General features: G+C 37.7%; 1 long non-coding RNA gene across 1 annotated transcript; it reads left to right on the forward strand.

Annotated features, from left to right (window-relative positions):
• The first annotated feature begins 2,436 nt into the window (after positions 1-2,436).
• LOC139827945 (uncharacterized) lies at positions 2,437-60,482 on the forward strand. The gene is made up of 3 exons (XR_011739086.1): positions 2,437-2,498; positions 57,651-57,808; positions 60,403-60,482. It is a non-coding gene; the product is annotated as an uncharacterized lncRNA (long non-coding RNA).
• Positions 60,483-72,089: the final 11,607 nt, after the last annotated feature.

Raw genomic sequence — 72,089 nt, forward strand, 5'->3', positions numbered from 1 at the left:
AGTTTAGTATTAATAGTCCACCTGCACACACCCACAAAAAATCTTAGAAGTGTGTAATCTATTTAATTTTAAGATAGCCTACTCTATCTCTCTGACTAATTCTTACATTGTTAAATAAGATCAAAGTGTGATTGATGATCTCCAAATCTGGGTTTCTAAACTATCCAACTGCATGTACAGCCCTGTCATGAGAGCACCCTGTTATTAAATGCCACATCTTTTCGAGGCAGCTCACATATTTCTAAAGCTCTCCTTAGTAATTAAATGACTTTTTCACTACTATAACAAATGCCACTCATAATGTTAATGAAAGCATTAGGCTAGTGTTTCAGCTAAGAGCTAAGCAGGGGGTGTTAGTAGATTTTGGATTCTCTGTTTTAAATTTTTTTGCCTTTTTTTTTTTTTTAATTGGAAGCCTAATTTGAATATAGAATATGAAGGTTCTGAAAAGCTGCTTAGCATTTGAATATTTCCCACCACCCCTTCCCCACAGTGGCCTTTTCAGATCTTTTCTTAACATGTTTAGTACAAAAATCGGTCATCAAGAGTAATGCGTAAAAAAAGATGGATGGAGAGATGTAGAACATTAATATATGATGGTGGTGGTAAGCTTGACAGCTGCCAACTTTGTCTATGTGCATTTATCTCGTACTCTGTATTATTTATTCATCTGAAACACATTTGAAAATGAAGCAGATGAAAGGTAATATAAGGTAAATTAAGCCTGTTTAGGGCAACCAGAGATCAGAACTGAATAAAATAATCTGCAGGAGCAGAGCACCTGGGTATTGGTGGCTGTTTCCATACGTGACATGTTTCACTTAAAAACATGACTCAAATTATTCAAGAGTAGCTAGTGTCTCCAGCCCCAAAACATCTTTAGTTTATTCTTCTGACTCTGCTCATAATAAATATTTTACATCAAACTGAGAGGAAAGGAAGGAAAGGAAGATTGACCAGTCTAAAGAGAAAGGTGAATTGAAGGATTGACTTTATAATGAAACACCACACCCACATTAAGAGAATGGGAAAATTTAACTCAGGTGAGGGTACTTATGTTGAGCAGGTGTGCCCCAGGAGAAGCATAACTGAAACCAGGTATTGATTAAGCTTTCTTGCATATCTTTGTATGATGAGTTTCAAATGTTCTCATCTCCTTGAATTTGAATTGTATTTTATTTAATGTAGCACAGCTCAAGGCTGCTGTTGAGTGTTAAGCTGGTATAATGCCATTGCTGTTAGATGTTGCATGAAGGATGGTGGGTTGGCCTCTGTCTACACAGCTTTGTGCTGTAAAGTGTTCTTACCAATATGAATTGCATTCCCCTTGCTCCATTTTATCCTTGTTATATGGTAGTAGCCAGTGAAACCTGGGTAGAGTTGTATTAGCCATAACAATCAAGGGTTCTGGCTTGAAAAATCAACATCGAGCTCTTCAAGCTGGATTTCTTTTCAAACAGCTTGTTAACTAATCCAATTAAGGGCTCCTGTATTTACTATTTTGCTACTTTATTTGTGTGGGGACTAGGATTTTAGGTATTATACGGTGTACAAGTGATGTGAGTTTGATTTGTTCTCATGTTTTCTGTTCCCACTATCATGTTAGGAGGCAGCTGCTCTTCACAGAGCAGAGATGTCTTCTAAATACATCTGTAAGCTAATCAGTAACCCTACAGACTCTTCATGGCTGGCTTAAATCTAAGCCTGGTTAAGCCAATGACTGTATTTATTGCTCACGAAACTCAAAATATAAACCAGGTTTTCTATCTGAGTGTGTGTTTTTTCCCTATTAAAATCAGGAAAGCCTTTGCTGAGATGACTACAGGCAACCCAGAAGTTTATGGCTAGACCTCTCTGTCAGGATGTGGGTGCACCATTTTATATTTTCTTCTTGGCATTTTGCACTTAACTCTTCTGGAGCTAGGGAGCTCTGGCAGTAACAAGTAGATTAGTTTTAGAAGGGTTATTTCTCTCTGATCAGTCCACCCCAGGTTGTATAAAATATATTAATATTTAGTAGAACAGTGAGAACATATGAATGACTCTGTAACCAGAACTTTAAGGGATCTACTGTGACAAAGGAAAATCTGGATTCCAGTTGCTACTTCTATTAATGCTTAACTGTATTATACACTAGAAAAGATTGACACATTTCTTTCAGTCTTGTTATTAGAGACTATATTACTAGTATGTTGTACCTCCCTCTCATCACCAAGGATGTTAACAGAGCTACATTGCTTTACTTTTCAGTGGCTGCTCAAGAAGAACAGGCTTGGCTATCTTGGTATGCTTGATTTACACATCCAAAGGGGCACTTCAGTCACTGTGTCTAACTAGCAAATGGAGATTTTTGAAACTGGGGACTCAGTTGACAAGACAGGTTTGGAAAATCTGAGCAAGGGAATTATTTGCTGATGTTAATTTCATTTCATTCACAGAAACAAACCTTGTACTGCTTGTATCCTGCTTGGAGTCCAGGAGGTATTAAAATCTTTAAGGTAAGGCACGGTTATGCTGAATTATTCTAGTTGTTCTTGTAAGAAGTTCCATGTAAATTAAATATGGCACTAAATCGTCAGTCTCACTTTGGATTGGGTAAATCTGAGGCTTTGATATTGGTATTTAATGTCAACATTGAACATTCTTCCAAAAAGAGGGCTGCACTTCTTGCATATTATAACTAATTCTGAAAAGCAATGTAGTAGTTAGTTGAGAGAGAAGGAACTGCAGAAGAAATGGTTTTCGAACAGACCTGTCTTGCTTGTTAAGGGGACCAAGAGCTCCAGATGGGGCCAAACTGCATTTCATGGTTTCTGGAGTCTCTCATCATCCTCCATAATAAATCTCTCTGACAGTCCTGGCTTGTTGCTACCTTCATATTTAGGATAAGTGCTCTAATCAGATGCTTACTGTTATGAGCTTTTCATTAAATATTTTCCAGTTCTTTCTCAGGGTGAAATTGTTTGTGCTTTTCCATTTTAAAGATGGCAGAACTCTACAGGTAGTTCTATAACAGAAAAATATATTTTGTAGCAAGTTTATTTTGTTGGTGTGTTGTTTTATTTGGTTGGTTTTAAAATTATTTTTAAATTTGGGGGTTTTGTTTTTTGTTTTTTTTTTTTTTTTAATCTCATTCTGCTTTGGTTTGAGACAGACTAAAATGAGAGTGTTCTAGAGATTCATTTTTCAATATGTAAAGGAAACTGACTGAGTGACTCTAAGAACAGATCGGCTGCTAGCAGTGTAAATCGAAATGGTACTCTCACAAAACCAGCCATAATGCAGAGAGAAGTGTGTGTTTTTCATGCCACTTGATCAATTTCAAAAAAAAGTTTTCTTCTTGGTTTTAAGAGTTATTTGAACTTGAGAGAAGAACAATCTTTACAATATTATCTTGAAGAGTAGATTAGTGCATACTGGGAAATGTGTAGACCTCCCTAGTGCTCCAGGACAAATGAAAGCAATGCTATTAATCTCCTTACCTTGCAGAGAGTATCACTCATCCATCATCAACAATTTTAAGTTGTAAGATAGATGTTGTCATATCAGTAATAGTATTAGCTAAGTTATTCTTCTGTACATTAACTAAATTCATCATTTAGTTTACTTAGAAGAATAGCTTAGGGGCTAGCCTTTGCAACGCATACTCACAAACCAAAACAACTGATGCCATATTTTATTTATTAACTCTCTTTACTGTGTACTTCTTGATGGAATTTTTATGCTTGAGAACTATGCTTTTATTAAGATACATAAAAATAAATATTCGTAGACAAATATAACAAGTCTTCAAAATACTACTAATGCTGTAAAACCTAATTAAAGTTTCCAAGTAACATAAAAGAATTAATTTCCAAGTCCTAAGCCCTCCAATGCATGGAAGTAAATGGTCAAGGACATGACATATTTTTAGGCTGATCTCATGATGTTTATGCAACTTAGCTGAAAAACACATCCATTTATATTCTTCAGAAATTTGGTTTTGAAAATTCCACATTTTGCAGCCTGTCCCATCCTTTTCACACTAGGTGTGTTTTTTCTCACTGCCGGGTTGATCTCTCCCCTTGCTCATGAGATGAGCAGGTGTCCAGGTGAACAGCTTGGTTTCTGGCACAACTTCAGAGAAGACTTTCGGAGGTCTCCTTCTGAAACACAGCCCCATCAGATACATTGAGGCAGGGGAGTAATGTGAGCTTAAATTGAAAAGTGGACCTCAACACAGGCCATTCTCAAGAGCCATCAAAGTGAGGACTGAGGTAGGTTTTGCAGGGCAGAGGTCTGGAGGACAAGGTCTTCACTTAATCCATCAATGGGATCCAGTTAGATGCAAATCAGAAACTGCTTTGACACCTTGAGGTTAACTGTCAAAGTATTTGCCTTGCTTTTGAGTTTCTCCATCTTTAAGATAAGGATAGTAAAGGAACTCTCACTTATCTGTTTCACAAAGGTTTGAGGAGATGTGTTAGATTGCATAGTGCAATTTGAAGATGAAAAGCAGAGAAGCAATGTTAACTGAAATTAATTTTAGTCCATACAGGGATGAAACTTAAGTAAATAAAGGATAGATGTGCCACACTTTTGATAGATACAGTATGTGGAAAGTTTAATACCCTTTGAATGTTTCAGAAATCAAATCTCAGTAGTTAAAAAAGTTCCAGCTCTTTGTTTCATTTTTTCCCCATCAGTAGAAAGTGACAACAAGTTGAAGTATTATTCCAATAATATTCTTGTTTATTGTTCTTTATAAAAGGGCTTCTGGCTAAATTTTCATTACATTTTTTATTTATCTGTCAACTAATATATATATCATTACTTTATGGATGCGCTAAATAAAATGACCCACTTAAAACTTTTGAAGACTATGTGAAAAGGCATCATATGCTGGAAAGTTGTATAAATGTTGTATGCAACAAAAGCAAATCTCCTTTTTTCTTTTGAAGGAGAATGGGAAAATAATACATTGTGACTGGTGACATTTCCCTATGCTACCATCTATTTGTAACATGCTTATTTAAAGGCTGCTTTAGCCATATCCATTCATCTTTTCTCCTGGGTCAATTATGCTGTTCGCATTCAAATCAATCCCTTAATCAAGCCCGTTGATAATTGCAGTAGTGCAAGGGAGTTATTTATCATAGAAATGTAATGAAGGCACTTTGTTCCAGTGCAGCCAAGTCTAATATTGTACTGCCACAGTGGACCATTTATGCATATATGTGTAGTTTATTTTCCTAATCAACAGTCTCAGACACAGGCATGCTTGGATCTCCTGATGGGTTTAGATGGGCAATGTAAGAGCCTTAAGAGCACTGTCTTCAGGGTTTGCCATATTGTCCCTTGGCATTGCTAACTACGTGACATTTCAATAAACTGTGTAGATGCATCTATCCTTCTGAAGAGAAACAACTGGAATTAGACCTTGCATGCGCTCATTAAATATACCTTACCACATAGTGTGGAAGTGAGAAAGGAATGGGGTCTCGAGTGTAATTCAGACCTGGGCAGAGAATTAACTGTAGCACTGCAGGGACTTTCTGAAATTTAAATTATGTCCTTGCTGGTAGAAGTTTGTTATGCTAGGACAGGCAAAATTATCATCTGATCCATCTCCATGAAATATACTGGAACTATGTTATCTATTATCACTGAAAAGTCATCAGTTGTGTTTAGGAAACTATATTGCTGTCCAAAGGCCATTTTGTTACTGACTTTAGAAATTGTTTATTTCAAAAACCTGCTTCTCCCTCCAAGGGATAATCTCTGTAACTAGTGAGAATGCTGTTGTGTGCGTGATGGTGTGGGGATGTAAAGAGGTAGGGTTTGTGGGGAGCGATAGTACTTTCTGTTAGATTAAAATATATAGCCAGAAAAAGCTTACTCATTTTGTTTGGATCACTCGTATGTTTCCAGTCTGAAGCTGACATGGCAAGCTTTAATCTGAAGATAGTCCTGCAATATTTTAGCTCCTTTATAGGAGAGTTGAAATGAACTCAGGTTTTTCCTTTCTGGTAAAACCGTTCTAAAATCTTGATTTATTTTTATTTTCTGCTTTAGTTTTAAGAAAGCATTTGGAATAACTATCTCTTGTTTAACCTGCTATGAAATTTTAACAGAAAGATGTTTATAACTGTCCTTGTCCGACAAAAAAAAAGAAGTATTGCTTTATTGAGGTTCATGACCTTTAACTGTAATTCGGCTGTAGTGAACTGAAGGACATAGAGTCATAAAGCCAATGTGGCTTTGCCATTTCTGGCTCCTCTGGTTTTCTTCACGAGGTGTGTTATGTGGGTCAAGCTGGCACAGAGGGCTGGGTACAAGCGGTTCAAAATGGAACCTGTACATCTTTTGCAACAGCTCTTGCCCGATTTGTTGACTGCACAGCATGATGAAAAAAAAGGATGAGGAGGAAAATGCCTTTCTCCAAGTCTCATCTGATGAGAGTAGTAACTCTTGACTCCAGGTTCCACATGTAGATGATGCCAAAATATCTTGCAGGTTCTGGTGCTCATCTTTTCCTCTCTCTTCTGCTGTAAGAGGGCTAATTAAATAGGGCTTGCCTCAGTTGCATCCTCTACCAGTTACCAAAGTGTATGTAACAGCCAGAAAATTTTGGTTCCTTATGAAGGAGTTGAGCAATGTTCTTCAATATTTCAGCTAATGGCATTTTGTATCTGGATTCCTTAGTGTCCTTTCAAAATTTCCCCCTGCAGCTTTAATGCTGAACACTGCGCTCTTTTGCATGTAAAAATGTTGTCCCTAATTAAAAACCATTATTGTAGATAACTTCTGTTCTGGGACAGAAAAAGCAAACAAAACAAACAAAAAAAAGAAGTAGCCAAATTCTATAAACGGAATGAGGTTCTTCAAAATATGTTGTCATGTGTAACATCAGAACACAAGCTTAAATGAATGTGGTGAAACTGAGCTTACAGATATTAATTCAAAATAAATGTACATTGAAACATTTTTTGATGATTCACTTTATTAGTGTGTGCTTCTTTGTGCAGCCAAGCCCAAAATAGAACTGTATTGAAGTTTTATACATCACTTAGTGGGGGTTCTTTGAACTGCCATTCAGCTCAGAAATGTTCCCTAACTGCCTCAATTCCAATTTCCTTTTATATTTCAATTCACCAGGCTTCAACCCCCTTTCCCCTGCCATGTATTCTCTGGGGATCCTAAACAATCTACAAAAATTTCATTTTATTGCCCTGGTTATAGTGTTATTTGAGGCTTGAGATTGGTTAGGAGCATCCCAAGTAAAATACTTAGCAAGTGCTGAAACTTCAACACAGTAGTTAAAGCACTGCAGATGAAACCCAGGGTCCTTAGTTTTACTGTTCCAGAACAAAGATGAAATTCTGCTGAATTTTGACTTTTCTGAACACTTATCTGCAAGCAGCCTAAATTTAAACACAGTTCCAGGTTAGATATATATGTGTTATCTCTGCTGAGACAGCTCAAATAAAGGAGCTGTTAAAATACCTATTCACATGTATCTTTATGGCAAACAAGAAAAACACTAATTCCCCTGACAACCTTTTATGACAATTATGGTATCAAGTAGAAAACCTGGATATTGATGTGACACCTGAGCCTGACTTCTCTAATCAGCTGGGACAACTCAGTACTGTCTTAATGACAGGTTTTTTTTCCCTAGTTTTTGTGCCACAGAGTAATGAGCAATGCCTGTATTACTAACACAGAACACAAACAAGGGCAGTTGTTGGGATTTCAGTGTCTCAGCTGCAACCTCGTGACCTGGTATGAGCGCATCTTTTGAGTCAGTGGAATATCAGCCAGCTCTAATACCAAGCTGGGACTGTAAGCTACCTTAAATTTACATCTAAACCTAAATTTTGTGAAACTGCTAGGAAAAAAAAAACTAGGTTAATTAGTTAGTTGTCTATAATCACTCTTCTGGTAGTATCAAACACACTTCAGAGATTACTGACAGGGTTCAAAAGCAATGTGCTTTCCTTGGTCCAAGTGAACAAAAGCACAGAGCTACTGCTTTGTCTTCTTTCTTCTCATGCTCTTTCCAGGCACTGTCATGGCCCTGCAACCCTTTCCTCCTATGGCCTATCTGGATAACTCAGTTATTCTATCAGAAATTGCAAGTATTGAAATCACTGTCAATCGTGTGCATTTGACAACAGCTTTGAACTCATGACGCACTATTACTTTAAGGACAAGAAAAGTTCACTTTCAGCTGGGTAATGTGGTATCTTTTAAGTATCAATTGATTGAAGTCACAACTGTTTGTTCCTAAGAGTAACTGTTTTTAAGATGGCTGGGCTGAGAAGATGATTGGAAGTTGTTAGTTGCTGCTGATGGTCAGGATTTTATATTGCCAATTGGTAATGCATTTGTGGGTATCACGTATAAGGAACTGGGAATAATAATATTATTTTAATTCATTATTGCCCTCCTTTTGTAGTGATAGTTCTAGAACAATCTGTGAATCATTTGAGATACTTTCACTTCTGAACTGTGGTTGTTTGCTATTTATGCAAAATAAATGCCATATCGCCAAATATTGCTTGGGTCCAGAAATCAAATCAAGACAGAAGGCAGTAGCACGTGGCTTGATTCATAGAAAAGCGTAAGGTATACCACAGAGCAGCAGGGGCTTGCTTCATTGCTGCCTGGAGTGAATGAAGTGCATTACAAGAAAAAATCATATAAAAATTATACCAATGTTAGAATATTTTTAAAAATAAATAATCATACATTGACTGTGCTCCTGCACACTCTGGAGTCATTGATGTGTCCCAGTATCTTTCTTCGCACCACACCAGCTCCTATATTTCAGTTTTGTTTGTGGCAGTACAAACATCTGCAGGTTGCTGGTCCTCCCAGTCAATAGGGTATAAAGTGCTTTTTGGAGACTGTGACTCTCTGAACTGTGGTTTGCTGCATTCATTGTAGGGGTTAGGATCCCTCAAGGAGCCTAAATTGTCCTCAATCCCAGATCAATGGCTGTCAGCACAACTCCGGTACTTGGTTATGCCAAATGGAGCCTAACACCATCACCGCGACTATTGGAGACAAAGGAACTACCTGTGGAGGAAAAATAGTAATTTTTCATAATCCAGTACCAGTTAATCAGAGACAGACAGGTGATGTGACTAGTTATTGTTGTTTTATTCTTCAGTTTATTTGGTTTTGTTATGAATATTAGAATAGAATGTAAAGCATTATAAGTGGTGGGAAAACATGTATACAAATTTCAGTTTGTACCTCTGATCACAGTAACGCTCGCACTTGATTAGTAGTAGTCTGCAAGAGTTTAATATTCTGTTATTATGTTAATCTCCTCTTACATTTTCATGGGCCATAAATCAAGTGTTTTCTCTGCACTTTTCAAACAGTAAGGTATAGAACTGACAAAACCACATTGTCTATAGAATTTCAGGAGAGGTTATATGATGCCACTAATAGGCTAGCCATTTCACGATAATTTATTGTTTATAAGCAGTAGCCTATTTATTTTTTCTGCCCTGTACCATGAGAATTAACAACTTTGGCTTGTACTATATATCACCGACAGAATAAACCCATTTTCACAATAGCATTGTGAAAGTAAGTTAGTTAAGAATGTAAGTAGGTTAAAGTTACTCAAGTTTAAGTAACTCATTTTTCAGGTACTTAAATATTGGTAAATATTGGCAGGATAATAATGAAGTGTGGTTTGCGATTCGGGAAACTGCAGTAAACCAATTCAAAGAGAACTATGTCTTTAAGAAACATCTCTGTGCACTGTTCTCAGTCCATGATGCTTAATCCAAGATGAACTCTGACTTCATACTTTAGTATGTACTTGTTCATCAATTATCCATTTCACCTGGGATTAAGCTCTGCCTGCACTATAAATAATATGTACATTCATGCAAAGACATTTTAGGTCATTAGTAACAATTGAAAAATAGCATCATAATAAACTTCTTTAAAATTGTTATCAGGAAACACTTTGCTAGCTCAGCTGAATGGATTGTTTATAAATATAATCTGTTGCTTTTTTTAACCATACCATTGGAATGATTAACTTCAGTTTATCCTACCTACCACCAATAGATTAAAGTGACAAATTTAATGATTATTTGGAGGGTTTACCTATTTCCCATCTACCATGTCTTCTCCCCGCCCCATCTCTGACTCTTACATGTACTTCTGTCCCTGCTGAATGCCTGGGATCACCGGTGCTCCTGCTCTTGCTCTTCCCTCTTGCTGCAGCCAAAGTGGGAGCTCTGTGCTCATTTTGTTTCCCTCTATGGCCTATGAGCTCCTGAGGAAATGCAAGAACTGGAGGGAGCCTGGGCTGGAGAAGCCTGAGTTCCTGTCCTTTCAGAGGAAGGGCAGGCAAACAAAACTAAGAACTACTTCTTGACACAACATGCAGTTAAATCGGAAATTAATGTCACAGAAGAGTTAGAGATATCACACATTTTTCATGAGGGTGAAAAAGAGATCAGACAAATATGTGAAGGAAATACCTATTTCCTCATTTCCTAAATTCAAAGGTCACATCTTTGCTTTATGAAATATCTCAGGTGAACACTGCTAGAAACTGACAAAGCACAGAAGAGAAATATGACTCTGTGCTTGATTTAAGTCCTTATACTTCTTTATTATTGGAGACAGTATCCTGAACAGATTTTTACTGTGTTTTAGAACAGGCATTCTTAAACTCACAGAAGCAAGAGTAGAGCTTTTTTCCTATCCAAGTCCCTTCTCAGATCTCCTAGAGCAAAAAATCCCAACAGACACAAACACAAGGAATGTAAGGGAGATGGGAGAAGTTCTGACAAAAGAATAAGTGAATGTATAAGATTTTTAGAAAACAAAGAGCCTTGCATTATCATTTTATTTGTATGTATGAGGGAACCTTCACTATGGTTAGGGAAAACCTGACACTAAGATGTTTCTCAGTGATACTACTGCAAGTTGGACCTATTAAAAATATTTCTGTTCAGATTTATGAGGTTTATTCAGGTTTGTACAAAGAGGTGGTTATGCAGAATGGACACGTGATTGCTTTGCTCTGTCTTCCTGTGCCAGATCTCAGCCCACCCAAGAGGGAGGTGATGGTTTGTGCTTCTTTCAGATACCCACACGCAGTCCTCTCTGGGTCAATGCTAATGCAGAGAAGCTAGGTCACCCTGAAATCAGTGTTTCACGTATTGCATATCTGTTTTTCCATAGGGAAAAGCCCTTTTTGTTTACCTGAGGTATTAGTTACTTTCCCTATGACTAAGAGGGTTGTTACAATACCTTTCAGTAAATGTTAGCCATCAGAAATAATTAATATCAAGCTCAGTGGAGAGCACCTGGGGAAAATGACCTCTGAAATGCTACGAAATGTTTCTGTAAAGTGATGGGTAAATACCTTGCCTGGATAATGAACAGGAGAAAAGCAGTTCATGCTGTAGTATCCATGGGTCATTCTTTCATTTAGAAAAGTGGAAGGTAAGGTTACCATGTCTTTGAGGTAACTGTTGATTGGCTTTTGTGCTTCTTAATATAACAGGTCTTCCAGGAAAGCTCACTGAATAATCTTTTTGTCTACACAGAAGATAATCTGACATACTTAAATACATAACCCACTTTTTCCAGGTTTCCACTCCCAAATAATCTAATGTTAGGAATATTTATAGGAAATGCTCACAAATACGGAGCAAAAAGTTAAATCGTCTTTAAAGTAAAATTAATTAATATTAGGTATGTTGCTATTCAAATCAGATGACAGATATCTGTTCCAAAGCCATGTTTGCTTGTAAAAAAATCCTGTAAGGCTGTGGCCAGAGAAAGTTTCTGCTCACTGTAGGAGGTACTTGTTTTGGTTTAGCAGAGAAAACCATTTGGTAAAAAACAAAGTCCCCATTTCACTCCACTCTGCCAGAGGCACTCAGTGAGGGTGGGTTTGATTCCTGTGAGGGAGGAACACACGTTTGTGGTGGTGATTGCAACACCATCTTCTGAAGACATACCCCATCCACCTGCATCTCTCTGTGCTGAATCCCAAGCCCCTGCTGCAGTCAGCAACTGGCCTGTTCTCCCATGTGAGAAGTAATTTGTCTCCTTGAAACCAAATGCAGCTTCCTATACTTTCATTTGCCTTTTTGCTGCTTCTACCACATGGAGGTGGGCTGTGATGGCCATTTCAGTGTGTTGTAAGAGCATGGGAAATGGTCACGCACCAGGACCAAGATAAAAAGGGGCTCGATGTCACCCCTTGCACACCCCCAGCTGCAGTCATATTGAAATAAATGAGGTTGATAGAAAGAAGAAAGATATTCCTAGCCTATATATATACACTGTATTTTCCAGCTCAGCTAAGGAAATGGTCCATGTTTCTGAACAGTACCTCTGTTTCTGACACTGACAGAGACTAAGGTTCAGGGACCTGGAGTCAAATACTGGGCAAGCACTAATCCATCTGTCAGGCAAACCCCTGTTCTCCTCCAAACATAACTCCTCCATTAGCTCCATTTCATCTCATCTCACACACTTGCACACTGTCCACACCTGCAATTCCTGACCAACAGCTGCCAGTCCTTTTCTCCTCCTTTCCCTTGCCTGCCCACAGCATCAAGGAGTTGGCTGAGTCGTGCCACTTGCAGCCTTGGGCCTCCTCTAGAGACACAGAGGACAATTGATGCTAGCTGTAACCTCCTGTAAGAAAACAGAATTGCCATCTTTCCTAGAGCCGGCATGATATTTGCCTGGGACACTTGGCAGTGATTAGTTGGGCAACTTTATTATCCCATCCACACTAAGTAAATGAGGTTCTGGTGGTCTGTGCTGCATGGCTCCCAGCATGACACAGCAGTGATTCATTGGCATTGTATGCGTAAACTGCAGGGACTCCTCACCCCAGAAGAGATCACATAATTCATTTAGTGGAAGTCTCGTGTGCCCTGTAAATGCACATAAATCTGGACACAGGCAGTGACATGGTTCTAGAGAGGTTTTAAATACATTCAGTTGAAAACAGAGTTAAGTGGCCATACTGAGAACCATTCTACTATACATAGCATTTATTTTGCAGTTTTGGCTTGGCCTTGGGACTTAGAGCAAACCCAGGAGTGACATTGTGGTACGTGGCCTAAACCCCAACACTTTTATGCAGGTTGTGATTCTCTTTGTATTACTTCTGTGAAGGCGATACTCTGAGAAATTCCAGCTAGGATAGCAACGGGGCAGAAATACGGTTTCTTTCCAGTCATATCAAACCGAGGTCTGATTCATTCAGCCATACAACAGGAGCAACCCTTTTTATGGAGGCCCTGTATTGTGTAGATCCTTAGGCCATCTTTTCTCCATCCTGGTATAGCAGAGATGTAGCCAGTGTAACAAGGTACCTGATGAGAGAAAACACATTTCTGCTCATGGTATTTCCAGTTCTTAGAAATCCCTGTCAGTGCTGTAGCAAGCGATCACTTCCATAGTGAAAGACAGCATAACTGATCTATGGGGATGTTTGAAGTCACAAAATCTTAGCATTTTAATTTCCAGCAAACCTGTTATCTTGAAAGGGCGTGAGAGTGAATGATGGAAAACAATGCAGACGTGGCTGCTTTTGCTGAGACTGAACTAACAAGAACATTAAGTATGTTTTGCTTTTCTGAACATTGTTTTCTTTATCAGCTCATGGGAAACTCAGTACTCCTGAGGAATAGAGTTAGTTCATTGCTCCTCTCGGTCCACATGTGCAGCGCTGATGGAGATAGCTGGGACGTCTACCTGCAGCAGCAGTGCTGAGAAATTTCAGTGAAATCATCCCACCAAACACACAGATGAACCATATATCTTCTCTCAAATAGAGAAGCTTCATTTACAGTTTGGGAAAAATAATCTAGCATAGCTAATCCATAGATTCCCCCATTGTTTGGGGAAGCTTGATATTATGATACTGTGAGGATATGCTTTTGCCTAGTCTGAATCTTTGCCCATGCAAATGTTGGAATATTTGGATTAGATGAGTTTCCATACAGGGAAATGCTATAAATTCCCATCCCCTTTTTTTTTTTTTTTCCTAAAATTTGGGATATGTAGATTTGAATAAAGCCATTAATGCTCTGAAATGACATGTTCTGGAAGGTTTTACTTCAATACTTATTTATGCTGTCAATCTTTCATTTAAAAAAAAAGCCAGGCCCAAGGAAGTCTTTGGTTATTGTTGATTGCTGTGATCAGCAGCAGATTTGTGTTTCCTGTCAGCTTGGTTTCCCAGTTCACTGAGGTGGCTGAAACTGGGGTCTGAATGCTGAGATCAGCTGCCTTCATGTTACCAGCTTCACCATTTGGACTAGTAGCATAAACCTAATTTTGTCCATCATGGAGATTTTAGAAGATGCAAGGCAGGAGGACAACAAGGAGGGAGGAAATGGCAGACGGAAGGAGGACTGGTAGCTTTCAGGTAGGTAGTGCCAGTGTTCTACCGTGCTATTTGTTTTCTTTAAAGATGTGGGGATGTGTGGTATTCAGGAACATGAGGAGCAGTAGTCAAACCTCCTGCAGATGTGAATGGGGTCAAGATTTTGCCTGCATGCCCTCAAGTGGAGGACATGGTCCATGGAATACTGGGGCCCAGAGGGACCCTGTGTTGCCATGACCACACCATGGGATCTTCTTGGCCCCTACCAAACAAGGGCCCAATTTGAATGATGTCTCTAAAAACCTGATGTCCTTTTAAGTGTGGGAGTGTTTTCCACTGTCTCTCTGGTGAGGTTTCCCAGTGGTCCCCACTGGTTACAGCTCCATGACCTCGCAGTGTGGTGAAGGCAGAGAATGGATTGGCACAGTGGTGGAGCTGCAAGATGGTGGCACAGCTCACACCTTCTCTGAACAACCCCACTAGAATCTCCCTTCCCCCGTCTCAATTTACACCCAGAAAAATCCCCCAACTGCTAAATTTCTCTGGAACAACAGTGACATCTTGTGGGTTAATTTTAAGTGTGCTCTATATGGAAATACCCATTGCCATCTCCTGTGATTGCACGCAAACGGGCAGTCTGAATTCAAGCGGCATCCACGGCCATCTGCTCAGCACATCCATAGAACTGACAGCAAAATAGCTGATGGATGGCAGAACTGCTCATAAAGTATTATGCCCAGGGCTCATTCTGAAATTCAGTTAGCAGGATCATGTTATTTGGAAATAGTCTTTTAATTGGAAACTGATTGGTAAGTGGATATTACACATATTTCATTAAGAAGATACATACAGAGCTTAGTTGTACATGGACAACGGGAGACCAAAGTATTTATTAACTCACGTGTTTTTGAAGGTGGTGGTGTCATAGTTTTAATTTGCGAGAATGCAATTAGATTAATGTTGTTTCAGGTCCATTCTCATCATGGAAACACTTCTTTTTATTTTGCTTTTCATCACTGAGCATAACTTTTGATACTGTGTTTGCCAATTTACACCAGTCTGCTTGCAAAGCTTTATTTGATCCAGATCTATTTTTTTTTTTTTCTTATTCTGATATATTGAATTTGTTGCTCCAGAGGATTTTTCATTCCAGCTGGGCTTCAGTTCTTCTCTGATTCCCCCAGGGCTCCATTTTGAGTCCTACTGTGATCTGCATTTGTAGACCTTCGATGGATAAACATTATAGCTTCTCAAACTTTGTACTGTCACATCCTTTCTGATGGCACTCAGCTCCTGCTGATCTTTTAAAAAAGTGTGATGCTTTGCATAACACTCTGCATGGCACTCAATTATAGAGATTTTCACATTAAAAAAAATGTTAATCGAGAGAAGAGCCAACAGCTATTAATCAGCTGTCCAATGCACAGGACTTGTGTTGGTAATAATGGTTCCCCTTGGTTATGATTTTATTCATCCACAGGAAAACATGCCATTACAGATATTAAAATTCATTTTAAAAGAGCACTGCCAGCTTGAAAAATGGAGTTCATTCTTTTAATTTATGAATCTTTTAATGGAACAGTTTTAAATAACAAATTCTAGATTTAAAATATTTATTTCCAGCAAACTTGAAGATAACATCTTTCTATGTGTGTTACCACATATTTGTGCACACAAGCACTGAAATGACTACTTAAAAAAGCTGTGAAATCTCTGTTATTGTACACACACATACTTTAGGAATGGATGAGGTTTCTAAAGATGAACCTTCCAAGCTGACAGTTGAGGTCCTTTCCGCCTGTTTCCTCTCAGTATGTGCCTACCCAGATCTACAGATACAGAAATATGTCCACAGATTTCCTCACATACCTGCAAAATTCAGTGGATTTCCTGATCACCTCTTCATCCTTCTCTCTTTCTGTCATCCTCATTTTAAAATCTAATTCCTCCTTTGCCACAAATACATCATACTAGCCTGGATTAAAGACTGCCCTGGTACATGGACCCAAGGGAACTGGAACTGTATGGAGAGGCAGGCATCACTTCCTCGCAAAGTTTCCATGGAGGCAGACTGATATACTACTTTTGTGCCCATGATTTTCAGTATCATCACACATCACCTTCCTTGTAAAAGCAGTAACATCTACAAGGATTTTCTTCTTGGAATCACAGCTTTAAGAGTGAATAAATGGGAGAGAGAGCCCACAACCCAATAATCTACTAGTCTTCCAAAGTGGTAATTCATCACAGTGCCATCTATTTAGAAACATTATAAATCAAATACCTTTCCTGTACCTATAATGATGTCTATAGCAGAGTGGTGGTTTTTAATCTATTTAAAAGAAATTAAGGTAGATAACAATCCAGCAATCTGTCACTTTCAGAATTACATTCTGTTGGGTATTAAACATCAATTAACAAATTAATATAGGTCCAGTTTGTCATCACTGTAATACTTCTTTTTAGTGCAATCGATGTTTCCCTTTTATAAATTTCTAAGGATTGTGAGCTCTGTTCTTCTGGTCAGACGTGCACTAGTAGCAAGGAAATGCATGTCAGAGCAAAATACACTGCTACATTATCACTTAGCATCTATTGTGCTTTCTTTGAAGGAAAATTATTTTTACTATCATTCGTTTTGGAGTACAATGCAACCGTTGAGTTTTTTTCCAGATTCTTCTGGCCTTGTTAGGTTGTAACTCCCAGTTTTCCTACCTGGACCTTTGCATGCTTACTAAATCATGAGCATAGTTATATTGCTATTGTTTATTAGCTGTAGAAGTACCCATAATACAGTGGATGTTCTCCATAGGAAGGTAATTACAGACTTATATGGTTTATACCCAGGAGTTACTGATTTGCAGCAAAAAGTACATAAATACGTTTATGCTCATTAAGACTCATATTATATGACTTGCAAAGGCAGAAGCAGTTTCTGAAAATAATTCTCTAAGTGCTTTAAGATCTTGTACTTTCTCTCCTTCAGTGGTTTAAGTGTGCCATTTAGGAAAACTTTCTTCTAAAGGAGACGAAAGGCAGTTTCTTCAGAAATGCTGTCAGCACAGCAGTCATCTTGTGCACAACTCTGTCTACACAGCAGGAGTCAACCTTGGCCATTTTGTGGCAGGAATTTATCTGCCTTCTTGACATTTCCTTCCTCTAAGCTGCCATCTAAGAAATGTCTTTAATTAAAATCCCACCAAATCATGAAGAAAGATCTTTCTCATGTGCTTGCAGTTTACCTCGAAGGTCAGTCCAGCTGGCAAACTTTCCATATGTTTGAGATGAGTCTGTTTTTTTTTTTTAGTTATTTTTAATTACATGGGATCTAACTTGAAAATTCAGATATAAGTTTTCCTAAATTTGGGAGTTTCCAGTTACAGTGCTGTGATTCAAGTGAATTTCAAGTACATACATCGTCTTCAAAAATCTCAAACTCTCACTGGCCTTCCCATCTTCTAAACATTTCTAATATATGATGCTGAGGCACTTTTAACATATTTTACCCTGGAACTCAGATAAGTTTGAGATTTTCCAAGTGCAGCTGAGGAAAAACAAAATAAAACCAAACACCTACGTTGAAAATGCAGTAAATTAAAACAGCTCCTGTTATTTCAAATAATAAAAAGAGAGATTGACATTTATGTCCTGAAGACCTCTGAAGGCTCTTTACAAGTTTTCCTGGTTTTCACAAAATGTAAAGTTCTTGACAGCCAGTGAGGAATGACATTTAACGAAACAGTGATGGAAAGCATTAGAGAACCAGTGAGTTTCTGAAATACAAATGGTGATTGCTTCTAACTACATACTTTAAGAAACTGGAGAGAGTCGCTCTTTTCATGTCATTTTCTAAAACATGACATTGATTTAAAATTTTCTGCATAAAACTGAGTGACAGAATTTTCTTATTACAAACTTTAAGATGCTTTATTTCTTCTTGATCAAAGGCAATACTAAACTGCTTTTGTTCCACAATACCAGCTCTACCAAGAGAGCAATAGCAACTTCATTTTCTTTAAGTTCAGCAATTCAGCTGTAAACATGAGAAGGCCTTGTACACAATGCACAAAGATGGGCTAAAAAAGAGAAAGGGTAGCCCCCTACCTCCAAGAATTTTTGTAGACTTAAACCTGGAAAATCAGAAAGTATTTTTCAACAATAATGACCATGATCTTCTCTCAGAAGAAAATGCATGTAGTTTCACTGCATTTGAAAGGAAAAGGGTGTGCCTAGCTGTCAGACTTTTTTGGGGGTAAAGTAGAGGTTTGGTTTTTTTCCATTTTTAAATAAAGATGTGCCATTTAAATAATGGAAAGTGAGACATCACTGTGTACTTTTCCATGCATGCCAGCTGGTATCTGTTTCTGATAGAGGAGTGGAAAAGATGTTTCTTTAGTCTAGCATTGCATGCAGTGTTATAAACTGGGAGAAATACAGGCTCATTATAGCACCGAAGGAAAGCAGACATTTACTGTACCTGTGAATGGTGGGTGTTCTCTCACTAACAGAAACAAGTGGCAATTTTTTCACAGTTGCCTCATCTTCTTTTTGAAAGTGCTTTCTTGGGAAATTAAAAGTGAAAAGTAGTCAAGATTGATGCATCTTTGGCATTTACAATAGAAAAGACTGTGAGTGAGACAAATCTTGCACATCATCCTTGGTGAGTTATTCCTCTGCAGCTTGACTGTGTGTACAAAAATGCAAGATGTGTGCTGCTGTATAAGCATCCACTTCTTGCACCATTTTCTTCTCCTAAGAAGTCAGCAGGGGTATATATTTATTGTGTATGTAGGACCCAAGACAAAAATAGACAAAACAGTAATTCTTTCCTTGTGGCCTGATTGTCTTTGACGTTCCAACTGTATTTGTTTTCTCCTCTTTGTTTCTAGCAGGTAAAAAGTATTAAAAGGCATCCAAATAGTTTACTGACAGAATTTCCTGTGTGTTGAGTTTGCCATGAGGATCAAGTTTTCCTTATGGGAAGAAGCACTTTAAAATGGCAAAAACGAAAGCTGAGGTCTCTTGAATGTCACCAGAGATGCTGTCTTTCCCACTTTGGTAGTGGGACCATGGTGGTTAAGTGTGGTACTGGTTGGTGAGGGTAGACAAAGATATCTGCTGTGAAGGTCTGCAAGCAGTGCTGAGGGTTTCGGTGATACTGTCTGCAGGGTGGGACAAAAACCTAGAAAAAGGCTTTGAAGAGGCATGATGTTTAATGCTAGAAGAAATATCCCTTGCTAATTTATTCACATTTTCTGGTAGACTATTTGAATGCTGGCTACATAAGCTGGAAAAGGAGAGGGAAAATTGTGGATAAAAGTGAGAAGTCAAGGGATTTATGAGAGGGACAAACATTGTGCAATTTTCAAATTTGTTTGTAAAGAGGAAGAGCTGATCAGCTTCTGGACAGAAAATGTGAAACACTTACCCAGAGGGTGCTCTGTGACCTGCTAGCTGAAGTACATAACAAACATTTTTTTAAAATGGTTTGTTTGTCAAACATATGACGCTTTTGACATTGTGTTCCTAATTTAAAGACATAAAAGAGACTAAAAGAGGTAGAGTACTAAGACCACTGATTCTAGTTCACATGCAGTCTGATGCCCTGCAGTTAGTGACCTATAGATGAAAAACACTGCTGTGATGTATGCAGAACTTTCATATGGAAATAACAAAGATCTGGCAATATTTCTGATGCTTGCAATAACTTCTGGGGGTTGTTCAGAGACAATTTTTGTTCTTTGCATGTTGTTATTTGAGCGTATTTATTGTATATTGCAATAAGTGTGATTTAGTAATTGAATTTCCCCTATAATTTCATGCAGCTATTTCAGGAGGAGGGACATGCATTTCACCAGACAATTTAAACTTTATCCATTGAGTTTTCTATAATATTAGATTTGCTCTCTTTTTTTTTTTTACTTTTTATTATTGTCACTGTCATACTTAAGAAGTATTATAAAGGTAATAGTGTAACTGTGGTACAAAAGGGTTCAAAAGAAATTGAAATGAGTTTTTTGTACTTATGACTGCATTATCCACTCCCTGGTTATTTTATTGTTGTGAATTTCTTATTATAGAGGATTGTTAGTTAGCCATGCTGGCTTGCTATTACCACAGTGAATTTGACGTGAGAGCTTGCAAAGTGTGCAGATAATCCAAGAGTTACTCCTTGTAGTAAAATGCATGAAAAGACTTTCCAGATTTCAAAAATCTGTTGAACCTGAAGAATTATGTTAATGTTATCATTGCACTAAGAGCTGTAATAGGAGCTAAAATCTTAACAAGTATCTATAGCTAAATAAACATCTAGAATATTCTCCTTCATAAACTTCATATATAATGTGAATTTACATCAACATCTTTCAAATTCTCTAGCTGCAGAGAAGGCAGACAAAGAAAGGTTATCTATGTGGTTTATTTGAAAAGAATGCAATAATTCTTATCAACTTTTCTCCCCCTAACTCTCCTTGTTCATTCTTCATTTAAGAATCAATAGCAAAGTGTAGAAATTGTTCTAATTTTCAGCTCTTTTTGATGCATTCAGGTTCAGTTTGTGCGGGCATGATCTGGACTGTAGCTCTAAAACCTATTTGTGTTCATGAACATCCTCTCTTCTGCTGTCTTCATGTTATACGTTTAGTACTAAAGTTAATATATTTTGAAATACTGAAGCAAGGAGAGTAGGAGAAAGGATATTTGTGAATCTGAAGATTTCTTGTGAAATATTTTTCTGTTCCTCAACATAATCTCAAAATATTTCACTTGGACACACAAAATCTGCTATTCTTGGTGAAGATACGATGCCTTTGATATATTTTAAGATTTATCTCTTTCTATACTTCTGAAAGATTTATTTATTTATCATGATGTCCATCCTGATTACTGAATAACTCTTTGGGGTTTTCATGTCTGACCCTAACTGGAGCAATGCCTTAATGCTGTGTGCATCCTATAAAGTGATCTAACACAGTCCTGTGGTCACTAATCACAGTACTGGCAAAAAGGAAGAAATAGGAAAGCTGTGAGAACGGAAGCAGCTGAAATCCTCAGCCACTGATAGCCTTCAAAGTGTGATTTCTCCCTGGGCTGGCAGTGGAGGGACACTGGGACAGGTACAGCCTTGGGCTGGGGGTTTCAGAGAGCAAATGAGGCCACAGCACTGTGGATAAGCTGTAGCTGCAGATCCCTCCTAAGTACCTGACACAATGAGTGATCCATGGCTGATTGTCTAATCGTGCACTGTAAGCGCTGTAGAAAATGGATTATGTATATTTCATTAAAACCATCGGTTTGATATACTCTTTAGAGAAAAAGTACAAGAAATAGAGCTCTATCTTCTCTGAACCTAGTGTCAAAATATTCATTGGCCTCACAGTGAGCAACATCAAGCTTTTTTCTTCAAATATTGATTCATGCCACAAAAACATAGAGAAGCTCTGTGGCTGATATATTTTGTGAAGAAAGATGTTCCAATTTCTGGGGGAAGCACCTAGCTCTTTTCTGCAAGAAGCTGAGTGATGCTGCTGTCAGGAGCACACCCCATTTAACCACTCTTAGTGCTGGTAAGAGCCCTGAGTCTCTTTGGATGTCAGTAACTTGTGTAATGCATTGCCTCATGCTGCTGCTTTGACTAAGTAATGCATTATGTATAGCTTGAGGTATGGTGGTTAGTGTAATATTTCTGCATATAGGTATCTGTGAGAGTCACCTTGAGTACAGCACAGCATGCAAAGAGCAGATAAAGAGCATTAGTGCCTGCAGCGAGTGCTGCATACTTACAGGTACTTTACTGCAATCCAACATCTAGACTTCATGTAAAAAAGATATAAATGATGTAAGTTCACTCATCGCTTGGTTTCTTAATGATTCCTCTAGTAAGGAGAAAGATGTGTAATGTGGGATCTCATCTAAAATACATGCTTCAAGACTTCAGCAGCAGTATGTATGTTGGAGACATGAACATGATCATTTAGACCACTTGAACCCTCCTCACCTGCTTGAAGGAAGCAGGAAGAGTGAGAAAATAGCAGACAAAAACAGTTCTGATAAATGTTCCTCCTACATAATGAGCAGTGCATACAATTCTGGTCTTCCAGCTTTACCATTTTGCAAGAAAAGGTATAGAAAGGTGTGACTAGGGTAGCCAAAAGCATGGTAAAGTAAACTTCTGTATAAGCAAAGATTAAGTAGGCTAGGACCTATTCCCTCTGTAAAAAGGAATGAATGTGAGGTATGTGTAGGAGTGACGGAGGGACAGGGACTATACTGGACTTCTGCAGTTATGGAAGTGTCATGGAAATTTGATAAGGAATGATTTTTCTCTGCCATTCATTACATGAACCTAGCAGGCATCAAGTGAATTCATCCAATGGATCTTTCAAAACAAGCTAAAATACACAATACCTATTATTACAGGTAACCTAATGACAAATTCTTTGCCACAGGAACTTCTGGATGCCAAAATGCTACGTGGTTAAAAATTGGTCAAATAAGCTTATTAAAAAACAAAACCAAAACCATCTTTCTTTAAAAACAAACAAACAAAACCCCAAACAACCCAAAAGACATCAAGTCACAGTATCACAGTATCACAGTATGTTTGGGATTGGAAGGGACCTCAAAAGATCATCCAGTCCAATCCCCCTGCCGGAGCAGGAACGCCTAGGTGAGGTCGCACAGGAATGTGTCCAGGCGGGTTTGAATGTCTCCAGGGAAGGAGACTCCACAACCCCCCTGGGCAGCCTGGTCCAGTGTCTGTCACCCTCACTGAGAAGAAGTTCTTTCTCAAATTTAAGTGGAACCTCTTGTGTTCCAGCTTGATCCCATTGCCCCTTGTCCTGTCATTGTTTGCCACTGAGAAGAGCCTGACTCCATCCTCGTGGCACTCACCCTTTATATATTTATAAGTCCACCTCAGGCTTAGGATGTCCCTGATTTGCAGGTTACTACAGACTGGGACAATGTTGGGAAAGTGTCATATGGCAGCCTTCATGGATTCTTCCATGAACACGTTACCAGCTGCGGCTGATACAGGACATGGGGCTGTCCTGGCCTTGGTCTGGACCTGTGCTGTCATTCGTTTTCTCTTAACATTATTACACATTACTATAGAGCCAAGGGTGGCTGACAACAAATTGGCTCGCAGTGGGGATTGATCCCCTCTCTTACGAATAGCTGAGTAGCAGCAGGGCACAGCCACACGTGGGACTGTCGCTGCTGCTGTCCCTTTGAGCAGGGACTGTCTCGTCTTGATGAGAACCAGAGCTCAGTGCGAAAGAGTGTGAACAGGGACAGCCACATGCTGCTTGGTCACTGTCTTCACCAGGTTGTTTAATTCCAGGAATCTGCTTTAAAATGTAGGCTGAGCATTGGCAGGATGGAGGGATGCTCTTGCTATGGGGTTGGTAATGGCAGTGAGTGTTCAAGCCCTTTGAAACTCACCTCCGGCAACAAAGTACATCAAGACACTGAGCAGCATGCCAGCATATCAATTTCAAGCTGAAGTACCTCCTTTGCTCCTTCAGCTCCTGAGGCTTTTTGCGAATTCTTCTGTCCAGCTAATGAAGAGGTCCAACCCTCCTGAGCTTATAAAACCTGATGATTTCATGGTATGAGTCAAATCTAGCTTAAGGCTCAGCCTTGCTATTCCAACTTAATTAGTGCTATATATTTTGGTGTGTGTGTAAACCATCTAATTTTCAACTATGTTATTCTCGGGGTAGAATCAATACTGGCTTGATCCTGTTTAGCAGAACAGGGGTTAGCATTTCTGATGAGGATGAAGTAAAAAGAGAGTTGTCTTTTTATTTTGAAGAAAGAGAACAAGTCAAATTTGCATTTAAAAGTATGGGGATTCTTGCGTTTATAGCAACTTCCTGTCCTTAGGTTGCTGGGTCTTTTTCTTTTTCTCTTTCCTTTTTTTAACATATAGCCCTATTGGTTCCTGGTCTGTAGCACAGGAAATAGAAGAGACTCATGGGATGGGTGGTCAGCTGCTGCCTTCAGCCTTGTTCTGCAGTGCATTGCTTCTGCAAATACCCTACCATAGCACCTTAATAAGCTGCTGATGGGGAGGAATTCTTTTGTCTCCTCTATGGTTTGTAAACCCCTCAATCTCACTGACAAGCCAGATTTCATGAAAATTACCCCACTCATATCAACAGATTTACTCATGTAATTAAAGACCCAAGACAGGAAGAAACAAATTAAGGTACTGGCCCAAAATTGCCATCTATCCACTTGTTGAAGTTGTAATTTTTCAATTTCATTTTGTTCTTTTTTTACTGCTAGGATTAACCTAGCAACAATTTTGCCTTGTTTTTGCTGTATGTGCTACAATCTCTTGCAGTCAGATGGGGGTCCATTAGTCTGTGACATTTAGATCACATAATTTTTGCTAACAAGTAGTAGAGGAAGTTCAGTAGCTGTCTGTACCATACCAGTGGTGCATCTTTAATCATCTTTTTCTGCTCTTCCCTGAGCCACAGCAGTTCCATTATTAGTGCTGACAAATAAGGAGGCAGGAGTGTAATTGTCAGTGATGGTGGGCAAAATAAGGCTGCTTTTCTCTTTCCCAGAGGAGAGCATTTTCCAGACAGTAATACGAATTCTCACCTGTTTCCCAGGGGCTATTAAAGGCAGACATGCAGGTGCAATGGCCACATTGTGTGGCTTAGGCCTGCAGGAACACACTGCTCCTGGCACAGTTATTGTTTAACAGAACATTGTTAAAGATTCGGTGTGTTAGGGATGTTTGAAGAGGGGGGGGGGGCATTAAGCACCATGCATAATTGAGCTTCCTGAGCCTGCACACCATTGCACTGGCTTAACAGTGGTGAGACTCCAGTAAATACCTGCAACATCACTGACATCAAACAGGTAACAGTGCTGATCTGGGCCACAGAGACAAAACATTAATGGGATGGGGACTTCAGCGAGCCTTTGTTTTTCTACCCTGGAAAATGATGCTTCTTTTTCCTTTTGCTTCACATCCGCTTTTCTAATTTTTCTCTGTTTTCAGGTTTGTCTTTGATAGAGTGTACCTGTTCCTGCGGCACATGTGCTGCTGCCTCTGGGCTCTGCATGGCAGGACTCTGGCTCTGTGTCATCCCAGCATCACTGACACTTCCCAGCCCGTTCGGTGCATCAGTGGGGAGTGTGGTGGCGTTATTGCCATCCCCAGGGATCCAAAATGAGCCACTGTGAAATGGGCTGCCCCTACTAACACAAGGACTGACATCCTCAGAGTACTCCCAGTGCACCAGCAGTGTAGTTTGCCTAGAAAATCTGTCAGGCAAAATTTGTTAGGTTTTTCGCAGTTCTGATTTCTCTATCCCCCAGAGCGTCTTTGCTAAGAGAAAGCATTGATTTTTGCCATCCAACACACAAACGTATGAATATGATTCATTTCACCCCATTCCTCAGAATAACTTTTGTGAGTTGTTATCCCTGCTAAAATGAACCTTTTCACAGTTCTGTATTTCCACCTAGCACACACACAATAAAATTACCAGAAGTGAAATAAATTTTCCTGGGCTTGAGAAGAAATGTTATGTTGTTGTAAGGGACTCTTTCTGAAGAAATAATGGCTAGCTTTATATTACATTAATTTATATGTGAAGCTAGCACCATATTTATTTGGTGTAAATATAGGGTCAACAGAAACAAGCATAAACATTTTGAACGGAAGGTCCACTTCATAGCTTTATAGTATACTAAAGTAAAAATTACGTATTTAAAGCCAGGTTCCACTACATTGCTTACAGGAGGCAAAATCTGTCTAAGAAGAAAAAGGGACTTATTCAGTGGTAAAGACACAATGCTTCTTTGCATTAGGATTTTCTCAAGTGCCTACTCATTCAACTTTGGTTAATAAATTAAAGCAAGTTCAACATTTTGGTAGACATTTTTAAAGTGTACATATTTTTTATGTTAAATCGATGAACAGGAATGTATACTAAGTAAGTAGGGATTCTACGAAGCAAAGCAAAATTTTATGTAACATTTAGCCCAGCAAGACTTAGTAAGGAAATACTTGTGTATTTTCCCTTGGAAAAAGTGTGTTTGCGTGTTTTGCACCTTTTCAGAGCTAGGGCAGGATTTGAGACTATGCCATGTACATACTGTTCTGTTTTTCCCCATTTTCACTCATTCACATTGGAGAAACTGCAGAATCACACGGAATGAGAAGTGACTTGACTTTGACAGGAGACCTGGCTTGTTTTCCAAGGCTGGATTAACTGGTACTGTGTTAACTGTGACAGATGTTTTTCAAACTTGTATTTAAAGTCTTCAGTGAGAAGACTGTGAAGCTTCTTTATCTAGACCTAACCATCCTTACAATTAGGAAGTTTTTTCTAATGTATAACCTCAATATCCATTGCTACATTTTGTCTTTTATCTACAAATACTTGAAAATTGGCTATCGCTGCCTTCTTTGCAGCTCTCCTTTCTGTATTTTAAGATTATTATTGCTTTTCTGTAGTCCCTGAGTACACAGGCTTCTTTGTAGGCTGTATTTCCAAGATGTTTGCTCATTTTCACTTGGGCTTTTTTATTCAGCCGCACCTTTTCTTGAAGAATGATGCCTAAAACAGAGAGGACTTACCTCCAGCTGGCACTAGAAGTTCTGAGTATAGTGAAAGGATTATTCACTATATATTACAAGCCACATTACACACTACCTTGACTAGCATTTGCCTGTACAAGTGTGGAACATACTTATATTAACTATTTTTCTGGAGATCTGCCATCTACCTACTTGATATCTACCCTGCATATGTGCACTTTACCTCTGCTGCCTAGATTTACAACTGAGCATTATATGCATAGATTCATATACAATATTTTCCATATCATTTCTCCAATGTGTGAAACTGTTCTTTGGCTAAGCAACAGGATCATCTCACACGGTCTTGAGGCTTATGTGATTTACGTATAGTAGCTTTACGCATCTTTTCCCCCTTTAATCTTTTCAGCCATTTCATAGAATTCAATTTTCAGAAAGACAACTAGCCACAGCTTAAAAATTTCACCAGCTGTTTTTTCAAGGTTCATCAGGCAAGTCAGCCAATACTTTCCAACAACCTGCTAGTCAAATGAGTTAAAATAATCAGAACTGTCTGGATACTCTTTGATCAGTTTCTTCCTTATTTGAGCTCTTGTCTTGGAGAACTTTCTTCTTTTTCACCAGGCTAACAACCTGATCTTGGAGTGACATTCTGATAAAAAAAAAACAAAACCATTCAACAAATTGATTACCTGATGATCCTTTGTTATCAGTTTTCCTTTACTGTTGAATAGTGAAGTTTGTATTTTATTATCTTCCCTTTCTGATTTTCACAGTATGAGATTGTGCTTGGGCCCTGGATCTGATTTCTTCGGAAAACTGCTCAACCTCCATAATTTTCCCAGGAGTTCTGTCAGTGTTTTGAGATTACTGAAGTTTACTCTCCTGAGGCCAGCTGTTTTTCTTTTGCTGTCCTTTCTCTTACCATCCCCCCAAAATAGGAATGCGATTACTTCATTGCAGCTCTTGCCAACCTGGTTTCTACCTTGCTGCACTAAAGCTTCCTTCTAGCATTTAGAAACATGTTTATCACTAGAGCTCCCCACCCCATTCTCTTTTACCATTTTGGCAGAAACAAGCATAACGAGTAGAATCCATAGCCTTCTGGGTAGCTAGTGTCCCATTGTAGTCTTTTTCAACAAATGTACTATTCCAACAAGTACAGAGTTTGGGTGATTATGACCATGCACAAAAAGGCTTATCTACCACATCTATCTATTACAGCACCCTGGGTTTTTTTTGTTTTTCCTTTTGAATAAATCTGCAGCTATGCTATCACTCAAAATCTTTGGAAAGTTTAGATAGTTGAGAAGGAAGTCTTTGTGATGTGCCTTTCTTGATGCACATAATCCAAAAATATAGAAAAATTTCATTCTTTTTAATGGTTTCATATAATCTACCTGAACTTTTATATAAACAATCTAAACTCTTCTTGGCTTTTGAGCATTTAATTTAAGAATTCACAGTATAAAACTCAATGAAGAAAATACATAATCTGGATTACGCACCAGCATAAATTCATGAAGGAGCACATCCTTTTGAAAAAAGCTATTAAATTCCACAGAAGGTGAAAAGATAGAAATAGGTGATTTTTAAATAAGGGGTCATAATTTACATGAAATTTATGTGAAAATCAAAATTACACATGTGAAACAACTCATACATATATCAAGTTAACAAATCTTCATCTAAAAGTAGCTAATTATTTTCTCTACAATTGCAGCCTGTTGGAGATTAATTGTCTTGATAGAAAATTAAGAACTGAAATTAAGATTACCATGCAGAAAATAAATATTTAAGTTGAAAAAAAAAAAAGCCTCTTTCAGATGAGAGACAGTATTCCTATAGATATGACAGTAAGATTCTGATATATCAAGAAACCCACCATAGTCAGAAAAAAAAAAAAAGAAAAGTTGAAACAGAAGCTGATAGGGAATGTGTTTGGGCAGGCTAAGAATAGTAGCTATAAGCTACACAGTCTACAATCTCTCATTCTCATTTCTGTCTAGAAGTATTTCTGTCTAGAAGACACATGCTGTAGTAGGAAAAATTGCTGAAGGTTGAGGAATCTCAGTGCCACACAGAATAGGCAATGCAGACTCTTCTTTTTTTTTTTTTCCAATTGTTTAAACTTGGGACTTGCAAGCAAAGGGATGAAACAAGAAGATACCAGTGGAGAATCTGTCTAGTAGGAACACTGGGAGCCCTACAGACATGTTGTTTATTATAGAAACAGAAAAGAAAAAATCCAAAGATTGAATTTTATAATGGAGAAATAAATAAAATCTTCTGTAAAGTATTACAAGCTTTTCTGAACAATTAACCTATCATAAAGATCTTCTGACATAGCAAAAATTCAGAGGCGAAGACCACTAAGGACATGGGCTGCTGAAGAAATTCTATAAAATTGATTCTTATACTACTTGGAGATGTCAGTCATCATTTTTTCTTAACACAATGTCTCTTTCAGCAAACAATTCAACCTCTAGAGCTTTAATATTTTTAAAGAGACACTCCTGTACAGAAGATGTCTTAAGGTGTTTGTTCCATCAGGCTGGTTTGATATCCTTATTAAATATATATATATGGCTTACTTGATGAGAAAATCTTCAGAGAGAAAGATTTTTTTTCTTCAGCTTAAAATCTGAAATACTAAAATTCAGTATAAGAAAGAGGCCAGTCATGAGCACGGACTGAAAAGAGAAATGACTGAGTGTGTTCTACTGAAGCTGTTAGTTTTTATTAGAAAAGGTAAAGCTAAATTTTCTGTTAGTAAGCTAAACAGAATTTCTGATTATATTGAGGGGTTTTTGTTGAGAAATCTGAAGAAATAAGTTGAAGGAGGAAACATTGTGAAAGCTGCAATCATAAATGTGTATCTTTTTTGATTAATGAAGAGGTAAACAGAAAAGAGCATGATGACCTTATGGTTGTATTTTAAAGAGAGAGCAGAATGTGCTTTAGCATATAAAAAAGAATATAAAACATAACACTCTTGAGTTTTAAGTGGTAAATAGCTATGCTCAGGCTCAGGCCTGTTTTTACATTGGCACAGCTGGGCACGCAAGCCAGCAAAATACCAACAGAATGGTGGATCAAGTTCTGGGCACTGAAAGGGAGCATAGGAGTGAGCACCATAGTGCTGCTTTTTGTGATGTGCCTATTGAAAGCACCAGAAATCAGAGCATGTTGTGACAGCTAGGAACACAAGAAGGGAGCTGAAAATTTCAGCAGTATACACCCTAATTCTTTCATATATGTCTATGTTTATATTTAAAAAAAAAAAAAGTGCAAATGAGTATAGACAGAAGTCCTTGCATTGCATACAGAAATCCTGGGATATTAACCTAATTTTGAGTGATCTTCCATTTCTGTGCATCTTTTTTAACCTATCCTGTGCTGGCATTTGTAGGGAAGAGTGACATCAGGTGCTGGCCATGGTCCCACCTGGTAGCAGGAGCCCTTTGCAGTGGGAGCCAGAGGAGGAGCTGCAGAGCCATCCCCAGGACGGGCATCAGCAGATGGCCTGGCAGTCATCCTGTGCCACCGACGGATGGCTCGGCATCTGGGGCCTCATATTCCACTGACAGGACATATTTAATTTACCTTTTCTAGCAGGCATTGGGAAGGGATGTGCTTGTAGAAAATAGCTGTAGCATTCACAAGAAAAAGCATAAATGAAGGCAGAGTTTTAAAGGATAAAGCTTTGAGACATTTGCCTTCAAAAAACCTTGATGAAAATTTTTCATTTATGTTGATAATAATTTTTCCCTTAACTGCAGTGGTGGCTCAGTCAAGATTTTTGTTTGGTGCTACTGCTTCCTACAAAAGAAATATTTTCTAGATAAAGACTTGGAAGGAAAATAATTATATATTCTAAATTATTTTTAAAATCTCGAATTATCACAAAATCAAAAAACATGGACCTAGGACACTGCTGATGCAGTGGTTCATGGGAGGGATTCAGGTAAATATAAAATGGAGAGGTTATTCTTCCAGCTACTGTTGTGAACTCTGATGCCAAATTTTGACTACAAATATGAGTGGTGATGTGACTGAAACTGTTTGAACAGGTAAAGGTTGCATGGCTCTAAATAAGTGCAGTAGTGTTGCAGCGATTATCTTCACCTCGCCACTGCAATACATTGAGGATGAATACATTTTTCTGCTCAGAAATCTACATCCTACAAGTTCTGTGCTTGGCACAACAGAAGAGCAGTGGCAGACAGAGAAATAAGGCATGATTGAATACTTATGAGATATAATATTCACTAAGGAAGTATAATCAGTTAGACTCGATCATCTTAAAGGTATTTTCCAACCTAAAGAATTCTGTGATTCTATAATCGGTGGCAGAAGTTGAAATTATTTGTCAGTAGCTCAGTCTTTAACAGGAGCTATGAATATGGGTGTAGGTGAAAAGCAATCCCCATGTCTTTCGTATTCAATTATAGTCATAAATAATTAGACCTGAGCTGAGGGTTGACCCATGTCGGGACTGGGGCTCATATTTTATTCCTACATAGATGGTTGTCTTTGGATAACTATTTGGTTAGATGAGGATATTAATGATAAGGCATATGATTGGTGTTTGTAAGACAGCTGTTCGATTTTCAAATTTGTCATTAAATTTCAATATAATTTTGAATCAGTTCTATATGAACTTCATCAATAAAATGCATGGAAAGCGGGAAACAGTAAATGATCATTCAGCAAATTCAGAAGATGGATGCAATTATTGAGATAGACAACGCCAGGACTTTTATTGTTCCATTTGATTATGATGGGTGATGTTAATAAATAACAGCTTAGCGCTGCTACTTCAATCTCTTATAGCTATTTTTATAGAAATATTCTGTAAGACAGTTTTAAAATACATGCACTTACCAAGTACCACATAATGAGGTAATACTGAATGCCGTGTGTTGCATAAGAAAGAGGAACTCAATCTGACCAAAGAAATCAAGAAGAAATTGATTATATCTACAGAAACCTGAGGGTATATTTAACTCTGCAATATCTGTAGCAAGCAGTTTTTCCATTTCTTTTAAGAAGACGAACAAAACTAAGGTTTGACTCCAACTGATTTTTGGTAGGATTTACATGCCAGGCAACATGAGGATCCCATCTGAGAAGGATCAATTCTATTTTTATGTTTTTTAAAATTACTGATTTTCAATGTTTCCTCGTGTAGTACCTGAAGGAAAATGGATGTGGCTTCTCAGAACAGTTTTTTTTTGAGAAAGCAAATAAGAAACACAACCTGATGTTGGAAATGGAAAAACAGAGACTTATTTTAGTATTGCAGGACATATTTACTACCAGACCTGTTTAAAAAAAATTACCATTAAGTCAGATTTTCAGCTGTGCAGAACTTTGCCTGAGGGGATGACAGGGATGAAAATATGGCTCTTTGTTGTTTTCTGCTGCAGATCTCTATACTTTCCTGAGCATAATTCTAATTTAACCTCTGCTCTTGAATATTAATCTCCCCTCTTTCTCACTGCAGAGTGGACTGACTGTTTTAATCATGATGCTATCATAATTTCCAGATCCAGAATTCCCTTCTAAGACTGTCAAAATACTAAATACTGAGATACTGAAATTGAGAATAAATACTTCAACAATATTATGCAGTCACTTGCTCTGGTTGTTAAAGTAAGATTTAATGCATTGCAGAAAAGTAATGAAGGAAATCATAAAAGATAATTTCTTTATGACCTTCTGGCGTGCAAAGCTACTAAACTGATGACCTGAGAAACTTTTGTTTCTTACAGTATTGTATGTGCTGATCTGTTTTACAACCTATTAGCAATGTTTTATTTGTCCCTTTAGCCTTAAGTGGTCCAAAATGATTTGACTTCCTTGTTTACCACAAAATATCCTAAATTCAGAAACAGGAGATGATGGATCAAATGTCAACTAGAAACTGAAAAACAGGCGGTTCTGTCCAAGCGTAAGGAAAAATATTTTTCCTGTGAGGGTGAGTAAGCACTGGCAAAGGTTGCCCAGAGAGGTGGTGGAGTCTCCATCCTTGGAGATACTCAAAAGCTGTCCAGACACAGGGGTGGACAACCTTCTCAAGGTGACCCTGCTGGGGCAGTGGTCTGGACAAGATGACATCCAGAGGTACCTTTCAACTTCAGCCATTCTGTGATTTTGTAAATACTTATTTGTACTCTACCAAAAGTTGGGACTGGCTCAGTTTATTACAGTCCTGATAGCATGGAAGAAAATGATAGGGAGAAAATCTGGGCATTTCAATTCATTTCCTTACTTTACAAACTCACTAAATATGGCAGACAACAATCTGCAGTCCCAAAGCTGGACTCTTCCAAGGCTGAGGTGACAATACTGTAGGAAGTCACACTTGCTCCATACTGCCAGTGGAAGACAGTGCTTTTTTGACACCAGTTTTTATTGTTAGCCCTTTCATTGTAAGAAGGTTAAAATTCACCAAAATATGTTTAAGTAAAACAGGTATTTGGTAGTGTTGCTACTGATACTTGTAGCAGAAAGGGGTCTTCTGGGGGGCCATAAGGATCAGTGAAGTCTACAGTCTTGGTAATGCTCTATCACATCTATTTTATTTGAGTTTCTGATCCATTTTGACAATATCTTACATATTCCTGTCTTAAAGGTCAAACCTGCTTCTCACCAGTGATAACTGACGAATGAAAATATCTCTGTTTTTGAAAAATGACATCCATAATAGGTTAATCTCATCTTTATCAACTGAACTTGATGGGATGCTCTTGAAAAGTGATTGGGGATATTCACCATAAGCATTTCTGAGTCTGTGAAAAGCTCAGCTTAAGCTTCCGTCATAACAGACTGTAAAACCGATCGATGTGATATCTGAAAAATATTGGTGGATCAAGGCAGATGCCAAGTTTTCACAGTCACTTAGGATTACTCTGTCAATGAGCTTGACTACATAAATGAATCTGCAAAAGTGCCCTCTAGAAGAGCACAGTTTTTAAAGGACCTTGCTGTCAAAAGAGCTCATTCTTTTTTAATATGTGTTTCTGGATCTGAATTTTAGACAAAGGAATTCTAAAATATCTTGAAAAAACCCTAAGCAAACTCAGTATATTTCATGCATGTCCATACTGGCATTGCAGATTTAACTGGTGAGTTCGATATGATAAAATTGATACGGATACAAAGAGTAGGAACAGGGATGATTGGGATAAAAACCAGGAAAGCCAAGTGGATCACAGCTCTTGACTAGGAGCATCTCTAAGAACAATGGCTCACTGTTTACCACAGTTCAAGAGCTAAGGGTCGCCAGATGAAATTATCACATGACAGGTTGGAAAATGAGAGGTACTTAACTCACTGAACATACCATCACAAGCTGCTGATGATGCTGGGAGCTCACATGACTTCAAAGAGCAATCAATCAGACATTCATGGGAAGAAAAAAAAGGAATCTCTGCTATGACCTAGTAAATTTCCAATAAAAAGGGGACTAGCTTGGGAGAGACCAAGTCAGTACCCACAATAACGTTGTTGTAGTCTGCAACTCTACTGACATCTCTTCGAGGCCACTGACAGAGACTTGTTACTGGGCTAGGCATACCCAATCATATGGCTGCATATTTCTTCTTATGGCTGAATTTTATTGCTACCAAGAGCTCTGATTTAGGATAGTAGGTGACATCAAGTAAATTACAGCTTTTGTGTATGAAAACACATTCTTTTTTATGCTGAGTAGGAAGTAGTTGGGAAAAAAAATGCAATTTACATAAGCATTCTTAAGGGGTGTTTTTCCTTCAGTATGTCTGTGTGATACACAGTAATGTCTGAGCTCCTCAACAACCAAAAGCATTTGGGAATATGCTTACCTTTTACCACCATCAGAAGGGAACTTGAATCAGATTTTATTTGAGCTTTAAAAATAAGCTGATAGTCCATCTCCTTCCTTTATCATATCCCAATGTGGCCATTCCACTCCCAGTTTTTGTCAGGATCCACGCTGCAAACAAAAAGCATCTCAGAAGGGTTTGTTCCTATGAGTGGGAAAAAGAGTGGGAAGAGCTAAACCCAAATTGAAAGGAATTTCTCCACAAATTTGAACATGTTTTTAAAGTTTCTACAAATACTAGTGTTTCTTAGCTGCATCTACCTTTGGTATAATCTTGTCCTGAATCAGAAAAATAACGATGCATGTGTTTGGTCTGAAATATGCCCATGCTTTTTCATCTGAGAGAAAAAGAAATGGAAGCATCACAAAACACCAAAGTAAATGCTTGCACGTATGATACATTTCACCAACACCTGTATTTGGTATCTCTCCATTGTTCTGTGGAAGTTCTTCTAAAACTAGCTGCAAAGAACAGATAATAGTTTTATATTAGAGGTTTGGGCTGCCCCTAAAAATAACACAATGTCAACTTTGGGGTGTACTGTGTGCTTCAGGCTGTTCAAAGTTTAGATCAGCTCAGGAGTGGTGTAACACAACACCCTGCCCAGACTACATTTGCTTTAAAATCTGAGAAAGAAAATGCAGAATTAAAAAAAAAAAAAAAAGAATAAAAAAGTAATCTAAGTAATCTAACTCCATAAAGGGTCAATCTAAAAATGGCATACAGAAAATAATAGCTATGTCACTTCATAAATAATCTTCAAGAAAACACACAGGAATTTGAAAATATTTTTGGTACATGCAGTTAAAAAGAGAGTTACTGTCAGAGATGTACCCTTCAACTGCAGAAAGCAGTCATGGAACATGCTGTAAAAATGCTGAACACAATTTATAGATTCACTTTTATTATGTTAAGATGACACTAACATGGTACTATGATTATTAATTATAACAGTGTAAAAAAAATCTGTGACTTGGCTTTTCTTTATTGATGGAAAAGATGTGCTGAAGGCTGCAGTAATGTATGGATAGTTTCATCCACCACTATATTACTCAAATTTTAAACTGATGTAACATAGTATTACAGCAACACAGTGGGGAGTAATTTCTCTGGTCTGCACTATTCCAGAACAATAAGCAGATGACATAGAGGCAATAGCATTATGTTTGTAGGAGGGATGGTAAAATATAAAATAAGAAACAACATCTTCTAAGCAATTGCACAAAGTTTAATTTCAAAAGTGTGATCTTAACAGCTGTCCAGCAGATGCCCACTAAATATTAGAAAAGCAAATGGTGGTAGTCTGAGTCACCCTCACAGTAATTGGACACTCTTGACAGTCCAAAGTGAATTCCTGTCCCTGTCTAAGCCAATTGCAGAACGGGTGTGGGTGTTGATTTGGATGGGGGAATGAATTTCCAAGTACACCTCTGTGCAGTCTATCACAATTGCTCATAGTCTGCATTTCCACATTGCTTAGAGAATGCCAAAGGTAAAACCTTGAGGAGCAGACCTTAATCTGAGTATTTAACTAAGTTTAATAATTACCACCTTTTTTTTTTTTTGAGGAAATCCTAATTGAATTTGGTTTTACATAACCAGAACTAATCCAAAATTTGTCTCTTCAGCCCACTTTCAGTCCTTACATAGGTCATAAAACATTCCGATCTATTTATTTATTTATTTATTTATTTATTTATTTATTTATTTATTTTATTTATTTATTTATTTATTTATTTATTTATTTATTCATTCATTCATTCATTCATTCATTCATTCATTCATTCATTCATACTCTTTCTCCTTGCTGGTAAAAAAATGAAACCAGTGGGGGATATTATGAGCAGATTTCAGTGAAGGCCAATTGCAATTTTCTCTGCTATCACCTTGGAAATAATGAGGGAGAATATTACTCAAAGGATAGAAGACTGAACTGATGAAGATGCTTTGTGAGGAATGTATAAGGAATTATTATGTGTAGAAACCAACTGAGTATTGAGGATGTAACTTGGAGATTCACTATAGAAATCTTCCCCAAACATGGGAAGAAGCATTTGCTAATATTATTAGAGATTATTAGTATTGCTATTATTTTTGCTGTTATCATTACAACTTTCATCCCAGGGCTCAGGTCAGCAACAACCACAATTTCTACAAGGTTATCAGATTGCTGAACATTTCCTTTTCTGCTCAGTGATGCTTAACAGTCTTATTTCTGATCAAAATAATTTTAGTGGAAACTATGAAGCATAAAAATAATGAGACCAATTTTCATAAATACATCTTTCCCTCGTGAATGTAATTTGCAGTCACAGCAAAGCAGTGGCAGCAAGTCACCATTCTTGCTTCCAAAGCAAGAAGTGTTAATGGTGCTGAACAAGACCCTGGTTGAGTCCGTGTACAGTTCAGGTCATTTTTGTTCATGAAACAGGAAGGCAAATAAAAATATTTGCAGAGAAGGGCTATTAGAATTTTAGGTAGAAAAGAAAGTCTATCATTCTGAAAGACACTCAGAAAGTTAAGTTCAGTAGAGGAAGTCTAAAAAGAGATATTCATTCTTTTTCATATAAATATTGTAGGAAGAAATATGTGAGTTAAAAGGCAAGCTGGCAAATGAAATACAGTTTGGGGAGAAAAATCAGAAAAAGCAGTTTGCTAATGCCTCTGGACTAGCCTTCTAATTTCTGTAATGATGGAAAATAATTTAAGCTGGCTTTTGAGAAGTTCTCAGTGGTTCCAGCTTGACACTGGTGATACCAGGATCCTACATACTGGCTTTGGCCACCCAGAAGCTGCTATCCATTTCTGTGTGCTCTAAAACACAACTGTTTATAAAGATTGTGTTGCCAGACATGTACGTGCTCAGGTATGTGCCCATGATTGACCTGTGCTCCAGCTTTAGATGGAGCCTGGGACATGTCCTCACTCAGATGCTTTTTTCCGTTGAAAATCTCAGCATGGTACAGCTCTGAAAGAGTTTCAATATAAAATAATCCCTTTCTTTTAGGGACCTAAATGCACCTCATTTTTTAGCAAGAAAGGGATTACAATAAACTGTGTTCTTTCTCCCTTTATTCGATTGCCAGCTGCAGAAAGAATTAAGCAATGAGGTGAAATAATTGTTTAAAATTACTGAAAATTAATCTTGATCACAACCTCAAAACTGAGAATCATGATCATTATATTTGCATTCTCATGAATGTACATGAAGTTATTGTTGTGTACCAGAGTATATATTTGTGTATTAACTTTATCAAATTTAAGTGTTTGTGATATCTCAGTGAGCATGAAATGTAGTTACTCGGTTGCACCTGTTCATAGTAATTGGATTCAATATTCATGAATGATTTTCCAGTAACCACGTGCATGAGCAACAATCATTCAGACAGACTTCCAGCTCCCCAAATGTTGCACTGCAAGTGATCTGTGAGCTCTGTGAAAACAAAGGTTTATAAAATATCTGGTGACACTTTGAAATAAATGCACAGGTGATTGCTTCTCTTGGCCACGGTAACAAATCCCTGCTTGTTTACAGATGGGAATTCACCTTCATGTAGCAATTTGCAATGATGACAAATGGAAAATGATGCTATCTAAAGTAAAAAAGATCATGCTAAGACTAAAAGCTGTTAAGTGAGCTGAACCAGAAGCAGCGTGGAAAAGGCAGATGAAAATACTGAAACTTAAATGTGCCAAGACTGAAAAAAGTCAAGAAACAAAAATCCAAGCAGGCAGAAGAAAACATAAACCATGGAGATAAAAAGATTATTTAATTTAATTTGTAGTAATGAAATAAGTATTCTGCCTTCCAAGAGACCTGTGTCTGAGTAATACCTCAGTTTAGAGGAGTTAATGTAGCCAGGGCAAGTGTTCATACATCTCTCTCTTGAGAGGCCACAGGGTGTGACGTGAAGGTGGCCAGGGATGCTGTGGTTCATACAACCTCACTTATCTAGGTTAAGTTGTTATTGTCAGACTAAAAATCTTTATTCATGTGTTGGTTCTCATTAAATCAGTTTATTACATCCTGGATACTTGGTGAAATGGTGTCCAAACAATATTTTTATTCTCAAATTGTCTAGTTCATCTTTTCCTGATAACTGTAATGGTTCAGATGTGAGTCATTACTTAAAAATGGAGATATGCTCTCTAATAAACCCTACATCCAGACTGGAACATCACTTACTGTAAAATTTGCATTGCACTGAACACATTGAAGTTATCAACATTGTTAGCATAAAATAAATATTAAAGCTCTTATTCAAGGTTTGGTAGCCACACATGTACTATATGTAGAAACTACTCCTCAATGCAGTATGAATAGCCAGAGCTACATAACTATGCTAGAATGGACTCCAGCACAGGCTTACTTCACTCTGTTTGAACTGAGTAAGAATTGTAATCTTTCATTGACTTCAGAAAGCTTGTAGCAGGTGCCAAGCTGGCTTATATATTAAGGTAAGTCTTCAGTCCTAAAAGTACATAGTAGTGTTGCTGGTTAAGTAGAAATTGGTACATATGAGTAAGAGCAAAGCTAAGACTGAATATCCAGGATATTATCAAATGGCTTTTACTAAAAATGCAATGGTCATGAGATGATTGCTTTGTATAAAGCAAGCACAGCCTCCCATGAGTAGCTGTGAGCAAGTGTGCCTATTTGCAGTGATAACTTTAGGCACTGTGGCTACCAGGTTTTGCATCATCAATGCCTGAAAATCAGGATGAAAACCATTCTTTTTTCTCTGCTACTTCCACCATATCTTAGGTTAGCATCTCTCTAGTTAAGATTTCCTGGGTGGAACTATACATCTAAACAACTGTCTAACATGTGCGGTTAGCCTAGTGTTTATAAGATATATCAAAGTTACTGCAAATGAACAGATGATGTCCAATAAGGTCAGTATTTCTTGAAGACTATATGAAGTTCTTGCAAGTGATTTGTATGAGCAAGGCAACCAAGTTACACATTTCTGGACTGAGCATAGCCTGTAGGATTCCTGGGGTTTCTGTGAGTAAAATGCCAAAACTTATTGCAGATAACATTTCTTATCAGAAAAAAAAAAAAAAAAAGATGCAATGAGGTGCATACAAATTCAAGATCAGCCTTTCCAGACCAGTAGCATATTGTACAAATATGCAAAGCTTAGTTTTTGCCTTGCACATATTGAGTGATTGTCTAGACACGCCTAAACTGTTCCATCAAGCTTTAAATGTCCTCTGAATTACATCTGTTTTGGCATCAGACAGTACAGGGAACAGGGTGCTAAGGCAATTCCCTCTGAGGTGAACAGTTTGGAAGATCATATAAACAGCTGGGCTTTGGCTCATCTCTGCTTTACTCTAACTTCATTTTGCTATGATTCCTCTGAAAAAAAAAAATAGTGTATCAGGAAGGTCTAAAATGACACATAGGCTGATCCAAGACCAGCAAGAAATACAGCCTCATCCCCTTACTGATGGATTGCTATTTCCTTGTGCGCTAAGAAAGGGCAAAGAAAGCTTAAGCAGTAATTTCTATTTTGGTGACATTTTACAACAATATACATTTTCTCCAGGTGAAGACTTGAAAAAGAGCAGCTCCATTTTTAGATCTGATAAAGACCAAAGCAATTAGCAGTCAGTTCCTTGGATAAGCAATCCGTCAGGATAGGCCATTACATTGGGGAAATTTAGAGTTTCTGAGGATGGCTACAAGTCACCCTGCTGGGATTACATAGAATGCCTACTGCAATAGTTATCAGTCACTTATGAAGCTCTGGAAATGGAAATAATATTTATAAGAAGCAAATTATCTTTACATTGGCAAAGAGATTTTTTTTTCCTCATTCTCCTGATTTAATGTGCTTTCTCCTTCACCGAATTTGTCAGACATCATAGAAACGAATATCACAGAAAGCAGACTGAACTTGTGCTACATAGGTAATTACATAAAACTATCAATTTATGAAAAAAAAAAAAGAGAAAAAGAGTTATCAAGAAGAATATCTAAGCTTGTCTTTTTACCTAAGTGCCTATATAGCTGCTAATGCCAAACACAAGGTCTGTTTTTTATCCCTCATTAGCTATATTTTTGGATCAAACAATAGCAGTACTGACAAAATAAATTGTCTTAAAGAACAGTTATTTATTGATCCTGAATTCTGAAAACTCATGAGGTCTGGAGCCACGACTAACCTCTGAGTCAGTATTCATCGTTCTGAAAGGTACTCATGAATTGTATCATCTTGTTTCACAGCTTCAGCTCACAAAATTCTGAACTTTAGATCACACTATTTATTGCAGACAGAACAGAATGCATTTTTTTTCATTATTTATTTGATAAAATTGTGTCTCATGCTAATATCATGAGAAAAGATGACAGCAGGCTTTAGCATGAAAAGCAGAACAGGTTAGATTTAGGTTGTGATAATGAGATCGAAGTGAGACAAAAATACAAGATATTACATGTAGAAGACTACGTGGATAAATACAGGGATTTTAGTAATGGCAAGCTAAATATGCAAAGATCAGGCATCATTTTTAATTTATCACTTTCATTTCTTTCTGTCTTTGAAAACTAGTTAGTAACAGAATATTGGCCTAGAGTTTTAAGGAAGAAAATACCAACAGGCATTATTAATCTTATTTATATATAATTGTATAAAAAAGTAATGGAAAACAACACTGTTTATCTTTATTTTGAAGCCTGCAGATATTGTGGTTATTTTGCATAATGCACATTGCTATCAGTTGCTGTGTTTTTTGAAAACCTAAAATGAATATTAAACGCTTACAGCCAGCATCTTAATACTGCTTAAGGAATACAGAGCAAGTTGTCAGCCTCACTAACAGCCTGTGTGGCTCCACTTAACACAGTTGGTGCCAGGCTCCTCTTGGGCACCTGCATCTCTCACCTCCTCTTTGCAAAGCCTGCAGCCACACGGCTGTGATGCTTCATAAAAGGTGCCACCAAATGTATTTCATGTGTGAATGCTAGCCCACAATACTGAGATTTGTCCCCTTGCCAGATCCTCCCTCTGGTTTTGGCCAGGGGAAGAGAAACAAATTCTGCTGTGGTTGATTGAGTACAGAGGTGGCAAGTCCCATGGCTGAGCCGCTCTGGTCACATCAGCCTCCCTGCAGGTCCTGCCACTTTGGCTGGCTCAACGGCACTCAGATTTTTGCTATTAGTGCTTGGTTTTCAATTTTGAACTAAAGGATCTCTTGGACAAGAGTCCAAGTAGTTATGGCTTAAAGTTGATAACCTGTTTCCATCAAAATAAGACAGGGTTTTATATTAATTTCTGCTCCAAAAGAAGCATTAGGGCTTATTTCCAGAGCATGTCTTGTTTTTCCATCAACAACAATCTACATCTCTTTTTGAACAAAAAATTAACACTTATTCAAATACAGTCATGTCATCACATTCTGGAACATCATCATAACTCTCTAAACCCTGAATTCCATTGTGAATTTCTTGTGACTCTTTTTAATTTAGAACCATTGGCCCCAATTTCTCATGTCTAGCATCAGCACTTTCCTTAAATGAGCAACTCTTGTGCATGTAACCTGCTCGTAGCGCCTTGGCAACACAACTCTCAGTTGTCTGTTAGGTGTCTGCTTTTCTTGGTGAAGAGTCTATCTGTCCTGCTGCATTTTCTTGCCAATTACTTTTACTTTTTTATATGTAGAGCTGCCTGGACACTATTTAAATTGACTTTTTTAATGCACTGTAACCAGGGTTTATTTTTGGAGTAGGGCTTATATTTCAGGCATCCTCAAAAATCCTGAAGAATCATGCTAAGGCTTATTTTCAGGGGAGGTCTTATTTTGGGGGAAACAGGGTAGAAAAAGGTGTTTGTAGGCTCTCCCTCAGGCACCCACACACTTGGAACTTATCCAGCTCTGTCACTGTGCACCCGATCTTCGGGATAACTCCTCACTGGTGTACAGGTGGCACTGGAAGTTGCTCTGTAAATGTCAAGTAATATCAGCTGAGAGAACAATGGGGTGAGACTTAAAAGGAGGAGGCGCTAAGCTGGGATTTGAGCCCCAAGCATGTTGAGATCACATACAGGGCTGCTGTATTTCCATCCAGCACTGCTCAGTCAGAGACAGAAGCATGCTATCATAGAAAACAAAAGCTTTCCAGATGCCCTGACCTGTCCTTGAATAGGGCACTGGCTGTCTCACATGGATATATTAGGGCAGGTGTGGTGAGAAGAAGGGGCTTTACTGTGCCCATGCTGTACAGGCAACCTGTTCATTTGCTTGAGAAATGTTAGTACACATGGCCAGGCAAGAGTCAGCCCTGTCGGTACTGCCAGGCATGCAGAGGAGCCTAAAAACATCCCCCAGTTCCCCACGACTGTGTCTCTGACTGAGAAAGCAAGTCATGCCCACAAACCTTTGCCCATAAATCAGTAAGTCATGAGTTGCTGTTGCCACCACCTCCACCATCACTGACGGTAGCCCGACATGCGAAGTTTGTAACCTCAACTTCACTTACTGCTTATATCTGAAATACTGTATGATATCATAATGCATACTTACTGTCTTGTAAGGGCAAAGTCCTCCAAGTTCCTATTTCCCATGTGTATTGCGCTCTCTGTGTTGCCTGAAAGAGAGCTCTTTGTTGAAGAAATATTAAGGAAACCACAGTGGTTCTTGTGATTACAATTTAATACCATTGTAAGAACTACATGAGAAACAATATGATGTGGTCAGCTGCCTTTTGAACAATTTCCAGTAAATGGAAGACCATGCTTATTTTTTCTCAACTGTACTTTAGTAGTGGCTAGCCTACTTGTGGGTTTCTGTTTTAAAAAAGTGCTGACATTTTCTGTCAAAAGTGGTGCTATTGCACTCTTATATTTTCCTGGGAAGAGTTTGAGGGAAAAAGTCTTGGTTTTTTTTTGTAGCTACATAAACCTTTTTTGCATGAAACGTAACTCCGCACATTTTTGGTGTTTTTTTGTCACAATAATGCTCTAAGCAGGAGGGAAAAACGCTCTGCAGATCTTCGAAACTGTGAAATACCTGATGACTTTTTCTCATTATTTGTTTTAATTTCTAGACATTGTGTGAACATCAGTAAAGATCAACATTTTTTTTCAGTATGGGTAGAGGGTATATTTGCAGCTGGAGGTGGCTAGCAAGCTCTGTAAGTTATTTTCACTTTGACAGTCATTCAAGGTTTTTAAACTACTTTTGAATTTTCTCATCTGTGGACAGTGAGATAAATTAAATTAAATCTATTCCATTGTTCTATACAGAAAGAAATTCAAATGCTGATTTCAAGCAGTAAACATCTGATCTTTTTAGGTGTTGAAAATAACAGGCCCTCTTCAAACTGTTCCTTTTAAGTTATTTTGAACTTTTTCTATGGCACCTCATCTCACAGTGGCTTGCATAAGTCTCACACTTTTCAGTGTATTGGAAACAATCAATTCAATATGACTTTGTGAGAAAAAAATGATAGACTGATTATGGTGTGCCAGCTCGAAATTCAGAAATGAAACAACTAGTTTTCCTCACACCACCACTTGCTTAAGGGAGACATTCACACATACGAAAACGTTAGATATCATGATGTACATAATGTAGCTTAAATATTCTCTTTCGTGCTTTCTTAGTAATATTCACTAACATAGCAATGTTTACATTAGAGATGGGCTTAAGCTACAAAAAGATACAGATTTTGCTTTCATCTAGAAACTTGCAAAGATTTAAAAAAATGAGCTTATATCACAGTCCCAAACAGCATATGTGGTGGGGAAAAAAAATCCCACCAAGGAAATAAAATACATTTATTCTATAGTCTTTGGTGGGTGCAATTCTGGACTGAAACAGTCATCTTTAACAGTGAAACTGTAGGAATTATCATTTATTTTATTACTTTAAAATAATGCCTCAATATTATTGCATAGTTCCACCTATACAAAGACTATAAGCTCTGAATTTCTCTTTAGCTTTCTATGCATGCTGAATATTTTGAAGGTTTTAAAAAATGAAATTAAATGTAGATTGCTAGCACTTGGCAGACCCTTAAGCAGGGAAAAACATGGAAAAAACAGGCTGGTTAACCCAAGCAGAAATTGCCCTAACAGGAACACATCTGATTCTTCAAGGTTTTAAAAGCATCTGTCTCAATGGATGCCTCCAAGACAGACGCACTGCAAGTGCCATGGGACAATTCAGAGGAACACAGTGATTTGAAAACCACTAAATTGGAGGGAAAGATGAAAAAATTAACAGTAGATTATTTTTGTGTTGTGGGGGATGGAAATCATGAGTTACACAGGTTGGATTAATGCCAAGATTCCCTTCAAAAGAATACAGAAATTTAAAAATATATATGCATTTCATGTTGAAATGAAGAAAAATTTCAATTTCAGATAGATAGTGGAAAATGTTTTAGTGCTTTTTTTTTACCATCTTCAAGAGAATGTGTGGAATGATGTTGGAAACTGTATACAATCAAACAACCCTCCTCATGTGCATATGGGATGTTTATGTCACTGAGTTTAGATCAAATACTGTATAGCTATTGGTGGCTAAGTATAGTCACAAGGCCCTTACAGAGCAGTTCTGTTAGACAGTGATTTAAAGGGTTTTTTTATTCTTTTGTTGCTTGATTTTTTCCTTATTGAGGAACCACTGATCATTTACATTTAGAAAAATTCAAATGTGTCACACAATTTATCTACAACTACTTGGTTTCCAACCATAACACAACACAACCTAAGGTTGTGAGATAAACATCCCACATGAAATGTAGCGTTACCCATTAATGTTTTCAGTTACGTATATGTTGTATATGGAATATATATATGCAAAACTAGGTGGTGAGCTTTTAGTTCTTCTGCGATGACAGAGCATGAAGAAACAGTACCTGCAATTTTGGTTGTATCCTGCACAGCTGACTTAATGGGTAGCCTTAAATGAGCTGTTGCCACCCAATATATCATTATCAGTGTCTCATTCAATTTTTCTTCAAAATTAAAATAAGAATAATAGTCTAACATATGGAAGCATGCTGCGTTCATTTGTAGGAAACATTTTCAAACATTGCTGAAAAAATACATTTAAAAAAAAAAACACTCGTGATTGAAAATTGCCACACATACTCTATGCGAACACTACTCTGAAAATGTGCACATTTATCTTCTCAGCGCTTAAAGGAGATAAAATGGTCAGCATGCCCTGGTGTTTACTCTGCCAATATTTAATACAGGTAACAGCTGCTATTCTTCTTCCCTTATTAAATGCTGTCCTTAATCTCAATCTGAATTATTGGTGCACACTCCAAAACAGGATGAATGCAGGACTCCTGATAGTGATGGATGACTTTGGTGCTTCAGTTCTGGGTGACTAGCATGATGCTTACGTAGAAAGATGTGTCTTTCCATTTGTTGAGCACTTAAAATTTGTAAATATTTTTCAGTACCTATGACTTATTCTTCTCAAATATATGCCACATAACTACTATTTTTTAAAACGTAATGCTAAATAGAGTTGAAAACATACCTACCAACTCCTCTATTTTTTTTGTTTTAATCTTAAGTTATTCTAAGCGTCTGATCTTTCAATCTCAATATCACAGTGACATAAGGGTCTGCTTTGGCTGTTTGCTTTGTGCTGTTATATTTAATGTGTTTAGAATGACCGTCTACCTCCATAAATTATATATGATCTGGTTTCTCAGCAGGGCCATTTATGATCATTTGTCTTAGATATTATGTATTGCTTTTCATTGTCCATCTCAGAAATTGCCTTACTTGCACTGAATAAAAAGTGACAAGAAGTGATGGAGTGTGTTGTTAGGAACACTTTGGGGATGCTTGATTCCAGGAATGTTAGTTTATGAGCCACAGGCCCTCTCAGGATTGATAACAGCATTACAGCGGGGTCAGCCCCACCCTGGGGGACACTTACAGAGAGGAGGAAACAGAGCCCATCCTGCTCCCTGCCCATGCTTGTCCAGCTTTACTAGTCTTACTTTTCAGGGGCATTTAGTGCTGCCAGAATTGGAAAGAGAGAGAGCACCACAAAAAGGAAAGAAAGATGCCTTGAAAGTCAGAAGCATTTAGAAAAGATGTGATGAAGAAGAGCAGGGGAGGGCTTGTTCAGTGAAGGCTACTGAAAGCTGGTGCAGCCTCATGACAAAACTCTGTATTTGCACTTTTTCCCCATCAGGGAAAAATTTGAAAACTTGTCAGAGGTGACTGAGCACCACAGAAGAGTTTTATGACCTTTTTGCTATCCCATCTCCGAATGAAGGAGATTCTGCATTGCATGATCATGTTTAAGAGAGGGGATGAAGTATCGTTCTTAACAACATGACGTATTATAATGTTACTGTGACATTTAGAGACTTGAATTCAGGTCCTTTGTGGAGAGAATGAAGGTAATGTACACACCCTAGTTTTGATGAGAATATTGCAGGAGTTGCAAGGGCATGGGACAGATAATGCTGGGACTCTGAAATGCTTTTCAGTCTACCCCAACACTGAAATTAAAAGATGAAGTCAAAATCTGACTGCAGCTATGTCACTTAGAAAGATCTGATAAATGCATAGGAGGTCCTCCTGTCCCACAGTGGTATGGTCGGGGAGTCCAGAGCCTTTAGTACACCCTCAGTGAGGTCTTGCTTCAGACCTACACATTGTTTTAAAACCCAGGGTCTGAGCAGCACTAGGCTCAGCAGGGGCTACTCCACACACGTTATTGTAATAATGTCTGCCTGAATGTGTTCTCCAAGGCCTCAGGCTCTTCCTGGACCTGACCAGAAGACTGAATTTTATCCAAGCTCAGACCACACTCCTTGCATAATCCAGTTGCCTATCTTGGATGCATTTGGGAATCTCTACATACTGATATTTTTTCTTGCCTTTTCTAATATTCTCCATCACTCATTCATTTATTGGAAAAGGGTATTCAGAACAGTCTGTCTTCTCTCTTTAGGAGTATCTTGAATAAAACCCCACTGACTTCCTCTGCTTCACAATGATTTCATTGTGTTTTTCTATGAATGACGGCTCTATGCGTGATGTTGGACCATTTGTAGACCACATGTGAAAAAGGGTTAGTGGCATTTTCTCGCTCTCAGCTTTAGTTCTTATTCTCAGTAAACTGGGTGAGCCCAAATATGATTCTTCTGCATAAACAGATGAGGTATGCACTGAGGCCATATTAAGTAGCCTTGTTACTGCTTTCCATTACTCTTCAGAAGGAACACATGAGCGAAAAGCAAACCTCAGCCAAAGGGTAAAAGTACTAAATAAATTAAAGTGCAGAGTCACTTTTTCTGCTTCAGGAGAGAGTTTGTAATGAATTGAATCAATAAGGGTTTTCGTAGTTTGGGGAACAGTTGGCTGTAGGGTTTGTGAGAGCTCTTTGATTTCTGTGTTAATTTAGTTGTCTTTGGAAATTAGAAAGACTGAAGGAATAACTGTCTATCCCATTTCTAGCAAAGGCCACTAAGGTTTTTTTTAATCTTAATAATTTTGTTTATGACAAATGATGCAGCAGAAAACACTTACAGGTTTATTATTTTATTAAGCAATTGAGTCTGATATGTCACTTTGTTCTTCTTTATTCCTATCACAAGTAGGAGGCAAAACAGGGAATTTGTTTCCTTAGGGCACTTTGGGAATGCCCTGAAACATTAGCACAAGCAGCCCAAATAAATCCAAAAGTAAGTCTGAGGCTCATCTAATTTTTCAAAGATAAATTAAAAATGTGTGAGTGTCATTTCTCATGAACAGTTATATTTGTTTCTTCTACCATGAGCTTTCTTTTATTATTTTTGACTCCTAAGAAAGCAAAATTGAATATGTCCAGAAAATAAATGTAATACAGCAGAAGAAAAAATTCAAAAGGTTGTGAAGTGAAACAAAATCTGTAACACTGGTTGTTCTGTTATATAGAATTAATGTAAACATGAATAATCGTTTACCTAACTATTTTTTCATGCCACATAAGCTTTTCTGTAAGGAGGGAAAAAGTATTTTCTGGTGCTAAAATGCAAATGTTTCAAATGTACATTTATGCATATTCCTTGTTAGCCACAACTAAGGTCAGGGTTGTTATTTTTTTTTTAATTTTTGCCAGGAGTGACTGCACAGTCAGTATTTGTTTTATTTCCAAAAGAGCTAGTCACAATTATTAAGAAATGTCTCTTTCTGTTCCCATTCAAAGACAAAGTGTTCTCACTTTGCCATTGAAAATTTTGGTTCAGCAGAGAAACATAATTAAATTAAAGCATAAGAGGTGTCCAACCCACATCTAGGATAACTATGCACATGTTTTAAAATTATATAAGGAAAGGGAGAAGGTATTTGCATATGAACTGTAAGAGACCCTCAAGTGGCTTTTTTGTTGTTGTCAACCCAGCAGACATAACTGATCTGAGCAGGTTTAATGTTAACAATAGCCCTGAATATCCTACTGTATGTAAACATTAAAATATTTTCCCTTTAGAGCAATCTGGCCCTTTACCAGCCTCCCAATGGCGATGAAAATAAACTGCAGTGCAAATTATGCAAAAACAATCAAAGGGCGAGTGTAAAATTCATATTTGCAGAATTCTTAATTTGTGCTTGCAGCCATCTGGCATTGCTGCCCCTTGAGATAGTGACCTTCCCCTCTTCTCCCTCTGTCAGTATTTTGTTCACTTACCTTTTTGGTTGCCATACTGGAATATGAATGTTGCCTTTTATTTGTTAACATTCCCCTCATCCTGCTCCCCCTCTCCCTCCCCCAGGCTTGTTCTTCCTCTCTCTATGGAAGCGTATGCCTTCTTTTAGAAAACAAATTTCCATAACTGCAACTCTACTAATAGAAATACAACACAGTTTCATGTAGTAAACATTCAGTGCAGGCAACTGCCTTCACCCTCAAGGTGTGACACAGGGGAAAGAAGGAAACAGAGGGTCCCCCAAAGGCATCTTCGAGCATCTTTGTCCAACATGTTCCCACGTTTGCCTGTGCCCAAACCTCAAGGTCTTCATGGTCTGCACAAATGGGTTCCCTTATGCTGAAAGGGCCAGAACATCTACATCCCACAGTCTGTCTGTAGTTGAAGTGATACATTTTGTAATGTGAATAGTAAATATCTTCCTGTTGGGCTTAATCAGGAAAAACAAAAGTTCTCCCCATCCTTTTTTCCCTCAAGCGAGGCAAACAAAACCAGAGCTTCACCAGTGGAGGCTGGAGCGCAGGTGGCACTGACCTCAGCTGGAGACCACAGTTATGTATGTAGTCCATACATCTTTCCACCTCAACGAGCAATACATCAAAGCCGACTGACCTGCTCATGTTACTCACAGAAAACTAAACTACTTTGTCGCTTCCTAAATACACTTTGAATGGAAAGAGTCAATCTGATTGCCTTCTGAAGGTCACAGTAAGAAAAGGAAAGTGAGCTTTTTTTGTTGTTTTTTTTGTTTTTTTTTCTGCTGTTATTATTTGGCTTAACTGCTACATTTGTTCCAGTCCCTGCTGTGGAGAACAAGCATTTAGTCAGTTATAAAGCATGGAGTTATCAGTCTCCATATCAAAAAAATACTAGAAAAATGCTATTGTCAGCCCTAAGCATGAAGATTCATATTGTGAAGCCAATGTGACTAAATGCAGTCTTGCAAGCAGCAGGCCTATAAACATCCTTTGAGGTATCCTGAGTTCACAAATTCATTGCCTGGAAAATAGACCTGGTGCCCTCCACAAATATTTACTAACATCAGCAAATTAATTACTGTTTGCTATTTCACATTTCCAGAAAACAACTGTCCTCTCTGGCAACTCTAGAAGTCCAAATTACCCCTTCTCAGGTTCTATGTCTCCACGGACTGCCTAAACTCTTCCTGTTGCTTTCAGCTGACACTAAGCAAGGGATGTCCTTGTCCTGTGTCACTGAGCAGAAGGGAGCAAGCACCAGTGAGGTTAGTCAGTCTTTCTTGATCCTATTATTTCACATTTTAAGCAGCTTACTGATATTCCTTTTGATGTTTCTTTGGAATAAGCACCTTTTTTATCCCCATTGTTCTTTCTGACCAACCATCCATACTTGGAGTGGTGCAAGGCACTGAAATGGTCAATAAAAAGATGATAAGCATAATAATACTACAAACATACACAATAAATCAGGAGTCTGGTCAGTGAAAATCAGTATGGTTTCACTAAAGTTAATAGAATTTCTGACTACTGAGAACTTTTTTATCCCGATTGGAAGGTAATTCCTTTTCCAAATAATGTAATAAATACAAGTACACCAAAACTTCATACTCTAAAACACTACACACTTTCCATGCACAGGCCATATCTACTGCCAGCAAAAATTCTATTAGGTGAAATCTTAATCCTGCTGAAGTCAGCAGAGTAACTTTCCTTCTCAGTAATTGTTCTCAACAATTCAGTTTTCTTCACTGTTAAGCATGCAGCCCTAGTATAATAGAAAAGCAAGATATTATAGATGGTGTTAATGGGATCATGCACTGTATGACTTAATATTTTGTATCATGAATCAGTCTCAAGGTAAGCATCTGGGAAACTTTTTCCTTAAAATGTAGGGGCATTGCATGAAAACTGACCTAATGGGAGAGTTTTGGCTGGTTCTAATAGGCTTCGGTTTTTGCTCCATTCAATTTGACTCAATACTGCAGCTATAATAGGAAAAGGTTAAAGTCCTTAGCTGAACTTCATTCTGATTTTAAGTCATTAAAAGCTGAAATCCCCCAGCAAAACTCAGAAATTGCTACAAGGGTAGTAAACAAAACCAGAAAATATTTTGGTGCTGTTCCAAATGCAGCAGTGCCGGCTTGTTTCCTTGGTAAAAGGGTAGAAAGAGATAAACTTTGCCTCTTCATCTTCTCTTTTATTCCACTCTGTTTGTTGAACCTTTGTGTCCTCCTGGACTTCAAGAGCAAACAATTAAAGGAACTTTAAAAAGAGCACTGGAACTGCTAACAAGCAATTTCTGCTATGTTTCCAGGCATCTTCAGTGTGAGAAAATAGGAGTCTATAAGAATAAACTATTTTGATCTGAAATAGATACTCATATAATCACTATGTTTCTACATGATTTGGCCAGTCTGCTTTCTGAGCCCTTGCTAACTCTGTACTTATTTGACAGCAGTATATTGAGATCCTTCCTTGCATATTTATGTAAACATATAAAGTATATATATACACACAAAACAAATTATAACAAAACCCGTTGATTTGGATTTTGCTATAGTTAGAGGAAGAAATGGGGAGTGTATGAAAATGCAAATGTGTTTGTTAATGCTTTTATACATCAATGAAGAATTTAAATGCATTCCAATTTACAGAAGTCAGTTATATGGAGCTATCATTAAGCATAGTCCTGTGGGTCATGGTCTTGGCTACTTTGCCTTTCAAAAATATGATAGTTAACTCCAATTACCTCATTTCTGATTACCATCACAGTTTGCCATAAACAAACACATCTGCTCAGTGCTGCACAGCACCCTCATGAAGATGTATCTCCTCTCTGATTCTCAAGGTGTAAACCCCAGGAAAACTGAAACATTAATTATTGGAGATAGCACTCAGGGCTCCAGGGCAGAGAGAGACGTAGCTGTTTGGCTTCACCAGCCGTCTGTCAGCTCATCATGCCCAGCACAGGTATTCTGGACCAGGACATCCACTGCAGGATGGGAGACATGCCTTTGGATCCCACAAAAGGGGGCCACTCCCCACAAACTGCAGCCAGATACTCCAGGCTTAAATATCCGCATGTGTGCATCTGAGTGTTCACAAGACAGGGATATAACAGGCCATCTGAAGCTGCTATAAATTGATATAATTAATTATAATTATGGTTCATTAGTGCAAAGTTGGAAGACAGTTTAGTTGCTCCACTGAGGCTGGTGAAGTTAGTTAGGGTTTTGTTAGCAAGGTCCAAATGTGACTGTGTGACCATTGAGCAGCAGCACAACATTCGGGTGAAAATGTGATGTACCAAAACATCATATTTGAACTCTGGGTTTCTTGGAATTGCGAGAACTGTATAAATCTAGTGTATTTGAGTGTGGGCAAGAATCAAAAGGAGAATTAAAAAAAAAAAAAAAAATAATAATTTCAGAAGTATTGCTCCAAAAACTGAAGTTAAAAGTTTCTTTTAGGGGCCCAGAAGACTAAACATTTTTCTGTTGGATTCCTCTCAGTAGGTGCAGGCCTACTAGTTCAGCTGGCAAAGGTGAGTAACCTCCTTTTGACATGATATACCGCAGAACGGGAGGAAAAAAGAGAGGTAAAAGCTATATCTCATACCTTTCTCTGAACAGGTTATAAGGAAAAAATTCCATAGGCTCAAAACAATTACATGGATAAGACACTGTTTACTACCAGTGGAGTTCAGTTTTACATTTAATCAAAGTGCTAATTGAAATTACTTTGGTAGTGGCTGTACAATCCCCATTAGAGGATACTCCACATTACAAACCTGCCACATATAATCAGGCACTGGTGACACAATCTGTGAAACCAAGGTCCAACACACAGCTAATATGGAAGAAAGAATTACCTTTGACCACAAGAGACAGAAGCTGGCTTATCAGTTGAGCAGTGCATGTAGTTTTGCCTCTGTGGATAAATTAATAGCCTCACATCATAGATTATTGTGCAGTTTTAATTTTTGATGAATGACATTGCAGTACACTGGTTTTAATTGTATAAAGTGTTTATCAATATGCAGCAGAGAATTTAAATCCCTAGATTAAAATAGTTCACGTAAATACTGATTACAGAAGGCTAACTATGTCTTGAAGTCATACAAATATGTAAAAATCAAACTATTTACAAAAGAAATGGAAGAATGGCCATTATTGTCAATATGTTTTGTAGAACATGAGAATACATGCATATACATCTTCTCTGTCAATATCTAAAGGTCAAATCCTGGGAGTGCTCCCAAGATGGATCCTTTGAGGATTTATAGGAGCAAGACAAAGCAAAATACTAGCCAAAATATCTTTTATGCAAATGGAAAAAGGAAAGCAACTAAGACCATTATTCAAGCTGAACCCTGTCTAATATTTGTTTGGCAAAGCACCTTTTCTGCAGTAGTCCTCTTTCTGCATAGTCTGACATGTGGTATTTTGGGGCTGGCTGGAAACTTCATTCTGGGCTTTGATTAAAAGACTGTACAACGTGCAGGGCAGTAGAGAACTCATCCCAAGACTTCTGAGTTATTTCTGTTCTGCTAGAAGCTGACATTACACTGACAACCATCTCATACTTACTTTACACTTGCAGGTTTTCACAGTTTCTCATCTTAGGGACATAGTCTAGAAGAATGCTTTTTTTTTTTTTTCCTAGTTTATGTACTTAGTTGATTTGTGAAAGCATATCTTAGGATGCTGGATATCTTTTGGCCTTGTGTTGCAGGCAGTTTTTCTACTAGTATCAGCTCCTCTAAAGCCTAAGAGATTGTCTTTTTCTCCTCACCTGTTAACTAAATGTATCTTACCTTTCTAGTATTCACTTAGCTTCCGTTTCTGCCACATTGAATAGAAGGAAATAAGAAGAAAAGAAGGCAGAAAGAAGCCCCAAAACTGCAACTGTTTCTCATTCTAGATACTTCTGCCTCTTAAAGAAAATAATTCCCATAACTTCCGTTATGGGAATACCTGAAATCTGTGGCTCATATAAGCTTCACTGAATGAAAATGTGGAATAACAATTTTCATTTTAATACAATTTTAGAATTGAGACATAGCCTGAAACTATAGGAAGTGAATGGGTTTGGACTTCCTGTGGTGCATGGGCCTTGATTCATCACATAACATGAAAAAATTTGTCCAGCTATACTTCTTTATTTTACCCTTTAGCTAGTAAAAAACTGCATGCTTCAAATTCCAGAATAATAATTTTTTGTTGTTTTAAGGTCAACAAAAATATGTTGCAATCTATGACTGATTAGTAGAGGTTATTACATTAAGTGAATGACATAAGTACAGAGGCAGAGTGAGGAAAAAAGCAAATCAATGCATTTGTCACCTTTTACAAATTACCTTGAAAGAATGCTGATCACACCGACTTGTAATTCACTTGTCTTTTAGTTTCTGCCCCATTAACCAGCACTATGTCCCTTAAAGGCTTTTCCAGTTTCTTGTACCTTTTTTTTTCCTCTTTTCCCCTCTTTTCCTTTCATAATACCAGTCTTGCTCTACCATTCTCTCTGACAGATTCCTCTCCCTTTAGTTTTGGCAGAACACTTCTTTTTATTGTAGCTGCCATGATCTGTTTTGGTGCTCAGAGTGTCAGCTTTCTTCTGCAGAGACATATCTGCTCGAAAGCGAGGATCTCTGCTTACTGCATCCCTAATGTAAATGATTTTAACTCCATTTCAGTAAGGACTGGAAGCCAGGTCTTTTCTCTCCCTTTTTCCTTTATCATGCATGCAGAAACACAGGTGCTTAAGTCCCAGAGATGTAGCTTACTAAGCCAGAGGACATGGTACCTAAAACTCAGTGCCCAACTCTCAACTCCTATTTGTGGGCTGAGACCTACATTTGGGCATTGCCTCACTTTGGAAACCATCCCAATAGGGCATGAGCTGATGGGCACCAATTTTGCCACTTTTCCAGTGGGGAGCATCCCGGGAAACTGAGTAACAGATGGAGGAACAACAGGACATGTTTAGTGGAGCAGATCTAATGAATGCTGCTGCTGTCTTGGGAATACAGGTGTTAACTAGAGGAATAAGGGCACAGGTATCCACTTCCATAGCAATTACAGGTATGTAGTTGAGGGGAGAAAGTGACATAAGGGGAGTTTATTTGGAGCCAGGACCTACGACAACTGATTCTATAGAAAAACCTACTGTAAGGATATGCAGTTCCTTCACTCTACTTCTAACAGACATTGCTTTTGAAGTAGAGAGGGAGAGGTTCATACCAGAGCAAAAATAAAACAAGATGTTAGAAAGAGACTGTTCATATTTAACCATGGATTGGATCCTGTGGAGCATTCTTAGCATCAAAATATTTATCTGATATGTCTGAAAATATACAACATAAAAAGTGGCTATTATTTACCTCTAAATGTGGCAAAACATTTTAAATAAAGGGCAAAATCCTGTCTGCTCTTTTTATTGCGTTAGAAAAAACTGTGAACAGATAAAATGTTCAGACACCAGATGAGAGCAGACAGAACCAATAAAATCAGAAATAAAGATGGTGTTTTATTGTGCTCTGGTGGATGGGTGAACTATACCTCTGAAACATATTTCACCAACTCACTGTGTACAGGTTTGATGGTAAGTAACCCTTTCAGTAATTGCTGTCTAGTGCTTGTTGAATAGTGCAAGACAGAGTCACAGTAGTAACAACCTGTGTAAAACTCTTCCAATGACCATATAAAGACCAACATTGAGATCTCTAATCGTGCTTTAATGACTGTATAAAGAATTACAGCACATTAACAATGATCCTAGGACACACAGCACGCCATCAATAAAATAAGCCACATGCCAGCCTTTTCTGAGTGCAGATAAGTGAGTGACAAAGGAAAAGGTCAAGAGTGTTATGTGGAGTAAGAGATTTTGTGGGCAGAAGATCATTAGATCATTTAGACTCACCACCTGTATAACACACACAGTAAATAACCTCACCACATGGCCCTGGTATTCATCCAGGTACCTTGTGTTAAGTATATGCATAACCAACAAGGCACCAATCCCAAGATTTGAAGTCACTGAAAAATAGAAAACCTGACACTTCCTTTGATATGGTGTTTCAGTGATAAAACATGTGCATTGTTGCCTCATTCTTAACTAATGCAGAAACTTTTGAAGATCCCTATGTCTGTTTTTAGGTGGCTAAATACTTCAGAGAATATGCCAGAATGACCCGGCATGTTTAGACATTATAAAAAAGAAAGAACCATGAGAAACATGAAGGCTAATTGTCAAAAAGAAGCACTAGGACTCACTTCAAAATCAATTTGTCCTTTTTGAGGTCAGTTTTCAAGTGGTGACACATCGTCCCTGGAAAGATGTCCTGTCAAAAAAGGGAGAAAAAGAAGAAAAGGGATTTTTTTGGTATGGATACTTGAAGTGATATATGTATTTTAAGAAGAGCATGATCATATATTCTTACAAGGAGTAATAGCAACAGAGTAGGGAATGTTCTGGCTGAAAAAAAGATCCTGTACTGCAGATCAGAGGCTAATAGAATGGACTTAGCTGCTAAGCTTAACTGCAACTTCCAGCAGTTCAATTTGCTGAATAAAAGCAGGAAAAGAAAAACAAAAGCAGTTGTTAGTCCAGCAAAAATAGCTGTCTTGCAAGACGAATATGGCCATGCTGAAATAGCCATGGATCATCTGTAGTATATCTACAGAGATGCTACTGGTTGGCAGTGAGTTGAGAAGCTGGCATGGGTTGAATTGGGGACCATACACCACCTTTTCTCCCTGAAAGATAGGGAGGATGCTTCCCAAAGCAGGCAGTCATGACATTTGAGATTTCTCCAGTCCCAGTCTGAGCACTTCCCTAGTCTTAGAACAAGGGCTTTCACAGACAATCCAGGGCTTCTACAACATAGAAAGAAAACATGTTGCAAGCTGTATTGCATAGGTGGTTAAATAGCTCCCACAAGCAATTGCAGGCACAGGATCTGCAGAACAAAGCTGACTTTTACTTGCAAGAATACAGAAATTGGAAGCACAGATAATGCATTATGCACCAGAGAGGAACAGGATTAGTGAAGTCTCCTCTAAACAGCAGAGAACAAATCCTGACCTTCACTGGATTTAATGACAAAACTAAATATCACTTCATGAGCTTTGCTTTTTTTTTTTTTCCCCTTGGATTTTCTCAGATTGTGCAGCCAGACCTTCTAAAGCGGGTGCTGGTAACCTCCAAGATAAGATTGTGCTGCTACTGGGTGAGGCAAGGGATTCCAGTTCCCACTGAACTGCAAAGCACAGTATGAGCCTGCAGCTGGGACCAAGTCTCCTTCAGCAGCATCAGGTGAAGGTACTTCCACTCAGTCATACAGAATTTTTCATTTTAAAGTCCAAGGCAAAATCTTTGTAATGGGGAAAAGAATGGGAACTTATTTGTATAAGACACACTATAGCCTGTAATTACATACGTATAGAATTAAATGCATATTTACTTACAGAAATACAAAAACCTGAATTTATGTGTTGACAATTAGAAGAATAAAAATTAGGGAATAGCTTAGGAATTCAGGGGAAATTATGCGTAACAAATTGCAAACATACATACACGAGTGACATCGGCTTAAAATCTGTATCGTTTAAAAAATGAATTTAATAGTATTTTATCAGTTCTCTGGTCCTTCAGGGCCCAAAGGGCTTCTCTCACAGAGCACGCAGAGAGCAAACTACACACAGAGGAGGCAAATTACCTGTGCATAGCTGCACCTTCTCTTTCCCACCACAAATTCACACATAATGGGCTAAATGGACATTTGCCAGTATCAAATACCTTCATGATGGAAAGTATGCCTGGATTCCAACTTTTTGGAGTATTACAACTTCCTTGTTTGCAGTTAATCAGCTCTCCCTTTGTAAAAATATCTCTCAGGGGTATAGGATGCAAAAGGGGGAACACAGTAAACTCTCAGCTCTGCCCATGTTTGACAGGTTTTCAGGTGTGTTTTGCTCCCCTCTGTTTTTTCTCACAGAGAGTAGTATATGGCCACTTGCCATATCTCAGCAGGATTTCCAGTGACTGTGGTGTTATTAATTTAATAATGCTGATGAATGGGGCAAAGTGAGGTAGTTATGGTGTCTGTGTGCTTTATTTTCAGACAAGTAATTAAGAGTTCTTGGAAAATGTTTTTCTGAAATATTACTAAAGAGAGTAAACAAAACAAAGCACAATAGCAAAAAACACAAGTCACAATTGAATAGCATAGAACTAGATTCACTCCTGTGATATTTAGATATATTCAAAATGCAAAAAAAGAGAAAACTATCACAAACAGAATATCTGGGAGACTGGGATGTACTGGGATATACTTCTAAATCATAGATTAAGAGAGAGTAGAACATGACTGGCAGCCCCATTGCCATATCATAAATAATAAAATAAAAGGTTTTCTATTTATTTTATTAAAAATATTTTTCCTGACCAAAAGAAACTTCCAGTTTGGTTAATAAAGACACAAAATAGAATCTTCTCTCACTGCAGGACCAGAGATATGTACAGAAAAAAAGTCTGAGGGAAAATAAATCATCACTTACACTTAGACTTTCTGCTTTTGTCCAGAAACATGGTACATAGCCACATCATAAAAATCAGTAGAAAACCTCCTGTCTGTAATGGACTTTCATCAAGCCAAGAAGCTATCAGGACACCTGTTTTTCCCCTTTCAATATAAACATTAAGTAGCCTTTTGACAGTTTATATTTTGTTAAAAAAACAAAACAAAACACACAAAGCAATGTAAAATGCAAATACACGTGTTTTGTAAATATATTCTAGACCAACATGGTAGAATGAAAATTTGGAAATATGAAATACCAAAAGACAATTATTTGGAAAGGTAACGATGCTACACTATGAAATTGTTTCACACGAGGATGCCCTGTCTACACATGCCCTGAGGTTGCCAAATAACAGATTTTCTGTATGAACAGAAACACAAACAAAAACTCAGAAGATGCTTTCATTATCACAGTAACATCTCTTTTCCACAGTAATGCATCTATTAATCACTTCCACCACTTCTAGATTGTGACAATGAATTTTTGTTTTGAGGAAGCACTTGCTTACTAATAAAAGTTTCATTAAAAAGTTTTATTTGGCGTCCTTTTTTTTATAATTTATGTTATCACACAAAAATTTATCATCATAAAAATGACTTCATAATACCAAAAGACATATAAAAGATTTATGAAGAGTTGGGACAGGCCAACATAATCCAATAATTGAGTCTCCAAGTCCTACTTGAAGTTTATGGCTGTTGACATCTAATCTACATGATTTGATCTAGCCTGAAATCTTGGCTTCTCTACACCAGAAAACCAGCTCTTAGATATAGGTGTTACCCTCAGTGCATGGGAAGTAGTTAAATTTTGTTTGACAGTTAAGGGACCATTGGTAACATCTATGCAATGTCATCTCTATGTCCACAAAATAAACACAATAGTTGAATGCAATAAGCAGTTATGGTATTGACAAAGGTTAGCTATCAAATGTCTAAAATCTGAGCTGATAACTGTTCACCTCAGAATCCAAAGGTCTAAACATTTTCCTTGTTCTGCAATACCACTTGGACATAAATTGGAGGTTATTGTAATATCAATGACTATCGCATTTACAGCATGCAGTAGCAAAACACGTGACTAAGGCTCTGATGTGCAGACTGGTAACTCGATTTGCTTGGGCAGCTCTTCTGTAACAGAACTGTATAAAAAGGATTTTTTTTGCCAAAGAACTGTAATTTGCTTTCGTAACTTAGCAAAAAAAGTAAGGACGGCTTTACATACAAAAACTTCCAAAAGAGCTACCTTATTATTGGGTAATGCATTAATTACTTAATTGCATTAAGTAATTGCATTGAAGTTATATAAAAAATATGTTTATCTCCAATACAGACTTGATCCTTTATTCATCGTTTGGGATCTTGCCATGAATTATTCACATTCTAAGAGCCAAGTCAACAGACGGTGCACCAGTAACCCTTCAGAGACCTACTGACTGTGGAAGGATGCACTCTACCTTGACAGGAGCTGACTCATTTGACATTGTAGAGAACTAATGCTATATCAAACTACAAAAAGTGCATTAAATAGAGGACTTCCAGAGGAAGAGTTGAATATCTATGATAAGAGCTATCTCTCAACTCAGGGACTGTATTTTGTTGCTGGGAAAAAAGACAAAAACCAAAAAAAACCCAAAAAACAACAATTATTTATCGTCCGTGATAAATAAACCATATTTAGGGAGACATATTTAAGTAAATTATATTTCATTGCTTTGTTTATGTTTTCACAATCAAAGAGTGAAGCAAGGCTTATTGTAAACATGGTTAAAGTGCCATATTTAAATCACGAAATTAGAAATATTGATTTTTTTGCATGTGTTAGCTCATAGATTGCAAGTATTACAGCATATCAGTAATAAGTTCAATTCAGAATTCTGCTCATTGATTCTTTTCAAATAGCCCAACTTCTACAAGTGTAGGCTGATGTTTATTATAGCAGCCAGAATGTCTTAGTCAATTTCTTAATCTGAGATAAGGAGTAAGTATCCATTCTCACAATTGTAAAAAGTGCTTCAATCTGTGTACTGAAACTTAGAAACTCTTGCTATATCTTCTGTTCTTGCTGGGCATAACTGAAATAAGGAAAGCAAGAAAAACTTCATTTTCAGAAATTATTGACAGATACAAGACTTCCCTTTGGCTGGACTCTGAAATATAGCAGAAGCCAGGTTTGGTGGAAATAATGTAACATGTTTTATAAACCAACATTTAACACTGAAGCACAATATTATGCTTCTTGTGTTTGGCAAACTATCAGAAAAAAATTAAAACAAAGAGTTCACTGAGGGATACTGAAGTGATAGATTTTTGACCGTTTTGAAACATCTTTGATTCTTATAAAGGCGGACAAATTTTGAAACTAGAATTTAGATGTTCTGAATTTAATAAAAATACGTGTAAAAAAACCAAAGATTTCTTAGTAATAAGTTAAAGGACTTAGCATTTTTCATGAAGTAATTTTTTTAAACCTCAGCTCAGCTGAAATAGTCATGAACACTATCAAGAAAGAATAGTGATTTTTTTTTTTGCTGTGTCTATAAATAGCACTATATCATTCAGTAATGATGAAGACAATTCCCAGCATACTTATAATTTGGCCATTTACTCCTCAAATGCTCATACAAAAACATATGAAAATATTTGGCTGCATATATCTATCTAAATGAGCTGTTGTGCAATCCTGGCATTTAACTAGACACAGCATATTTCGAGCCTTTACACCTCCATTTTAAGCAAGAAATTTCATTTGATCTGCCTCGTGTCTAATACTTTGGTATCATAATGCTGTCAAAATGTGAAACAGAGTATATGCAAGAAGACACCAAACTAAAGCATTCTTTGAAATATTCCTACAATATACAAGTATCATCTACAGCTACTCCATTATTTCATATGTCCCATTATGCATGGGACACATTTGAATGAGAAATTCATTTGGACCATGTCTTACTTGTGAGCTTAGCGGATGATCTGCAGTTTAGAAGAGTATGATGTAACTCCCACACCCTATTCTCTGTCACAAAAACCTGTGAAACATTAGACCATTTCCCAAACTGGAATTTTTTGCTAACTGAAAAGGGTATTCTCTGCTATAAAAATTCTCTCATCACCTGCTCCTGTTGAAAGGATGCCAGGAAAAGTCAATACACTGTAGTTAGAACATGAACTGGAAGTCCCTGTGATGCTCACTATGGGTTTGATTTACCTGGATGGGTTCCAAAGAAAAATAATAGTACACATCAGGGTGTATAGATATATCAGCCTACTGCATTTAACACAATTTGCATTGAATAATTAAAAACCTAACCCCTTGTAAATTATGTAGCAGGAGTTTTATATGGATGGAATAAAAAAATATGTGTACTTGTGAAAGTTTACATACCGTTATAACCCTTGCATTCCTAGTACCTAAATTCTAATTATGATAAATATAAATAATGAGAAAAATTTGTTTAAGGTTGCTTATTTTCTTTGAAAAGTGGACCTTCCAAGTACAAAGTTGATAGTAACTGAATTACTACTACTTGACAGTAAATTGTAATTACAATGGCAGGCTTTTCTAACCTTGGTTTCCCAGATGTTCTCAGTACATTGCTCAGAGGAATTTGGGTGAAAATATAGAAAATTTACAAATGTATGGCCTGATGGTGCCCTTTCTGATGCAGGTAGGAAAGAAGAACCTCAGACACAGGGACTACCCAGCCCTGTGCCAATGGCAGGTGAGGCTCAAAGGGCTGTAATGCACATGAGCTCTGAGTTGGGCTGAATACTGGGCCCATGCTAACATTTTGGGGAGATATTGCTGATCCCTGAGGCAGGGCATGGCATTACTAACCACGCAGAAAGGACATGCTTTGTCAGTGCCAACACTGGCCTGGCCAATGCCAAAACCAATTTTTCATGTCTATTTTTAGTAGTTGTCATTTGGAGATGTTGAACCTTGGTAGTTTGTTGTGATAAGACATATAGAGTCTCCTCTCCCATCTCTTTTATATCAATATAAATATACTGACTTTGTACATTATTCCTGAGCTATACAGGGAGAAGTGAGAAAAGAACCATGCCTCAGGAGTAAATTCAAATTTAAGTGTAGGCTTGTGTATAGCCACTTATTCATATGAATTATATGAAAGTCATGGATACTCTTGTGTGTAAATCCAGGTGGAACCACACCACTAATCTATGAATGTTTTGCACTCCTGAGGGAAGAAAAAACAAACCTGGAGATCTGACAGCCTCATGAAAGCATTCCCATTGTGGCATAATCTTTTAGAAAAAAAATAAATCATACCCCATCTTTTTTGTAAATTGACCTGTAAGTTACTGGCAGTAAATCAATAGGATCCAAATGAAAAATAATAATGCAATAACAATACTGTGTATTATCTTGGACCCCAGATGAAAACTTGTGAAGTGATCAATACGATAAAGATTCAGTGCTGTTACTCTTTTACAAAGAAACAACAAAACAACATACTGTTTTCAAAAGGTGGCTATAAAAAAAACCAAACCCATCTGCCAAGAATGAAAAGATAAACCCAAATATAAAACATTTCCTGTTTGTCTTTTCGCCCAGACTTCCATTAATTTAAGTTGGAATTAAAATGAACTTTTTGTTTGTTTGTTTGTTTGGAGGAAAAGCAAACAAGCTAAAGAATCATTCATTTTCACATTAGACCATGAAGGTCAATGGATGAAAACTTGCATATGACAAGAACATGAAAACCAGTGGTTTTTATGAAGTACGTGGGTACACTTATTTTGTTTAGCATTTAATTTTAACTACTACCTCCAAATATTGTTTTGGAGCTGTTGAACTTGTTCGTCACAGACTGTTTGTTAAAGAAACAAAATTTTCTTTGTTAATTAAAGCAAAGATGGTGGTTTGAAAGAGGTTTTTCCTTCCAACCTTAAAAGCTTGTCTCATTTATGGAGTGGGTATGGTGAGGCAGGTAGAAAGCTACAGGCAGAAAAAGGTCTATGTAGAGCTGTTGCCCCAGGCGGTGTGAGGAGCTGCGTAGCTCTGCCCTGGGACCACGGCGTGACACAAACGTGAATGCTGTGCCAGCTACTGCTGATGACACAGAATTAGTGTTAAAGTATATTAAGCCCTTTACTGAATCAGGGATTTAAGGATTATGAATCTTCAAAGATTAATTTAAAAAAATAACAGGGTGAAGAGATATTCTAGAAATCCACTCTTAGCTGTATTGTGGTTTAACATTCTCAACCATTTCTTACCCTGTCATGGACCTGGACAAATTCCTACAAACTTTCCGTGAGATGAGGATTGAAACTTAAAAAGGCAGAGATAGGATTACAGCAAGGCTTCATTATTAAAAAAAATGACTGGCCATAATCTTCACTGAATGAAATCTAAAATTAGTAAATTCATTTTCCGTATGTGGTTGCCACAATTATGGTACAGAATAGAAAACTAAGAGCAGGCAACCTAACTGGAAACTCAAGAGGAGAGGGAGAAGAACAACCGTGCAGCCTGGATGCTGACAGGGCAGCACAGAGATTGGCATCACCATCACATGCACAGCAGTTTTCTGATGTGGCCGTGAGTCTCAGCATTGCAGGTACTGAGAGAGAAAACACCAGAGGACGATGGGCACACAGCACAGGGAGAGACAGTCATGTTTAGGAGTATTATCTGAATCTCTGAATTCATCCATTTGATCATTCAGTGATCTACGTTTATGTACACAAGAGTAAAGGACATTCTGTTTGAAAGCTTCTAGTAAAGGAAATTCACAGTACAAACTGAATGACTGCTTCTGTAGTTCAAAACAAATAATCCCACATACTGCTGTTTTACATACACCATGTGTGACACCACACTGAGGTCTAAGAGGAAATAAGTTTTAATGCCAGCTTCAGGGCTGGTATGTGCACAAGACAACAGGGTCAATACTAAGGCCAAGAACTACAAGGCAACTGATTAAGCATTAGTCAGAAATGTTCTGTATGTATTCCTGCGGGTCTGCAACATGCTTTTCAGAGAAGCAGAAAAGTAAAGACTTCACTTTGGCGATTTTAGAATTAAAATAAGTCATAAAAGTCAGATAATAAATGAAGAAGGAATTCAGACAGCACTAAAAGAGAAGTGGTAAACTTACGTGAGGGCAGCATTTACATGAAACAGCTTTGCCATTCCAGTTTGTTTTCTTGCAAGTAGAAGGTAGACAGTTGTCTCATGCATTAGTCTTAATATCTATCCACAGCCACCTTATTGAGCAACATTTTTACAAATAAAAGCATGAAACAATTGTGGCAACTTGTACATTCCCAGAATTACGTAAAATAACTTGCACAATCAGTGCAACATGGCACATAGCAGATACCCTCTGATCTCTCTCACCTGTATTTTCATTCTGGATTACTAAGTGCAGTGTGAAAATTAAATGCTTTTTTGAAAGGCAGCCAAAAGGTACAGTTTTCAAATTTCAGTTCATGTTGAGATCTTATTCATAATTTCATATGAATAAGTTCATAGCTTAGATATTTACATGATTGCTTGAAGGTGCATTTAAAGTCATTTATCTACATGTGTGTGCATTGCTGTAGGAATTTTAAGAGTTATTTCAATATTAATCCACAGTTCATGGTTATGAGTACAGATCAAAGATCCTCATGTGGCTCCAGCCCCAAGATGGGCCACCACCTACGGGGTGACAGTTGGTTTTTTTTGGTAATAGTGTCTGCTTTTCGCCTTTCAAAAGGCATTTATTGAAAATCAGAACTACCTCAGAACTGAAAAAATCTCACTTTGGGGATCTTTAAAAAAATACTTCATGGGAATACAATGAAGTTTTTCAGACAGTTGAAGATACCACCTGTTTGCAACAATTAAGGAAAAAATCCACTATTGGGAATGTACTTTGACATGTAAGAGGAATAGCAGAAGGTTGTTTCCATATCCTGCTGGGCATCAAAATATTTAATGAAGTCACCAGACGTCCATTTTGCCAACACATACGTCCACTGAAGACCGTGCCAACCCTTACTGTTTCTCACTGCCCTTGTGCTGCAGATAAATCTGTTCACAGTTCCTCTGGATGGAGGTTTTCTTTGGTGGGGAAAGAGCTGAATATGCTTTAACTTAGTTTAGGTGAAAGTCCATCACTGTAGCTTTTCCTGATGAAGGAAGGGAATTAATGTCTTACCCAAACAAATACTTCAAGCCTGTTTACACTTTCAGTTTAGGATCTCTATGAGATCTTTCTCTTTGAGGACCTCAGAAGCAAATTTTCTGGACATATTTACAGCCCCTTTCAGAGCACAGTAAAACTGACCCCTTAGAGGCAGAGGTCTGTTAAATTCACATTGACCTACCTGTGCACAGAGGCAGAGATTTCCTGCAGGTGTTGCCCCTAACTTAGGGTGATGTGAAAACGACCAACAAAACCTCTCAGTACAGTGTCTGTGTGGGGCTTGCAGAAGGTGCATCCCTGAGCAGACAGGTCTCAGAGATGCTGGTGCCACGGCTGTGCTCTGCCATGGTCATACCCTGCCCAAGCCCACCAGCTGCAACACTGACATCTGGTGCCTGATGTTCTGGTCCAATGGTTTTGGCCAGGTGTTGGCAGAGACCCCAGCAGGTTTTCTGGCCCGGCCATGGTACTGCAGGCCTTTTATACCTGATCTGGCACTGACTGCTGTAAATGAGAAAAAGGAACAGGAATCACAGAATCACGGAATGTTAGGAATTGGAAGGGACCTCGAAAGATCATCTAGTCCAATCCCATTTCGTTTTCTACTTGTGGAAATCCTTTCTGGCACTGAGACAGATTCAGCATTGCTGGTTTTTGCCTATGGACTTGAAAAAGGTAAAACAAAAAGACAGGTTGCAAGCTAGATAAGGAAAAATCTTCTAGTAGAAATTACACAGTTTCAATTTTAAAAAGCCACGAAAATATGTCATATAAATATTCTTTTCTACAGTCAGGGCTAGTTATTACCTTGCTATGCTAAATAAGAGCTATATATATATTCAAAGACCAAGAAACCAGCTCTCTTAATCTGCTATAAAACTAAAGAGTATTCTATTTTCTATTTCCAAGTAGGCTGCTAAATCACAAAAAAGTATTTTTAATTTCTTTTTTTTTAATTGCTTTTTTTAGCTGCTATACTCTTTTCTGTGTGATTCACATTCCATAACAGCCTAAGTTCAATGAGAGTCTCAGTGTTAAACACTACACAAACACAATTAGTTTTGAAATCTTTCATAGGATGCGTGATTATCAGCACTTAATTTTTACAGCTGAGGTATCCCTGACTATTTCAACAGTTTGGCATAATGCTTTCAGTCAAGTGGAACAGTTTCTTAATTTCCATTTTTTGTGCTCAGGTGTTTACACTAAAAGCCTACTTAGTCATAATGTGAAGCAAAGCAATGATAATTCAAACAAAAGTCCCAAAACCAAGAGAAAACAGAAAAAAAGGGGAAGGGACATGTTAAAGCCAACTTTGTATGAAAGATTTGGAGGTAGTCCTTAGCCTTCTCAATTTTTTGAGAAGTCTCAAGAATATAAGGGGAAATAAATCACATATATCAAGAAAGAAATACTGTCTGCTCTAGTTAAGCAGTACGGAAGGAAACATTTCCTTACTTCAAAGTCTGCCTTCCTTTGCTCTTTGGTTAACTATCAATAAAGTTTGGAGGTCTGGAAAGAGCACAGTGATGTGCTAGGGCAAATAACTTTTAAAGTAGAACTCAGACTGCTTTCCAACCTAAAAATAAATGCAATGTTTTTATTTAATTATTCATTCATCTTTCGTGTAGGAAAAATGGGAATATATAAATTGGATTCTCAGAATTAAGCATTTATATCTTGCATGTGGAACGGAAACCTTATTCATCTATTTCAGACATCGTAGATGTAGAAGATGGCTGAAGGTTGTTTCTGCTGAAATCTGGTAACGATGGCATTAACTTGTAGATCAGAGACATTTCCTTAATAATAAGCCACACAGTGCTTTGAAAGTATTTTCCAAAGGTGGTAGGAGAAGATTCTGTATTGCAAGAAAGATTCATTGAGTTTTCCATGTATCAATAACACACTGGTCAGTATAAATTGGATGTCTCGTCACAGAATATGTCATGGATCTCCTGAGAACTTTAAGCTGAGCCGTAACATAGTCAAATACATGTGTAATATTCATCTGACTCAATTTCTGAGATTATTGAGAAAAATCTTCACCTTTACATTAAGAGAGTAGAAGGAAGAGGGGCAAGGCAAGATGTTTTCTGAAAAAATTTTACATTTTGCCCTCTACCATATTTAAGCTCCACTACTGCAGCCTAGTGCTAGACAGATAAAACAAAAAGTGCTATATAAAATTACAGTCTGAAATGAAGATATAGAAAAAGAGCTGAGGTCTGTGTGTCCTTTCGTTTAGTTTATTTGCAGAGTTATTCAGAATGAAGACACTTAATCCCTAATGTAAACATGCAGGGAACATTATTTATGTTTAAGAAAAGTTGAAGGCTAATGTAATGTAAACTGAGGATTTTGTCTATTTGTTGTGTGGGGTAGCAACTCTGTTTTGTAGATATCAATGGATAGTTCAAAGCTGTGGTATAGCTGCAATTAATTTGAATGACTCAAGTATCGCATTCATTTCATTTAATAAAAGAAAGCTTACCTTACACAATGAAATACAACAGCGAGTCTATCATATTTTGATTACGTTTGCTTGATGAACCTAAAGTAGGTATTTCGCTATGGTAAATGTGTTTGAAACAACAGCTAAAAAAACTAGGATTATATAATAAATACTATGGGACTTTGCTGTTTAAGGGTAACTTTATCCTACAAATAAACATTCATGGTCATTATAAAAAAGACTCCACATGCCTTCATAGTTATTACATTAGACATTTTCCATCCTTCTTAATAAAAAAAAAAATTAATAAGAATGAAATTGACTTCAGAAACATTTCATCACTGCTTTTCAGGAAAATGGATCAAGGAGTGGTTCTCATTATTTTGTTAAGCTTAGAAAAATACGTTTTAATGAGAATGTTTTAAGCTTCAGACCTTCTGTCTATCTACTAATTGGCTCCTGCCATTCCCTTCCATGATATTTCTGTGCTGAGGTCATAGATGCCTCATCAGCATTAAAATATACTACGTGCACGCTAGAAACATATGCAGTCTGTTCTTAGAATAAGTTTAACTTTTAAAGCTGAGGGTATGCATGGTCAAGGTAGCTGTAACAGCTTTTTCAATAAGCTTTCCATAGGAAAATTAAGTTAAAAACACAAATTGGGATGAATTCCAGCTTTAAACAATTTGTTTCTAATCGAGCAGCCAGACATTGTTTGACTGGCGCTGACACCTTGCCTTCACCAGAGTAAACCCTGGAAATTTCTAAAATAATGAATCCACTGTCTTCTCACAAGACTTCAGCAAACAACCTGGAGAAACACAGGTCTAGTAGTTATCTAAATAGGGCAGGATCTTGCCCTTACCATTAACACAAGGAGTTGAAGAACCCACCAAGACATGAAGAAAATGTACACATATGCCCACAATACTTGTTCATACCGTTTTGCTTCAGAGCTGTTTCTTCTGCCTGTCCTGTGACATTGTAACATTGACTCATGCATCTGAAACCCAGAAAAACATCTCAACCCATGACCATCTCTCACCAATGCTGTGCTGCTCCACCTGGCCTCACTACTGACGGCTGCATAGCACTGCATGTGACCTGGACGTCATCTTCACCCTGACGCACTTGCTCCTCCAGCTAATTTTAAGACTGGAAGTTAGTTTTCCTTTTGATATGCTTAAAACAGAGTTTTTCATAAATGTAAAGAGATGAAATGTTTGATTTTAGACTCTCACCCTCCACTTGCAGTTCTTGCTGTGTCAAGGTCTTGATGTAAATTATCTTTCCCTCTGCTCATTATGAAGCTTCCTGCCAGAGTCATTTTCCATCCTATTCACCTCTTTATTTTTCCCTTTGCTGGCTCCAGCTTCTTTTCTGTGTTAAACAAAAGTTATTCATCTTCACTTTCAAGGCTCATTGTAATTTATTCCTTACTTATTACATCTTAGTCACTATCCAGAGATGGACTATCTCCTCCGATTAGCATACAGTGCCAGTTTCAAACATCCACGTCTTACACTGTTACATGCGACTGACCGCTTATTTCCTGGGCTTTGGTTCTCTGCTGTGTCTTTGGCAAAGGGGAACAGGCAGATGGTAACAGCAACCAGTGCTAAGGCTGTAAACCCCTTGGAGTGGGCACAGTCTTTTGTTACAGGCCTGAGAAGTGATCTGCACAAAGTACGCACAGTTCTTCCAAGCTAATGCTATACAAACAAATAACTGTGAAAAAAAAAAAGGAGAATAGTGCAAGTGCAAGACGCAGACATTTTCTAAATAGTGTTATTCTACATAAAATGTTAACCCAGTGACATTTTGCACTAGCAAATGAGAGAAATAGGGATAACAGGGCTAAAAATGGAAGTAGGGTGGGTTGCAAAATGCCTCTAACCAGAAGGGGTACTGCCTGGGGAAAGCACCTGAGATCCACCGTATAATAGGCTATTAGTCTAGTTAAGGCAATAATGGTCTGACTCACAGCTTCTGCAGCCAACAGGAATCGTTCTATTAATTTCAGTGCGGTTTGGAAAAGGTCAGGAGGACTTATGCAATCATTCACTTTGAGGAGTTTAGAAAATGACATATTGCAAAATAAAAAGAGAAACTAAGATGTTTTCAGCAAATGTTTGGCAGCCATGAGTTTTATAGGAGTATGAGAGTAGAGCTCAAATTAACACACTTGATGTAGTGTTTAAAGTTGAGGCTTTCTGAGATATTAATACAAAAGTTGAATTCTCAAATACCAGACACGGGTGACAAGAGGCCCAGCATATCACGTATAAGATATAAATGGATCCAGCTGTCAGCAGTCACTTTATAACTGAATTGCTCTCAATTATGTTAGAAACAGCATTTAATAAAATTTGATTTTAAAGTACTACATAGAGGAAGAAAATGTGCAAAGTAAATTCCTGATATAATGAAAATTGAGAAGAGTGATAGATTCTGCTGTTATAATTGGCAAACAGAAAGGAAGGTTTTGATAGAGGTAGCAGTAGAACAGCTTTTAGGGTGTCATTTCGCTGGGACAGCAATCTTCTAATCACATGTCCAGCTTGTCTTCAGAGGTCATTTTCAAGGTGCGTGTTCAGATGAGAAATTGCAGTCTTAGATATCAATTCCACTAATGGCTGCACGGAAATGTGCATTGCGTTGTCTTCCTGCCTCATGATAAGGGACTGGTCATGTACCAAATGGTGGAACAGGTGCAATGAATAACTGGAGTTTAGGTATTCTGAATTCAAATCGTTCATACAGTCCACATTCAGCCCTTTCTCTTATGACAGGAAGGCAATGAACTCGTATTAAGTGACGGAAAAACTTTGTTTTCACCCCAGTTTCTTCTGTGTTTTGGATTAATTTTTTTTTTTCCAGTATTTATTATCTGTCATCATGAGACAACATTTGGGAGAGTGAGCCCCAGTTTAGAAGGGAAGCTGTAGATATGCCTGGCTGTGGCAGCTGTACAGATCTCAAACAAGCAAGGGCCATAGTGTCAATGAGGAAAATCTAACATGTCTTTGGGATTCAACAAACAATCTGACATTGGAAATGTTTAAATCACAAGTGTATCTCTACTGTATGGTCTCATTACAGGTTGGAATTGAAGTTGTTTAGATGCCTCATCTGTGACCTTCCACATTATAATGGACATATTTGTAGATATGTTAACTCACACTATTTAGGAACTTCCTAGAATTATGTTTGGAGAATGATTAGAATGCTTACATAATGTATTGTACCCTGAATTAATGATTTTATTCTCTCAAAGTTAGTTTCATCCTCATATACTTTTTGTCTTGATATAAGAGAGACACAGATTGCACAGGTAGCCCCACACCTGCTGAATACAGATCTGAGGGAGTGTGACATTTTTGTGGGCTATCTCTTAAA

The sequence above is a fragment of the Patagioenas fasciata genome, chromosome 4 (assembly GCF_037038585.1).
Source record: "Patagioenas fasciata isolate bPatFas1 chromosome 4, bPatFas1.hap1, whole genome shotgun sequence".
NCBI lineage: Eukaryota > Metazoa > Chordata > Aves > Columbiformes > Columbidae > Patagioenas > Patagioenas fasciata.